Genomic DNA, 70,808 nt, shown 5'->3' on the forward strand with positions numbered 1-70,808 from the left:
ACCAAGTGTTGAACGTAACCCTATTAGGGAAAATGACTTGCATGTGTTGAGAGAGATGGAGAGTTGCGTGCACATAGTCAAATTTGCACTCAAGAAGAAAGAAGGGCGGTTGGGATATTTTAAAAAAAAATCTTATGGTACGTACAATTTAAACTTTTAACGTATTTATAATTTCCTTTTTGTCCTTTCAAGTATTATTATTTAATTTATCAAGAGCATATTAGTCATTACACATTTCTGTACATGCATAAAATAAAAAGGTGTGTAGGCAACCAGCTTGTGCGTTGAGGCCTTAAACAACATGTTGGAGGCAAAACACGGAAGGTGGTTGTATACGTCACACCTGTGTTGTGTAAGAATGACCAAAATGTCCTTCTTCAAATACAAAAAAAAAAAACCTTTTAATAAGCAAGGATTTTGTGAAAAAAGGAAAAGTCTAAAATGTACCCTACTTTATTAAGAATTTTTTTAAAAAAAAAAAACCCTCATATTATATTTGTTGTGTGTACAGTAATGTGCACGCAACTCACCATTTTGTCTCTAACACGCCGTTTTCGGTGTGTTCGGGTATTGGACTTAAAACCGCTTTTTAAGAAAACCTGGTTTTTGAAAAACACCATTTTCATATGCTCATGTTCATTCAAAACCAGTCTTTGTCAAGTCTACCCAAACATTAAAAACAAACTTTTCAAATCTCATTTAAAACCCAGGCTTTAATAAAAATCCTTTTGTTTTAAAGACGTCATCCAAACGTAATTACCTTGGTTCTTATGCAGTCGTTTGACAAATTAAACACTTTGTGAGTCCGATAAATCTGCTCCAAGATTGAGCTAGATTCATGAACACTTAACCCTAATGTGGTATGAATTTGTAATATATTTTATGGTAAATTCATGAAATATTCACGTAGTGTTTTGACTGTCAAACGACCCCGAATTTCCGTCCTTGATCTACCTAAAGGGCTTCACCCAACTGACACCTAAGGTGGTGTGTGGGCGAGCAAACGAGAAGGGTAGCTTTATCACGGAAGGGACACGATGTCCAAGTATACCAACTTGCTCGGCTCTTAGCAATGGTGGCATCCAGCTTAACTTATTGTGGCCACATTGGACAAAGGCTAGAGCTGTAGAATGCACCTCCAATTATTTGTGAAGCGTAGGCAGGAGAATAATTGGGGTTGGATGGATGGTACCCTCTTATCCATCCGTACTACATTTGTATGAAGTTTATACAGCTCATTGGTTACTCATAAACCAATCAAACACACTCCATTTTTTTTATGTTATAAAATCTTCATCTACTCCCACCCTTATCTGTAGCCAATCACCCAAGTTAACGTCGCTTGGAAAAGATATCCCGGGTGATTAAATCTCGGATACCTTGTCCGGGTCCTTCGACTTTGAAGTTAACGTCGCTTGGAAAAGATATCCCGGGTGATTAAATCTCGGATACCTTGTCCAGGTCCTTCTACTTTGAAGTTAACGTAGCTTGGAAAAGATAACCCGAGTAATTCAATCCAGATACCTTGTCCGAGTCCTTCTACTTTGAAACACCCAAAATCCTTTATAATTTAGGCTCCATAACCACCCACACAAATGGCTGAGTGAAAAGGCCAGAGCCCTCTCGTTTTTTTACTTGCATTTTTTACTTTACAGTCAAACAGTTTTCATCTTACAATCAAATTCATCTTATGTTCGGGGCTAAAATGGGTGTGGGCACTGTGCAGACAATTGCCCACACACCCACAAAAAGTTTTTATTATAATATTGATATTTCAAGAAAAGTTTATTCATTTATATATTAGTGTGCCTTAAAAATATAAAAAATTACATATCTACTGCCTTTTAGTCAGAATTTTTTGGTACTCTCCCTGTCCTAAGGGTTGTCAAAGAATAAGGGTGCATCCTTATCAATTACCATCAAATCAATTGTTCAACAAGGTGCGCAAGTCATTTGGAGAAGATTTTTAGTTGCTTTTGGATTTTCATCAATTTGAACGAGCAAACCGATGTTTTATGCAAACAATTTTACAAAGAAGTGGTTTACTTTTGAAGGAATGAAAAAAAAAAACCCTGGCCATAATTGGTGTTTAGATGACTTCAATCAAGTCTTGCGTTGACTAGCAATAGGTGGTTCAATAGAGACTTGGAAGCTGGATGAACCTTTTTTATTATTTAACAAAATACTATGCGTCACTGCATAATGTATATGTTATGTCCAATATTATATTATACTAGCAACTAGCATATGAAGACCGGAAATATGTTGACTCAAGTATGTGGAAAAGCATTTTCTTGATTCAATTGGACCCAACGCTTAAGCGGACCAATTATAGCAGACGGCAGCTTTACAAAGGTTGAAAGTTCAAAAGTTTATTGTTTTTGTACGTATTGAAACATAAATAATCACGTAGAAGAATGTCCATTGACCGACTTATGTACATTATTAATGAACCTCCCCATATCTCGGTCTCACATAAACACATAGACAAACCTTCACACTCTTGCCTGAAAATTTGTGCCAATGATAATTTACGGAATTTGGCCTTCAAAATTTCTCTTGCTTGCTGACGAGAACATGCTGAAAGAGTGAAGACCGAATGTAAGTGTTTTCACTCAACACGCCATAACATAGTGGCCTCAACGGTGTGCAGGCAGACTAGTTCAGGCCAACGACATGTAAGTAGCTAGGTCAACTGGCGTGCAAGGGAAAAAAACGATGTAGAAGTTGAAGCGCACCATGATTAGGGGTGAACAAGGAGTCGAGGTACTCGAGCTCGACTCATTAAAGCTCGGCTTATGAACGAGTTTGAGCAGGATCATTTGCTTAACAAGTCGAGTTCGAATTCATAAATTAACTACTGAGTCGAACTGGAACCTTGATCTAGTTTGCCGTACGCTCGTTTGTGGAGCTTAAATTTGATATAGTCAAAGCCAAGCAAGGAAGTTGTGAAAGCATTTTACCTGCGTGAAATATCGTAACAGCCAAATCACCCTCATCTGGAAGATGATAAAGATGTTTACAAGCCGGTGATATTTTCAAGGAGAAAGGTTCGGCCGAAGGCGAACCACAAGGAATGTTTGTACTAATTTTGAAATGTAGAAGCAAATGGCGGGGTCCTCCCTCTTGTTCGTTATCTTCCATTTCCAATTTTAACTCTCACCACGCGGCCACAGCACACATTCGAGCGTGGAAAGCAGCCGGTGACGTTTTGCGGCCACGTCAATCACGCGACCACGTGACGGAAACCGGCTGTCGCCCGTCGGAACCACCGGCGGAGCGGAGATAAAAAAAAAAAACGCCCCCTCCGGTCCCCCGCCACCTCCCCTTTCCTCTGTTTTGTCCCTTTCCGTCCTCCTTTTCCACATCTCAGTTACGACGTAAAAGAAAGCAGGCACATACCCACACGTATATCGCGTATATACAAGCGGAAGAAGGACAAAGGAAGATCTGGGAAGTCAAAACTCCCTAGCTCTCGAACTTGGATCTTCAAACTTCACTCTAAGCAGTTTTCTTTTTCCTCTTTTCCTCTCTCTTAATTTTCTCTTCTTTTTGGAGTTTTGTAAAGCCACCCACTAATAAAAATTTTCAACCTTGTTTTCTTTTCTGTGCCGGACCCCTCCTTTGGGCGCTTATCTTTCCTCCACATGCGGCTTTTCATTTTACATCTCCCTCTATAAAACCCAGTCCGCACATCATTCCTCACTCCGAATTCCCCCATCCTCCTCTTCTCCCTCTCTCTCTCTCTCTCTCTCTCGCTCCCTCTCCGGTTTGCTTCAGTTCCTTCTGCCGTCTCATCTGATCACTTCTTCTCGTCTCATCTGATCACTTCTTCTCTTTCGCTCTTCTCGGCTATGGAGACAGAAACCAAGATGGCAAACACTTGTCAAGGCCAAGAAGAGGATGCTGATCTCAGGAGAGGGCCGTGGACCATGGAAGAAGATCACATACTCATGAATTACATCGCAATTCACGGCGAAGGCCGCTGGAACTCCCTCGCCCGTTGCGCAGGTCCTTGCTCTCTCCCCTCCCCTCTCTCTTCTTTTTCTTCTTCTTCCTCCTCTGTTGCGGGGAAAAGATAAAACCCGCGATCCCTGTGTTTTATGGCAACAAAGGAAGAAGGTTTAGGAAGCTTGTCGTTTGTCCTTCAAAAAGTTGTCCGCGCATGATCACGCAAAAAGGAAACCTCACGAGCTGAAAAAAAGGCTACCCAAATGGCCAAAAGCGATGATCTCACTGACGACCTCCGCTTCATCTCTTTTCGTTTCAGGGCTAAAGCGGACGGGAAAAAGTTGCAGGCTCAGATGGCTCAATTACTTGCGCCCCGATGTCAGGAGAGGCAACATCACTCCTGAGGAGCAACTCCTGATCCTCGAGCTGCATTCGCGCTGGGGCAACAGGTAATCATAAAATTCCGTTCAACCTCGCTGAAATTGACAACAAAATATAAAAACCTGCAAAATTAGGACATTAACTTTATGCATATCTTCTCTTTTTGTCTCTTCTGCTCCACATAATTGTGGTTACTCGCATTTAATATGCCTTTATACCATGTGAAGCATGACAAAGTTCATTATACTCCAACAGCAGAAATAATAAACGTCACATAGGATGTTTTGGTGGTGGTATATATATATATATATACACACATCTGAAAGCCACATTCATGATAAAAAATCTCGAGTTGAGGTAATGAAATTACTTGTTAGATAGATTTCAGTCAATATATGAGTTCAGATAGAAGTGTCAAAAGTTAGCTTAGTAAAATTGACAAGTTGGTGAAGATGCCAAAGCTTTGTAAGGCGGACAAATTTGGGAAGATGCCAATCATTTCAATAGCAGTTGCTGTAATAGTAACCGTGATTTGACACTCGTTTAATTGGGCTAATTATCTCGCAGATGGTCAAAAATCGCGCAGCATTTACCGGGAAGGACGGACAACGAGATAAAGAATTATTGGAGGACGAGGGTGCAGAAGCACGCCAAGCAGCTGCAGTGCGATGTGAACAGCAAGCAGTTCCAGGACGCTATGAGGTACCTGTGGATGCCGCGGCTCATGGAGCGGATCCAGGCGGCCGCCAGTGCGGCGGAGAAGAAGGAGGATTCCGGCTACACCCTCCAGAATTCCGCCCAAACGTCTGCTTCGTCGGCTTATGATGCGCAATTCACGACCTTCCCGGAGTATCAAGTGAAACCGGTGTCGGAAAACTACATATCGACGCCCTCCGATTCGGTCGTGACCCAGGTCTCGGCCGTCTCCGATCCCGGCCACGATCACTACAGTTTCCAGGATTTCTCGGCCACCCAGATGAGTTGCCTAGACAACCAGGCCAACTCCTACGGAGTGTGCCCTGAATTGTCCTCTCAGATGAGCAGTTGGGGACCCAACTACGCAGAGTTTGGAGAGAACCTTTGGAGCTCAGAGGACGTCTGGTTATTGCAGCAGCAGCTCTGCAACACCATCTAAAACTCAAGGAATAACAGCGGAGAAGAGATCAAAACCGATTGCTTCAAGAAGGAAAGGAATATTGTGCAGCAAATGTGAATTTTCATTTTTATTAGATATTGTTCCTTCTCTCCTCTCCCTCTCTCTTCTTTTCCTTTTTTTTTTTTTTTCCAATATGAAAAAAATGTTGGTTTTCTCCTTTGTAATATGATTCATTAAACCAAATTAACACGATAATTTGAGTTTTCGATCTCTGAGTTTCCATTCGACTTTATGTGAGCAAAAAGGAAAATTAAAATAGAGAGAGAGAGAAGAAGAGGAGGAAGTGCTAACCTCGGACGTCAAGCTTCATGGCTATATGTGGCGTTCCCCTGCCTTCAAGACAATACCAATCCATCTAATTTCCTTTGCATCATCCAAAGTCAATTACAACACGGACCAAGCTTGGGACTCACCGGTTGGAGGGGCCGATTCCTAGATGAACCGGTAAAGGTGTGAACTGGGCCATGGGTTTGTCTCGGTGGATCGTATCGGGATCGACCGATACGCCTAGTCCGAATGGTCGGGCGCGCACGTTGTCCGCGTTTGGGAAGGAGAGGTGGTCCCGGACAGCCGACCTACTAACAAACCGCCACGTGGGAGGGGAAGCGGGGCTTCCCTGGCGCAGCACCGGAGCTCAGGAAGGACCAAAGGGGAGTTTTGATTGGTGGAGAGAAGTGGGGGGGGTCCGCGTCAGCCAATGGGAATCTCCCGATACTTTGACGTGACGAGCTGGCGTCCACTGCGCCTAGAAATGCGGGAAGCTCGCCACGTCATTCGGAAAAGGCGGGCCCCACCGGCTGCTCGAAATGACTGCGTTCAACTGCTGATGACGTGGCCGTTCAAAATTTTGGACTTCCGCGTGCCCACGACGTGGCAGCTCTCTAAACGGTTCGATCATTCGAGAGAGGAAATTACGGGACCCTCCCTGGTCGTCTCTTGCAATGACTCGCCGGATTCCTCCATCGGTGGTAACGATCCATCATCGCCGGCCGCCGGATGGGCGGTGGGGATGCGTGGTGATATACGTCTTTCACATTGAATGTTTTGATCATTGCTGGGACGTTGATGGATGCGACGGCAGTAATGTTTGTTATGACCGCAAGTTTGTGCATCCGATTTGTCGGTTCGATCGGGTTGAGCTTGAGCCCCACCAGTCGGTCCAAATCTTGGCCGAACGGCTCCGGGGGTTTCTTCACCGCTGGATCAAGACGTCAAAAGAACTTTTTCTACTTCTATAGATTTTTGCGGGATTAATGATCCCTGTAATTTATATCCCGGACATAGCAACCACACTGCTGCGCCTGCTTGCGATACTAGTAGCTGTTGTTTCAAAGGCTCGGAAAGATTAGGCGGTCTATGACAAGGTGACGATGGAGAACTTCGACACGGAAGCATCCAGATTGAGCGGCTATCTATCTAACACTTCTCCGACCCAAACCACTTTTAGTAGCGAAGAGGACGGAGAATCACGTCTTGTATTGACGCTACAAGTCACTCTTCTTTAACCTGATCTGACCTCCTAATGACTCACAGCCGCATATAATTGCGAACGAAAACCTTGATTATTTTTTCTAAATCACCACTTTACCTTTCCTAGCTTCTCATCATTGGAAAACAGAATTCTTGAAAAGGATCAAGTCTCCGCTTTCTTTCTCATTTTCGTTGATTCCCATTAACAAATTTGTTGTCAGAAAAGTCAGATATAGGGATATATAAGATACAATCTATATCTAAGATTTTATTATGATTTTTGAAACCTAAAGTGTTCGTTGTAATTGTTTTCTTTGCATTGATTCCAGATTCTAACAAACACCTACGTAAGGCTTGTGATATCTGATAGTGGGTGACCCACTTGTCCCAGTCAGTTTATTCAGCTGAACTTCAAATTTTTTTTTCTGTTCTCCCCATGATCGTTCTCCTCCACAAAAGTGTGACTCTCGTTTGTCACGCATGGATTGGTGACCAGGTAGCCTTAACCATTTTTATTGCTCTAATCTCGCCTAAACTGAGAAGCAACCACGTTTTTGTGATTATTTTAGGGATTTTGCCACTGTTTTAGAGCATCTAATCATGGAAATATTCCAAGGGAAGTAGTGGCCCTCGAAGTTGAAAAACTTTACATGGGTCCCTCAAAGGTTTTCCGTATTTGGCGGTATTCGATCGAACGCCGGAGAAATTTCCTTAGGTGGAAACAGTTCTTCGTTGAGATACATCACAATTTGCTCTTGATTTCGTGCTCTTTTTGGGCAACTTCCCACCGGAAAACCTGAAACGGATTTCTTGTTACTGATTCTTTTCCTTTGATTTTCCACAGACAACGGAGAGAAGCTACTGTAGTTTTCCACCTGATCCTCGTCCTTCTCTTCCTGTTTTTCTACTGTCATTGGAATTGACAGCTAAGGGAAACATGACCTCAGGCGTAAAGCGAGGCTGTAATGTGTGGCTATTTTTACATGGCACGTAGTTGTAAACGCCTAAGATTAGGTGAGTTTGTTTGCTCTATCGATACTTGGAGAACAAATTAAGAACAGAGGGCGATGAGTTAGTCCGCTTTCCATTTTGACTCCAGGAAACTGCACTCAACCCACTAGACCTTGCTGCACGCATCCCACAATGTAAAACACTAAGAGACTGTTTGGAAATATGAATAGTATATTAGTGTTTTATGTATCTTAGCCAAAAATTGGTTAAATTCATTGAACACTTTAAAAAGTATTCCAAGAATCTGTTCTACTTTTTTGAGGTAGATTTATGAAACAGTAACATATTGTTACCATTCCCGAACAGCCTCTAAAGTTACTATCGCTGCCTCAAAGCCTATGCCTGCTTTAATTTATGCAGGCTCAGGTTGGCTCCCATGGAAATCGAACCAACCAATCAACTTTTTACCAGTTGTTGGCCCAACCAGTTATACCAAAAACCCTTGCGGCTGAATATATAATCTGCCTTTTCGTATGCGGATTTCCTTTTAATCTGCAGATTCGTACACATTAGAGCTGAGCTTAATCCGGTTTAGGTCTCCTCGTTTAATTACATAAATGTACTCGTGTTTTTGCTTTTTGTGAAAAAAAAAAAATTGTTTGAACCGTGCTGAAAGTGAACTAATTAGCTCAGACCACGGTCAACTTTGAACTTCAAACTTGTGGAAATTTGTTGAGACATGCAAGATGTCTCAAGAGCTGATCATTCAAGCCTGATAAGAGATGTTCAAGCTTGGTGCGGTTATACAAATGAGCTCGGTGTATATCTCTTCACGTTCAGGTCATTTATGCGAGCAGGTAGGCTCCAGTAGTCGAGCATGGCTAAACCCGTATCTTGAGCCAGACTAATTTCATCATTCTATCTTACCGGGGGAATTTATATTATGTGATTCATTTCTTGATTTTTTTATCCTACAATTAGCAGCATCAAGCCTGGAATATTCTACCTTAGAAGAGCCAACTGCTGATGCCAACTCCTGTTGGATCCTCTGAAAGGGCCAATTTTAGCAACTAAAATATAGACATGAATAAAATTTTCACGGCATACAAGCAGAGTTCCGCGTACGAATCAGATTACATTTTGTGAAAGTTATATTGTAAGATGCAAAAAGCATTAGGTGCAAACATTGTGATTCTCGATGCTTGGTAGATTCTAATGGTTGGTTTACAGACCAGATACCTGCATCCGGAAGATGGATCCAAATCAGATGACACTGATCAAAAGGAAATTGGTACATTTAAAGTATCAAGGTCCTTTCACATAAAAAGTCATTGCAACCGAAAATATCTGAAACTTTTGCATGGTGACAAGGTTGGGCCAGGCGGCATTAGGGCTCTGAATATACAGGTCCGGCATGGTCTTTTGGTTGTGCCATTTTAGGGCGTACCAGCCCAACTCCGGATTTCATCTCTTCATCTGACAATCTGATCCATCGGGCCGAGCTAGGTGTAAGCTTGTGTGGGCAGTTGCCCATACAGACTCATATCATTTTAATTTATTTGCACATTGCTCCCTCTATGTATCTTAGTTCATAACATTTTGGTGTTATTTGCACGTTGCTTCCTCTATATATCTTAGTTTATGACATATTGGTACACCCCAAATCTAAGGTTTCATGTATTAATGCCTTTTAACCACAAATTTAGCCTGGAACCTAATTAACCTGCTTCATGTGTCATAAAACATGAGCCTCCATGTACGTGCTTTTCCCATGTGGGAAGCTCAAAATTTTGTGCTTGAGTTTTCTTTTTGTTGTTGAACACGTGGTCCAGCATTCTCAGAACTAAAGCCTCATCTGTACAAATGTTCCGACCGATTTTTTCTCCCACGGAATGATGGTGCAACTCTTCCGTCTTCCAACTTATTCGCGGAGTTAATAGGCTGGGTTACTTTCCAAACAACCAATTTGTCTAAAAGAGCATGAGACATTTAAGCCGATCCATCAATGTCTGGTTCAGTTTCTTTCATGAGTTTCTTTTGTCCGAGCTTCGATAGACTCGAAGAAATGTTTTAGAACTTGACAAACAACTATTTGTTTTAACAGCATACGAGTTTTCCTGCAGTGGTCCTTTCACTTAACCTTCCGATTTTGCTTTCTCATGGTTGGAAATGTTAGACTAATTAATGGAGTGATCGGTTCCGCAGATTCATGGGCGGGCGAGTTTAGGGCTGTAAAGAATGTTTAGGAAAAGAATCTGGATTGAGACTACTTCTCCCACTTTACGCCGAGCTTGTCTTTTATGATAAATTTTCTCGTAAGACATGATAGTCGAGTAGGGCCGGAGCTAGAAAGTGTCCATACTACTAGTTACAAATTCCTAAAGAAAGATGTTGGTGGCCTTCAATTTTTTTTAAAAAAATTTTGTTGATGTAAATTTAGAAATTTTCAAAAGGGCTCTTCTTAACCCACCTGGCTCTGCCCCATATTTGGGGCTAACCTACATGTTTGTCTTAAAAAAGGCAGGCCCATTAAGTGGTCTGGTCTTGAAAAGTTCTTTGTAAAAACAAAAGAAAAAAAAAAGAAAGAAAAACTGCTAAGCAATCTTAGGTTGTGTCTGGGTACTGCTGTTCCCTGGCAGAGATTGACCATACATGGGTCACATCACCCGCTCTAGTAAGAACTCTCGTCCAAGGATTTGATGTAAGAAACTTTAGGGATTGTTTGACAATAAGAACATGTCAGTGTTTCATAAATTTACTTGAAAATTGAGATAGATTGGTAAGACACATGTTTAAGTGTCATATAATATAGATTTATCTCAATTAAGAACAAGCCAGTGTTCCATAAATTTACTTGAAAATTGAGATAGATTGGTAAGACACTTGTTTAAGTGTCATATAATATAGATTTATCTCAATTTTGTGGCAGATTCATGAAACACTGTCTTATTTGGTGCTGTCTAGGTAAACAAACTAGATTTCACCACTGTACAAAGTGATCATTTAAAGTCCTCACCAAAACCTCGTAATTGAGGTCATTTCTTTCATATTTTTTTCTCTCTTTTTCTTTTTAAGGTCCGGGGTGGATTCTGGCCTTAAATCCCCGATATGTGATCTTGCCTTGGATCTTATATTGTGGTAAATGAAGGCCCCCTTAATTTCATACAGTGCTCTATTTTTTTGTTCTTTGATCGTGGGGTTTGAAGAAAAAATCCTTTGTTATAGCATTCGAATCTAATCTATCTCTTACATTACATGTGCCAAGAGCAGCAGTGAAGTTTTTTCATCCTTCCTCAGTTTTAGAGAACAGTGCATGGGTTGAGGGGAAATATTAATTTGCTTCCATATTTTCCTCTCAAGGATGGGAAAAGTGCTCCCAGAGCGAGAGGCCTAGAGTTACCCTGGTTCAATCTGCATGCACCCTCGCTGGCTACTGTTCCTCATTTGGGGGCAAAGAGAATCCAATTCCATACTAATTGAAGCACTTGGGCCTTTACTGATTCCTCCGAATTCCCAGACCCCAAAATCCCTTCACGAACCTTTCATTTCTTAATAACAAGAAGCCCATGCACCTCTCTTTGGAGTAGACAATTCTTCCGTACCCAGAAAACCTCTTGTCTTCTCGCTTTCTTCTCCCCTTTACTCGAGTGCGATGTCATGTGGAAGTGACTTAAAATCCACACGTAAGCAAATGATCAATAGCTAAAGACTACAACACTATGGATGCATATTGTAAAAGTAAAAGCAACACTGAATCGTAACTTGACCAACAACTCCAAAGGTGTGAATGGAATCAGCAAATGCGTCTTCCATGACTTGGGTCTCAAGAACATGATGTTGCACGGTCCACATTCCCAAGCACATCGGCTTTACTTCCATTTATATAAGCACTGTGGGGTAGAACTGCCATTCAGGATGGATGATAAAGAAGAATCAGTTCATTTATAAATTTAGATTCTTGTAGATAATTCCTTCTCTCTCTTCTTCGAATGCTTACTAAAAACCTTTATATCTCATTCATCTCTTGTAGAAGGGCTGGTTGGTTGAGGATATTCAGTTCAAGTTGCTCGTATATGAGGATTGGATCCTGACGATCCAAGTGGCCGGAGATTGAGGAATGGTAGATCATTTTGCCTTTTCTTCGTTTGTTTCACACCAACAAAATTCTAACATTATATGGAGGTTGATGTGAACACGTAGCAGACCAAGGCAGCATCTCTTTTAAATATGTTTAGTGGTGATAATTGCGGCACTTCTAGAAGAGAATTTAGCCATGACAGCTTTGCTTAAGCATTTTAAATCCACAGTCCGTGGCCCCCAAGCGTCTAGAACAAATTTAAAAATGGACTTACGGAGCGAATAAGGAAAGAGCTGCGCACAAAAGAAGCTCCAGCAGCCATGCTTGGTGGCGCAAGGAGAACACTTCTCAGTAAAATATGGACGAACTTTTGGAAAGTGGGTGTTACAAGCGTCGAAAGAGACAAAACGGAAGCAATAATTTCTTCGCAAGCCTCCAACGCAGAAAAGGCAGGAAGGACAAGAGGAGCATCGTGAACATAAATGAAAAGAAAAGAAAGGCGTGAAGGCTGGCGTTAAAGATGCAGGAAAGCGTGTACTGGGCTTTGCTGGATAGGACTGACTGCTTTGGAGATTTTAATTGGAGAGGCACTTCCAGCTTATTCAACAACTTCTGCTGCTAGCTTGTAAGCACAGTACGTCCAGCAGCAGTAAATGGGAAGAGAGAGAGAGTGTGTGTGCGTCTGTGTGTACGTATGCGTGCATGCATACATTTGTGTATGTCTGTGTGTACATCACTTTGTTGATTATTCTAGGAAATGACACACCACTTAGATTATTAAGTCAAAACAGGAAGTAATTAATTTCAGGTGAGCGGGAGAGATCAACTGTACAACTAAAGCTTTCACCTAACATTTGTTTTCATGAAGTATAGAGTCTGCTTTCAATTTTGCTGTCACTGGAAGTTATTAATTCATCAAGACAGAAACTGCGCTGTTCAACTGATTCTTGGTTAAAGTTAAAGGTAATTTCTTCTTCTTCTTCTTTTCTATTTGGAGCCCTTTCAGGTACCCGTGCGCATTGTCTGAGTTGGACCCGGGTCGGTTTCGCTTGCTCCAACATGGTCCGAAACTTGCACCTTGTGACCGGAGCTCGGCTTGAGTCGAATCATGTGCATGGCTGTACTGTAGTTAGCAAGACACCTCGGCGTGGCTTGTTCTTTACTTAATTAGTTCAAAAAGCGAAACAATAAAAACCATCTTATCAAATTGCCTCCTTTATTTGGATCATTTGTCAAGGAGCTTGGAAAGTCTCCCCAGTTGAAGAAGGTTGTTAAATATCTTAGCTGATCGCTTAAAACAACTCTTTCTTAATAAATTCCCAGAAATCGCATCGTTCCAACCTTGATGATCACTAATTTCCTTTAGCAAGATCTGTTAATCAACAATTTTGAAAACTAAAACTAGACAAAATAAATTTAATGACATAGGAAAAACCAAACCTGACCGGTTTAATCAGGTGAATTATACTCAATTTGTGGTCATGAATCGGGGTCAGGACCCTAGCTAGTGAGTCCGAGTTGAGCCCAAAACTGGGAACCCATCAGCCAAGTTCATGAAAGTGTTAAGCTGGTCGATCTTCGACTGAGTTTAAGCGATCTTAGCTGCAGCGTCACCCTTGCCTGAGTGATCTCAGCTTCTCACTGATCTGCTTCCTAAAAATCTAAATTTTAAGAAAGCCCAAGTACTATGCTCCTAAAATTAACATAAAACCAAGAAAAATAAGCTCAAGGTGTATAATATTGACGATCAGGCGGGCATTTGGGCCTTCACAAAAGATGCAGATTATTTAGGATCACTAATCACTAGAATGCCGCTGTTCAAAAATCGATTTTGAATCACTGACACAAGAGAGTACGTCACTGATAAAACTTTCAGCGGCGCCACATGGTTAATCCACACCCATCACCACCACGAACAATAGTGTGAAAAGCATCGCTTCTTAATCACTGACACCATTTTCACTAACAACCTTGTGATGAAAGGTGATTATGTACATCAAGGTGCACCGTGCACGAACTCCCATACATAACATGTGTCCCTGGGTCCGCTGGCCCGAAGATACATGTCATGCACATGGGTCTATACACAATTTACGATGGTACAGGTCTGTGCATGTACCTTCTGATGCGCTTTATGTGTCACTTCAATGTGAAAAGGGCATAGGTACTTAATGGTTCGTTTGTAGTGTGATGTCATGCCATGAATCTAATTGATTTGTCCAAATAGTAATCTTAGGATAAGGTCTGATGACTGGGAGAGATCAATAGCATAGTTTTAATTATTGCTTAATTGAAAAGTAATCAAACGACCGTTTTGTGCTGAACCCAACGTTGAATTAAGTAATAAGGCAGATTTCAATTATTGAGTGTTCTGTGTCGTTGTCAGATCTTCGATCCTATCCCTTGGAGTTCTCATGCGAGCAAAGTGTGAAGCCCATGTGCTAATATGCCTTCTCTGATGCTGCAGCCTCGAAATCTTATCATGGAAGACGGAATTTTTGTTCACTTTACGTAACACGATCATTGTCTCACCTGCCACCTTGCATTTTATCCAATTCATACCAAGCCTTAGCTAATAAGCAATAGTTCATATGTTAATATCATGGAGAAAATAGAGCAATTCAAGTTGAAGAAGAAAGAAACAAAGGGCAAGCAAGTTGCATGGATTAAGACAACGTGACTAGTTCGCTCTGTTATTAACTGTCTGTCAATTCAATCTTAAAGACGTCTTAGTTGAAGAAGGTCAAGGGTTCAATACCAAGATTGCGTCATATTATAGATATAATTTGGCTGGCATTTTCCAGATACTCTATGAGAAAGAAAAGAAAAAGGTTTTTCAGGTTAAAGATACGATTAGATCCACTAGGGCAAAGTCGCCTTTAGCAGTAATTTGATACGCTTAAAAGGCAAAATGTGGCATCTTCACTTTCAAGAGTTGATTTACAGATCCCCCATTCTCACCGGGTCAGCTTCACCGTCCAATTTTAATGGTTTCTATCAGGGTTTTGGATCCCTTCCTATGTTGGTGGTGATCTCAGTGGGTACTTGGTCGTCTTTGAATTAATTGGACATCAGATCCAAGGCGAGATATTAGATTTGGCAGGTCCAATGATTTGTTTGATGGGTCTGATTGGTCTGGATCCATGGAGTCGCCACTATAAGGATCCATCATGCGTGTTCCCAGGTCAGGGGTGATTCTAACTGTTAGAGGCGCCAAAGAGGAACATTTTGTAAACGTTCTATGTATTTACTCAAAAATTCAAATAAATTCATGTAACACTTGTAAATATATTTAATAAATCTACCTGAATTTTAAAGCAAATAGAAACACTAACAAACAATCCATCAATACTGAGATTGAAGCCGTCACCGTTTTGATCAATGAGGAAACGTTTTCCAATTTCGAACGGCATTCAACAGGTTGTTTAGTATAAAAATTACTCTGATCATCAGGTTGATTTGGTATTTAGTTTCAGAAGAGAACACACTCCAACATCATTGCTGCCATCACTTTCACCAACGCGCCCTGGGCGACACTTCCTTTCGTGGAAGCTAGTCATCTTCTTCGACACGAAAATAGCGTTGTTGTTTCTTTTGTTTGTTGTAGTGACACTTGTAATTCAAGAAACTATACGACTGTACCTGAATAGTAGATCTTGTCACCCGTCTTAAGATGCCATGGACACGTTTCAGAACCTGGAAAGATGTTTCTTGATAAGTTTATCTGAATGCACAAATAGGATTTTATAAGATTTTGAAAAATTTTTAAGACTCATGAACTTTTTGCTGTTCTTATAAAACCAATCTTTCTTATCCTTCCTAGTAAAACCAATCCATGGGCAGCTTTATAATCTCAAGAAAATGTGAATTATGCCTTCATATTTAGGTCGTGCTTGATAGTCTCAGATCTTAAAATTATAAGCAGCATAGAAAAGTATGTTTTCAGAGAACAAACTGAGTATCAAAATAACCTGAATTTTAAATCTATGCTACATGGATTGGAGGAGGAGAGGAAAGGGTTTTCAACCTTAAATCTATGGATCTGCCGGGGATCTCAAATCTGCCGCGGTGAACAAACACAACCTATTACTATATTTATTTTTCTAAATGAAATTATATTCATCTAATTATTTTAACCTAATCCATTCTCCAAAACATCAACGTTGCGAAAAAGGCTAACAAATCTGCCGACACTAACATACTTTTTTGGGTTCCATAATTTGTTTTCTATGATAAAATCTTGTAAGACTGGATATGAGCGAATTCGGCAGCAATCGAGTCCGCAGCAGCGAAATGACGCATATATATCAACTGCTCCAAAAGTAAACATGGTTAATGGTGGACTAATTTGGTGGACAAAGTCCATCGCCAGATCCAGTTAACTTTTAGCAGACTTAGTTGTTCACAACCAAAGACAGGGGATGACGAACCAAGTACACTAAATTCAAACCCGATTCTGTATTAGAGTCTTTTTTCTTGTACCAAATACAACCAATTGGAGTTGGAAGCATAGATCTGACCCGTTAATACAAATTTCTTATGAAAAAGACCGAGCAAGAACAAGTTCTAAAAAGTGAACGACTCCAGCAACAACTGGTGACCCCTGAACTCGGTTGATGCCCCGTTTGGTTGAACCTAAGGTTAAAAGTGGACGGCATAAATAAGACAGTGGAGTAAATTAAGATCGGGAATTGAGTCTAATCAATCAGGTTGTCAACTCGTTGAATCTTAGATTTAGCAACTCAGATCGTTTGGGTCATGAATCAGCAAAAATATTATTATATACGTTTCCAAGCAAAATATAATGATAAAATATATGAAAAAATGTAATTCTAAAAAACAAGAAAAACTTTAAATTTTTTCAAAAATAGTAAGAAACTTCGCACCCATTTATTATCTAGTGAAATAAGTGTATTTGCCACCGGTTTTGGTTCAGATCGGCCGATTAATTTTTTACAACAATGACATAATCTGAACTATGCTCACATCTTGTTAAACAATCTGAACTTGAATGTGGCATGAAATTCCATAAATCGCCAATGATTTTGTGGTTTGGGTCCAGCACATCCTCACTCATAAAGGGTCTTAGCACTTAGCAGTAAGTAGTTTGCATGGTACTAAACGGAAGAAGGCTACGTATAGACATGTTGCTACAATGTTGTCCAGTCCACAGTACCTCCTGACTGTAACGGGGCAGAAGTCTACCCGAATTGTCTTATAAATTCCGGATAAATATTCTGACCTAGAGATCCCCAGATATGAAGTCCATGTTCTGCCTTCGCGTCCAATATTGATCCCAGCAATCAAAATAACTCCCATGTCTTTACTCAATCATACTCTTTCTTTAGCTTTTCTTTTATGTCTTTCCGAGGACGCAAGGGTTATAAGAAATACAAGATCCTTTAGAAACTTGGCCAAGTAAACAAGACTTTGAAAGACAGAAGGAATAATCTCGGCGTTTGATCTGTTCCACATACGAGAAAAAAAAGTGTGAACCAATACTAAATAAGAAAAATGCTTCATCATACTTTTTTTTCTTTATTTTTCTCTCAATTGCCGATCTGTAAGAGGTAAGGGCTAAGGTTATTTCTTATCTATATACCATCTAATTGTCTACCACCTGCCACATATATATGTGTTCCTAATGCATTAGGACATCAGCATTAAATTTACATAGTGTATGAATATTTTATCATATGACGCCATCCAGCAGATTTCAATTCTTTGAAACAAGCCAAACCGCTAGCAGTTTGCAATATATATAATAAGTGGCATCCTCGTATCCGGACGGGATCTGATCTAAAGGGGCCAATTCAGGTTCATTTAGACAAGATTGGCATGAGAGAGTGGGTGGGTGGAATATATTAGGGCAGATGGAGATGAAGATTAGATTGAGGGGAGATATTAAGAACTAGTTGGTCCCGTCCAGGCTGCATCCGGATCATATTGTCAGTTCAGGGGGCTCCTTCCCCCAAGACCCTGAAATGCTAGGGGTTCCGCTGGCATTGAGTAAGACGCTTATATTTGATAATAATAACGATAAGAAACGGTGGATGAGAAGGAGGAGAGCATCACAAAGCCACTGGTTTCCCCCCGATATGAAGTGCAGCTAATTAAGGCATCCAAGCCGCTCTAATTCCCGAATCCAGCCAAAACCGTGGGTCCTTTCATCTCTGCCCAGAGGCCACCCACTCTCCTTTTTATCTTTCCTTTCCCTTCTTTTTCTTATCCCCAGATCCTTTGGAACTATCATAAATTCTATTTTATATTAATTCCACCTACTGGACATTCTCATAACTGTGCTCGGAAGCAGCTTTTTTTTATTATCTACATTTTTTGTTCTTCAAGCTTGGTATGTGAATTCGTTGCTGGATTACACCATCTGGACTGGATGGGTTCTGCTCCCACGAGGTCTGAGAACAAGAGACTGTGACAAAAAGCTGGGTCACATCGTGTGAGTTGAGTTGGCGACGCTTCAGATTAGGGTCCGCCGCCCTGGTTGTCCTTGTCCAGCCTGTTCGCAGGCGCTCTGGAAAGGAAAGGAACGCCCTTTTGCTTTACCTGCTGTTCCGACTTTGGGTCCTGGGGATCAGGGTGCAACCAATGGGTCCGGGATCCACCGTTTGCTTGAGTCCCAGATCTGGGCATGGAACCAATGGGTCCGAGACCCACCGGATGCAGTAGTCTCTCTCTCAACAGGGTCTCCTGATTTTTATGTGCACCGTCGCATCAGACCAGACTGTCAGGTTTCACGTGTCTCAAGATGCGAATAGCGAGAAAGGGAGGGAGGGAGGAGTTCGAGTGTGAGCCCGTTGTGCAGCTCTACTCTATGTACATTAAGAAAATGGGGTAGAGAAAAGATCTGGGAGGACACAAGGTGATGGCCCTTGCCGGAAAAAAAGGCAAGAGGAAAGAAAACCGCGTCGAAAAAGCCTTTCTTTGTTCACCCGGGAAGTCGGAGGAGGGGCCAATGGTTAAACATTGGGAAACGGAGAACTTGTGGTTTGATGGACCTAACTTAATACAACGGAGCCATGGCCCCCTAGCTTGGGTCCTGTATGGACAAAGATGCCTTGGTCCTAAAAAGGGCGTTCATGAAGTTGCATCATTAGAAGGCAATTGAAGAATGAAAAGAAGCTTTAAAAAAGGAAGAAGGTGGTGCCAGGGATCCACCTAGCTAGTTAATAGAAACATCCTTGCAATGCTTGGGAGTAACTTCCGGTATACGGTGGAACAAGGTATTGTTGGAATTTTAAATATAAAAATCTCATCGAGTTGTCGACATTACAAAAAAAGGTCTTGGCACTGCAAAAAGATTACCACGTGCTTCTTCCTCAAGAAGCTAAAGCTTTGAACATGGTTAAGGAGGCATTATGGGGATGGCGGAAACTAATTACACTTAAATCTAAATGTAGCGATTTAGAATTTGTGGAAATACCAAAATGCTATTTTGCATGCTAAGGACTCCAAAATGAAATAGAAAAAGTACATGTGGCAGTATGTGAGATGATAAAGAGGCTCCATATCATACACTGGTGCACAATTATGACTAAAATACAATTAGTTCATACTGAAAAAGAAAACTTTTCCTAAAGACAAAATTGGAAAAAAAAAAAAGTAAAAAAAATACTATGGTAAAAATTTTTGTAAGTAAATGACAAAAAATCTCTTTCCCTCTTTTACTGTGCCCGGTGCACCTAACTTTCTCTCGATTTATACTGCCAAACAAAGTTTCTATGTGGATGGGTTCCGGAATCAAGCTTGATCCAATTCTGGGATTAGATATTTATAATCTAAGAAGAATTTCTAAGGGATCACAGTGAGTACTAGTGTCCTGACTTCTCCTGCTTGAAGACAGAATTTCTATTGAAAATCGCAGCCGGCCTTCGTCGGAAGCAGCTGGTCTTCCCCTAATTCACCCTGGTCTCAACTTGGCAGTCTAAATTAGAAAATCTCCCCTGGCAATTGGGACCCTCTCGTCTGGCCCCTAAGATTTTCTTTGTTCCATTTATTTCTTTCTTTGAAAATACGTGCCCTTCGTTATTCTTTATTCCTTCGCAACGAAAGGGCAGCGAATCCTCCATGTCAAGATAGTTTGAATTAAAAAAAAATTTTCTGTTCATTTTTGTTGTTTAATCAGATCCCAACATCATAAAAGTTCCACAACCATATCATATCTGCAGAAAGCGATTTCTCCATCCGTCATCCTCATATCCTTGAGTTTGCACTTCTATTAAATAATTTCAGGTGTGCACATGTTTCAAAGTAATTCTTGAAAAGGATTCGTCTTAAACAAATTGTAATAGTTTTTGTTTTACTCATCAGATCATAAACATGACCAGGCTTTGAGAGATTTTGAACTCTGATCATAATTACGTTAAAGAACTTTGCAGAGTCAAGTTTCCTTTCCAATTCGATTAAAACAACACAGAAACAAGCTCTCAACAAGATGAACATAAGAAATCAGCAACGGCCATTTTCCCCCTAATACAGAAAAATAGAAACTACGTGCCTGTGCACATGAAAGCAAGCTAAACTACGCGCTTCAACCAACCGAAAGGCACATGTATGCCCGACACCTCATGACGCCATTAATGAGTCAAACAATAAGGAGGCACCCCACAATAAATGTCGACTTTCCTACTCTTTAATAGAAACTAATAATTGAAACCACAGAGCCAACCCCCTACCACTATCAGAGTTTGCAGATTTCAGGTATGAAAACGGAGCACTACAGCCAAAGGCCCATTGTCAAAGCACAGCGAAAAGGTTTCCTTCTGGAGATCAATAAGATTAGAATGTTGGACTACAGCCAAAGAACGGCCATCGCGCAAGCAAGATCATATAGAAACAATAGTGAAGAGAGTATACTTAGTACATAAGGAATAAAACTTTTTTGGCTTATAGCTGCTGAAAGTGGAAGAAAGGAAAAGGAAAAAGAAAAAAAGCGGGTAATGTTTGGAAGGTGCAGACGACAAATTCCCTCATAACTTTGTTCTGCTGATTCTTTTTTCCTTGTGTTGGCCCTCTTGGGGAAGGCAGATACGGAAAATAGTTAAAACTTTTCTGCAAAATGATTCTCCTTCTCTTAGCCCAAAGTACCAGAAGGAAGAGATCACACCATTGTCATTAATTCCACCTTTAAAACTTTCACATGAAGGAAGAGATCAAAAGGTCTAATGAATTATTTTATTTGGTTAATTGGCATTTAACAAATTGTTTGCATCTTCTAAGACAAGTACAAAGAGCGAGTGCAGGGACATTGAAGATTATGAGTGCAAGATGAGCCGAGCCGAGCCGGGTTGAGCTGAAAAGTGGGGAGTAGATTCTGATTGGAGCATGTGCAGAGGAGATGGGAGCCAGCTAGTTGGATCCAAGCAAAAAATGGGCCGCCGGTTTCCAAGCTTCGGCTCCAGGTATGGGCCAACGCCGAAAACGGTGGGACATTTTCCGGCTCAGATTTTGCATTCCAGGAGTGCCCATGCGATTCCCTGCTTTAGATCTTTTTATCGCTCACTTTATACTTTGTTGATTTCATATTTCATAAGATAAATTATATGCTTCGATCCTTTAATTACAGTATCAATATGCCACCGTCATTCCACAACTCTAAAGCATGAGAAAACATTTTTCTCATTACCAAGAAGAGTATTAATATAATACTGTGGACAGTTTTGCAGAGAAAATGGGGAAAACGGCAGTGGAATTCATGAGACAAACAAGGGCATTTTCGTGAGCAGTTCAATATTTAAACAAGTGAGCTCTTGCCTCCTCCTCATCACATCTAGAGCAGCCTCTGTTCGTTGACACCTGCCAGCCATGGCTTCCTCTGCTGCTCACCTTCTTTCCCTCCTCTTCCTTGTGTCTCTTTCTCTCCTTCCCCTCGACTCCTTCTCCCTGAGTTCAACCTATGAGGAAGAATACCATAAATGGGTCTCTTGGCACGGCGAGCAATACAGGCAGAAGCTTCTCTTCAACTCCATGGAGGTCAGTAGCGAACTGAAGGATGACCTTCATCATCCCAAAAAACTGGATCACAAACTTGCCGAGGCTGAGAAAAACAGGGTCTGGATCAAAGTGGCTCAAGATGGTAGCGGTAACTTTACAAGCCTGAGGGACGCACTAGACAGCATTGAAGAGAAGAACACAAGGAGGATCATCATTCAAATAGCCCCTGGAATTTATAGGTAATCTTCTTTGTAACTAATTGCTGGCCAATGACGTTGGCTGCCAACAAATTCATCACCTTCCCTTCGATCCCTAGTAACCTTTTCTGCCTTTCTTTTGTTCTTCCATTAATGAAGGATACATACAAGAATGTAGAGGTGGTTTTAGTTCGACTGTAATAGATAGCAGTAGGGAAGATATGATTCATTTATTTGTCACCCACCATGAAAAGAAAAAGAAATGAACAGAGCTTATAACTGTGAGAAATGGATCTGCAGGGAAAAAGTTGTAATAAAGAAGAAAAAGCCATTCATCACTCTTCTAGGGGATAGCCGGAATCCTCCCACATTCACAGGGAACGACACGGCGGCCACGCTGGGAGGCGACGGTAATCCGATGAGAACATACCACAGTGCAACCGTAGCCATCAACTCCCACTATTTTGTGGCCATCAACATAAGATTTGAGGTAACATATTCAACTACTCATTGTCCTTCCGTTCTAAATATCTTTTATTCTTATAATCGAAATACAATGAAACAGTGATTTGATAAGAACGGAATGTATGTGCTTATAGAATAGAACATGGGCATGCATTTTTGGATGCATGTAGTCTTACATTACATGGGTCTTCTTTCTCATTTATGCCTTTGTTTAAATCTACAGTTCTTTTGAAAATGTTGCTACTTTTACTATGTACTGTAATAAACAATCATTTCTTGGTTGGCATCTGCTTTGGGCAGAACACAGCACCAAACCCAGAAATCGGACAAATTGGAGGGCAGGCGGTGGCCCTGAGAATCTCCGGCAACAAAGCCGCATTCTACAACTGCAGCTTCTTTGGCCACCAAGACACGCTCTACGACCACAAAGGAACCCATTACTTCAAGAACTGCTTCATCCAGGGGTCTGTGGACTTCATCTTCGGCTACGGCCGGTCTCTGTATGAGGTTGGTCCCTCGCCTTATATATGTATCATCAGTTTAAACTTTAAACTCATAGATGACAATTTAATTACTTATCGACTTTGAATACTGAATTGTTTGCTGGCTCGCAGAATTGCCATATGAACTCGATTTCAACGGACGTGGCGTCGGTGACGGCTCAGAAGCGAACGAACGTGTCCCTGTCGAGTGGGTTCTCCTTCTTGAACGGCACAGTGTCGGGGAGCGGGTTGGTGTACCTGGGGCGGGCATGGGGCGACCATTCTAGGGTCGTCTTCGCCTACACCTACTTGGACAAAGTTGTCATACCCGAGGGCTGGAACGACTGGGGCATCCCTGCTCGTGAATCGTAAGCTTCTTCCTCTGTAACTTAAAATCAGTAGCCATGGAGTTGGTTGAATTCAGACTTCATTGTGGTTTTTTCTTTCTTCATTCTGCAATATTCAAGTACAAGAAATGATGGTGCCCATTGTATTTCCTGTCTGCTTTCAAATTCAAGTACAGCCATGAAAATCCAGTGGATTCATTTATATATTTATGAGTTCTTCCTTTTCCTTTTTGTCTTCAACAGGAGTGTATACTATGGGGAGTACAAATGCAGTGGGCCAGGAGCAAATATGACAGAGAGGGTGCAGTGGATCAGAAGACTGACCGATGCAGAGGCCGAGCCCTTCTTAGGAACTCACTTCGTCGACGGGGAGAAATGGCTGTGGGCAGAGCAGCCCACTGCCTATTTATCCTGATTCTTCAACCGCCCATATTCTTCCATTCTGTCTTTCCCGTGGGCCATGAATTCACAGTTTCTCTTTCTCTGATGTTTTCTTTTCCTTTTGCTTTGTTTCTTAATTTATATTGGGAGTCGGGACGCGCTCGGTTTCGTATGTTCTAGTGAACGTGGTGGGAGAAGATCTGATTCTTATTGTAAAAAATTGCAGCTTCTTGTGAAAAGAAGTTGCTTGTAATCGAGATATTCATTTATGAGGAGTTTTACTACATTGTAACAATGGTGTCGTTACTCTTACCACTTTAGATTAGATGGGGGCGATGGAAGGCAGACAAATTCTAGTTTTCGAAATTTTAACCCTCAAAAGTCTTTAGGCTTCAAATAATATTAGGCGCTCATGGGAAAGAATGTTTGCAAGAACATGCTCATATTTCAATATTTAATTTATATTCAACTTCGTGTTTTAACTTTAACAATGTGAAAATACCAGCAGAACTATTGCACTAGTTGTCACTGTCTGTGGCGATAAGATTGTCAAAACTATACATCTGACCATGGTGGAAGTTGTATATTAACACTGGCTCGTAATCTGATTCATCCTTCTAGCTAACAACAGCCACGTAATCAACGCAAGACTTACCAAGATTCCTGAACCGGGTCGTCAGTAAGGAAAAAATAGAATCCATTGAATCAAGTAGATCGAATTAAATCAGAGAACAAAGAAAATAAAACGATGAGAAAAAAAGATAAAACATGTGTGAATCATATAAAAATAATATCGTGCGACAAGGTCCATTGTCTGGCCCTGGCCCTGGCCCCTGGGGCCATTATGGTGTCTCACAGAGGCCGAGTTCCCATCTCAGAACGGATGCTTTTGCCTGGTTGGTGGTGATTGATAGAATTCAGAGCCATGGCCATTTACTGCTCTGAGGATTCCACTCAGGTTTTTCCCAATCAAACTGTCCTGCTGTTTTCATGTCCTCCACATTGGTCTCAAAGGAGAAAAGACAGGAAAATCTAATGAAATTTACTCAGCATAGCTGTTGGGGATTTCTTTTCCAACTGAACACAAGATCCGGATTTTCTGTTCTCTTGTGCCCAGTCCACTACTTGTGTCCAAGCCCGGACCCCTGACCTTCTCACATTCCACGCCACATTTTTCACTGTGAACAATGTAGATGATTAAGGTGTTCTGAACTGCTTCTCCATCAGTTTAACCTCTGAGCGGGACTGCATCGATTTATGCTCTTCCCTTCCCCACATATTCAATGTACCCTATTTTATATCTCAGTTAAGAACTCCGCACTCCTGTCACCGTTGAACTGTTCGGTTATCCTTTTATTGTAAGAGCTCCATGAGTTCCCTACCTTCTTCCTTAATTCACCACCCATCTCCAAAACACCAGAAATCTGCACCCTTCTTCACCATAAAGCCTCAGAGCAGCGGAAGGCTCTCCCATCTTTGTCTTCTTCTCAATTCTTCTACCAAAGGTCAATGTTCAAGATGGGTTTACAAGTTCACTCTTACACTCTCAAGAGATGGGTTCCACAGATACATAGCCTTGAATCTTGATGTCAAACTAATTAAGCTTTATGGTTAATGCGATCGAGCCGAATATGCACGCCAATTGTTTGACCGTATGTCTGACAGAGACAGAAATTGTGTTCGTGCCCCCCTCTATGATGTTTGGCCTTGTTAGACGACGCTCGGCTCCCTTTCCCCTCTGTTCTTTACCGTGGCTTGCAATTAGATGGGTTTGCATTCGCTAGAATCTTGAAAGCCTGTGGTTTTTTGAGGTCGCTTCAACTGGTGATGCAGATGCACCCCATGGTGGTGAAGCGTGAATGTGATCCTTCTTATTCGTTTTCCATTTCACTTGTTTATGCCTATGGTAGCTGTTTTGATATTCAAAGTGCTGAAAGAGTATCTGGTGGAATGACTCGTAGAGACATTGTCTCATGGAGTGCAATTATACGGGCAAAGTCGTCGTCTTCTTGAATACCAGAGGATGATTGAGTTGCTGTACGAGTTGCAATTTGTCGGTGGATTGAAGCCCAACGAGGTGACTCTGGTTAGTGGACTGCCAAACAATTCTTGCATACATTCTCAGACATGGATTGGAGATGATTTTGGATGTAGGCAGCGCTCTCCTTAGCATCTACCGTCGCTGTGGCGACCCAGATGTTGCCTTCTTGCCATCTTGGTGTTCACTAGTGTGGGAGAGGAATGCTGTCGTTTGGACGTCAACGATTGAAGGATTCATAATTAATCAACGCCTTAGTTCGGGCATGCGTCTGTTTGAAAATATGCCCAAGGAAGGGGTTAAGCCAGAAGATGTTACACTTCTCGTGCTCTTATTAGGTTGCAGCTATGCTGATTTGGCCTATTATGGCTGACATTTGTTCAATTGAATGAAGTATGGTTTGCACCTGAAGTTGAGCACTACGCTTGCATGGTTGGCAAGCTAGAGAGAGCAGGGAAATTTGGTGAAGCAGATAAACTGATAAAGACCGTGCCAATGGCACCAACTACTAATGTCTTACGAGTCCGGTTACGTGCTTGCAGATTGCATTCCAACGTTGAAGTAGGAAAAAGAACAGCAAGAAAGCTTTCAAGCTCGAACCGCTTGATGCTGCAAACTATGTGATGCTAACAAACATTTATGCCTCTTGTGGGAGACATAGAAGGCGGTAAGGTCCACGCATTTGTGGCTTATGACGAATCACCTTCTCAGTGGGAAGACATGCGCTGCTTGATGGCTTCGTTTGTCAGGCCACCGATGCAGACATGCACCTTGTCAACAATAATTGCTGGCTCATGATGTAGGTGATGGAGAATATGAATTCATTCCTTAATGGAAAATTGTGGATTGACACCCTTTTGTTGCTTCTTGCTTTTCTGAGATCGAAGATTTTGAAGAAACTTGAAGTACATGAATTAACCGTACATAGGTGAAATATTAAAAATATGTTCGTTGAACAAACATTGACTCATGGAGAGAGATGTGGCTGAACTACCTCTTCTAGTTCATAAGAATTGCATTGAGGAAAGACAGGATAGACGAATATCACGCTCAATTCGTGCAAGATCAGGGTTGGTACCACATTGTGTAGGTCTCTGAACTGCTAGAAATATTTTTATCCTGAACGCAAGGACGCTTCTGCTTTTGTTATATGAAAAGAACGTATTCTGCACCATATTCGGTGTGCTTCAACAGCGAATACCTCTTTTCTTTGCACATCGCTTTTCTTGATACCATTCTCTCTTGCTGGTACTAATTTACTTGCAGGACAGGTTTACCTGTACAGCTGATAGGATTGATTAGAGGGCGTTCGGGACATCTCGACATGCTATATAAGGGGAGTAAAGGCGACAACTGCTTTTCTTAGAGCTGCTGCGGAGGTGGATTAAAGAAAATGGCTTCTTTGTTGTTGTTTCTGCAGGCCATGTTCAGGCGGCAACCAAACTGCGACGAACAGCACGAGGCTCAGTCAACAAAGGACGCGGCCAAGGCCCCAGAAAACCAAAGGAGTACAACGTTGAAGCAATGCAGATATTAAGCAGCCAAAACGAGGTGGCTATGTTCCGAATGACGGAAGAGCAGGCTTGGAAGATAGGGGAGTGCAGCAGCTTGCTTTAGCAGTTTCTCTCTTCTCTCTCTCTCTCTCCCTCTTTTTATGCATATGTATCTAATCAAAAGTGAGGAAAAGGTTCGAAGCACTGGTGTGCATGGGCGAGAAAGAAATGAAGATGCCTTCCTGAAAATCTTCCTATGGTGTGCATGTGAGCGCGCTTGTAAGAAAGAGAGAGAGAGACTGATTTTGTGGTGGTATATCATTTATATAAAACAATTACTGCCAATCTCATGTAGTCAAGCAACATGATCATCTGTTGAAGTAAACATGTCAGCCCCAAATGTAAATATTGGGCGTAGTAGAATGATGAAGGGCATGTTTGACGGTGAAGGAGAAGGTCTAAGATGCCCCATCCCACGACCTTCTCTCCATCCTTTTTCTGTGACACCTAAAGGGGGGATCAGAATGTTGTGTATTCAAGCAACATGATCATCTGTTGAAGTAAACATGTCAGCCCCAAATGTAAATATTGGGCGTCGTAGAATGATGAAGGGCATGTTTGACGGTGAAGGAGAAGGTCTAAGATGCCCCATCCCACGACCTTCTCCTCCCTTTTTCTGTGACACCTAGAGGGGGGATCAGAATGTTGGGAGATCTATGATAATGGCAAAATGTGTTAGAATTCCATAAATTTGTTCCAAAGATTGAGGTAGATTTACAGAATACTAAGAACAGTGTTCCATAGAGTCTCAATGTGAACACAGTCACAGTGTTCCTGTTATCAGACGTCCAGGAAACGGTGGAGTGTGTAGCGTTTGAACAGGGAAAACACAGCAGAGACTAATACGCCCCTCAGACTTGTACACCATTCAAAAACATGCTGCTATTGAGATGACCTTTGTGCCCATTCCCGTGCAACGCTGTCGGGGATAGGACCCCATCCCTTTTATTAAGCAAAGATTGAAAGAATATTAGAGAAACCAAAAAAGTCCGAGGGCAGCCATCAAGCCTAAACCCTAGGCATGTGGGCACAAACAAGCTAAAGAACGCAGAAAATTCAAAAAATAGCATGACAGAAAACCAACTCATCCTGTGGGCATATGTTCCCAAATCAGGAACGAGTTAACATCAAATTTGTAATACAGCTTTGTAAGAACGTTAATCCCCGGGTTGCAGTTTTTAAACACATGATTTTATTCGATTGTAAAGAACTTTTCCCCATTCCACCTTTGTAGCATCTGTTTGAAGCTTTCTTTAGCTTGAATCTCCAAACCACAGGGCCTTCTACTAAATAAGTACATTGAAATCTCAGGGCAATCTGCTGACCATCTGCACTCTGCAGCATGAACTCCTCGGTACTCCACACAAATTGGCAATGAGTAACTCTAATGCCCGACCAGCCAATGCTACCACCCGCAGATTTTACTGTAAAACTTATTTTGATGCGTCAGTCATGATTCAAGCAAATAATATTGTGCAGTAAAAATGCAAGCGATCTTAGTCTACCAAAATCAGTATTCCACAAGTGCATTATCAAGACATAATTTGATTAGCATCTGGATTAAAAGAGTTGATACATATGCAAACATAAATAATTTGCAACGGTTTGTTAGACACGTATAATTGTACAATATAATACAACCACCGCTCCTTCATACATTTACCTAGAAGGATGCATTTTTTTTCTTACCTAAACAAATGTTTTGGATCATTGGTGTTCCTCAAGAAAAAATAATATACATTTACTACCCTTTCTTTACAGACATTACAAGAATGATTAATGCTTCCCTATACAAGAATCTGATTTTTAGCAGCATTCCTAGAACACTTTTTGTTGCGGGGACTTGTACTCAGAGGACAAGAACACCCCATTAGAACCTCCAGGTCCTCCTCGCACGTCAGGATTGATGCCATCTCCGGCTTATCAAGAAGCATTTTTGCAGTAAGATATCCAGCTATACTCCATGTCTGATTCAATCGGGCTTGTTTGCCGATAAACCTAGCTGTTCGGGTGTCATAGTACTCAGGCCAGTGATCCTTGGGTAGCCTCTCCTCAGCCACAGAAACAGCCTGTCTAGCTAGATCCGGTCTTCCCATTTTAATGCAAGCCAACGTGAACTGAATATCCATAAAAAGGGTAACAATAAGAAATGAAGATGTAAAAGTATCAGGCTACGCAACAAAAGTAAGCATGCAGAAATTGAATAGAGGGGCAAATCCCCCATTACCTGCCAAAGAAGAGTTGGCCAGGACCCTCCATTATGATAGGACCATGGTCTGCAAAAGTACATTTTTATCAGCATCATGCATTAACCAGAACCATTCACTTGGCAAGACAGTTAGGATCTAATAACCAGGACTGCTGTGCCATGCTCTGTCTTCCTATGCTGTCATAAAGGGCAGTCTCAATATAGACAACGAAACATAGCATATAGGCCAGCCTTTTTAAGCATGGACTATAGTACTCCGATGGAAAGACACAGAAAATTTGCTTTCTGATGCAAAAAGAAGAAAATTTTCTGCACGAGGGGATAACACAACATCTTTCAGGTCATCAACAGTCACACTAGCAGTCAAAATATAATTAATCAGAACAGTTTGGTCTATACACATCACTTCTCAGATCCTTATTTGGTCACAGGTTATTCATCTTTCACTGCCTATTGATCCTTCTGCCAGCTCTCCCTGATTGGCAGTCTCTTGTCCACATCAAACTACTGAATACAACCTAATCTGGTCAAACAGTTCATAGGTGTTCGCATGGGTTCACACCTTTTCTAGTTCTCATATTACTGGATAATATAGATACACACACACACACACATATATATTACATCATTCATAATATGAGACTCAGATGAACAAGATCATGGAGTGAGATGACAAACGTGTACCCATTTGAATTAATAGCATAACCAAAATGCCTCCTATCTTATGAGTGGGAGATCAAGAAAATGTAATCTATGGTAGTTCAGCGACGTTACAAACTCAGAATAACCATGACCTTTTTTATCTTCCACTCCTGATATCTGGTAGATAGATTTCACATCATCAATGATGGACTATAGTCCATATGGTCCATAGTCCATACCAATTGTTAATGGACTCTCTCGCTCTCTTTATGTATATATATATATATATATATATATATATATATATATATATATATATAGAAAAGAAGAAATATATGGCAGGTAATAACAAAAAAATAATTTCTAATCTTTATCATGTATTAGGCATACAGCAACAAAGAATGTGGTAACCAGATTCCAAACGAAAAAATGAGGTAACTTACGTGTTCTTTGGGTCGCTACCAGTGATTATACGCCATTCCTCATACTCAAGTGCAGGGAAGCATATTTTTAGAGGCATCTTCCCAATAAGATCATCCCATTTGCTTTCAATGAGATTCAAGATAGACTCCGACTGTTCTGGAGTGGTCAGAGATGAGACAACGGACCATAAATTGCCAAGGGAGAAAAACCTAAAGTCCATGTGAGCTGGCTGCAGATTTCCAATCAGATATCCGCCTTTATCAGGAATCCATTCAACCAACCAAGAAGGGATTTGGTCTGGGTAGATATTGAATTTGTTCACAGCATCATGAGAATACTCTTCTGTTTTGTATCGGTATATCTCATTTATCTTCTTCATATCCACCCAATAATACTCCCTTATGTGGAAAGAAAGGGCACTGAGTCTATTGTTGATGGCCCGTAATAGATTCTTTGAACCATCATTCACAATTATCATCTCACGTGCACATCGAAGAGCAGAGTAGTATAAAGCCTGTCAAATTCGAGATTATTACACTAGTAAATACAGAATAAGAAATATTACTTGATAGAACAAACCAGAAAATTTGATGTTTCAAGATATGCATATGACGCTTGATTAATAGGCAGCGCATGAGCAGTGTAAACTACAAACAATATCAAAGTTGAGATTATTAAACTAGTGTATATGACACAAAAAGTACCACTTGGTAGGATAAACTACACATTAGATCTATCAAGACATGCACGCAATGCATAATTAGTTAGTGACGTTTCACCATTTTCCTCTCAAATTTTCTCTCTTAAACCAAGTCCACACATTTTTTTATCAATGGATATTTATCCAAATGTTCTGCCCGAAGGAGAAAACAAGCAATTAGAAAACAGGAATGCTAAAATGAATGGAACATGACCAAAGTTGATGATTGAATAATTTGTGAGATACTGAAACAAAATTATAGGCCACATCTGCATACATTAAACAGACTCTAACTTGCAAGGGCTATCTATCAAAATTAACCTTAAGTTACAAAGAGGATATCTGAAATACAGAAGAATAGAATTGCACAAAAAGACATCACGTCATTTCCTGAAACTGTAATAAACATTTCGAATGCCTGCAAAGAAAGCTCAAGCAACAGAGTCTGTGAATTCATTTGTTGTCTACAATTACATAGTGCTAAATAAAAATCAGAATTTGGTCCATATATGAGTTCTATAAACATTCTGAGAAAGCTTCTGCAACAAAAAAGTAAAAAAAGCTACGCGTACTTGGATCTCAAGAGGGTGACCATGGATACCCATCCTCCGATCAATCATACATGACCCATCAGTAACCAACAAGGTTGGAAACATATCGAAGCCATCAGCCAAGCATAGATTCAATATCAATTTTATTCCAGTTTGGACATCCACCCTTTCTTGCAAAGCATAATCATCAGTAACTCTCCCATAGGCTCTCAACAGAATAATCCACCACAATCCTGAGATGTCCACAAAACTAAACTATATTACTGCTTCACACTATAGATGGGATCAGAAATTACAAAGTGTGGAGATTCCACTTACCTGAATCAACAGGAGCAACACGACCAATTGCAGACTCACCAAAATCAGGGTCTAAAACTTCCTCAAACGCCTCATTACTGCCATCCAGAGGCACAGTTCTCACCTTAAAACTTGCTGGCATCAAACCTTGGCCTGGGCTATAGCAATCCACAGTTTTCTCCCAGCTCTAAGAAGGGGGAACCAAGGAATTAATATGCATTATAGAGAACCATTGTCGGCTAAACAAGTTACAGTTTGCATTAACAATATAAGCATCTTATTCTACACCATACACTGAAAAATATAATCAGATTGGCAAAGAAAAGAAAGGAGGAAAATGAAAAATGCTGAAAGATCAAAAAAATGACTATAAAGAAAAAGTAGAGTTAAATATCGAGAGACTAGCTTAATTTACGTTGCATATATAATCAGGCAACACAACAGGTGAAAAAGAAAGCCGAACAATTAGGAGGCAGAGGCAGCATTAGCATAAGCATAGCTACATGATGCAGACATAAATATTAACCGCCCTCATGATCCGGAAAGATAATATGCCAATTCGACAATTCCAGTCAGTGCCAGGGGACATCCTTCATAATTGACATCCTTCATAATTGCCAAAAAGTCAATTACATCAAAGATCACGTTCTTACTGGGACGATATTATTTAAATAACTTCTGGAACTTAATGTTGATGGCGTCATATCTCAACGAACAAAATCCCAGGAGGAGAACAATTTCAGCAGAGGTAATAACATTATTCATTCCCAAACATTTTTAGGAAAATTAGAAAGATATGAAGTATTGGCCTAAGTACAAGGAAGAACACAGAGAACGATCTGTTTCAAAGGCTCACCTGCAATTGCAACGTGTGAAGAAGGAAGTTCCTAACTATCTCCGTCTCACCCTTCAGCAAAAAGGCAAGAGCTGATGGTACAAAATCCCTAATAAAAACTTGATCGTAATTCAATGGAGTAGCATCTGCCGGATCATTAGCTGCGACTGTCCCTACCGGACTACCACAATAAGTCACAATTGCTGCATGTAGCAACCTCCACGCTTCTTTCTCGACCACAGATTCCTCCCTAACCTTGGGCACGTCCTCAAGGTTGCTGACTGTTTCGGCTCGATCTTTCACATTCTTGTTCAATTCCTCTTCGGAATCCAACAAATTAGATGTCTTCTGATTTGAATCATTGCTCAAACCCAGCAATTTTTCGCCAACTTCTGGCGTATCGTTGTTGCTAACTTCTGGCGAACTATCTAACTCCTTCTCCACAATGAGGGGCTTTACGCCCAGATTCTGGAAGTAGATCCTCTCCAAACCATTCTCCCCGACTCGAGGCTCAATGGTGGTCGAGCTAAATCGGACATCCGTGACCCGAACGACACCACCACGATCGGAATTCTTTTTCACGTTCCTGCCGGAATTGAATTCGGGTGTCCCCGGTGCCGCGTTCGCGAAAACCCGGAAACCCCTTTTTCTGTCAGCCCCAAAGGACGGGCCGAAGAACAACCTGCAATTCTTACAAGCAACATCGGAGACATGAACAGGATTCCGATTCCATCCACCAAATTTCCTAATCCAGACCACCGATTCCGGCCTGTGGCTCACCGACTTGCAGACTCCATTAAGGCTTTTCGGAATCGGCGGAAGAGAGGAGATCCTAGACAACATGGAATTGCATCTGACCAACATCCTGCAACAGGGCCTCACGGTCAGAATCCCCAAGGAAGTCGGACGATTCATACCGCCAAGAACGGATTGGCAGAAACAATCGATACCCAACTAAAAAAGAGATCGAGTTTCGGCCGGAAATTCACACAATAAATCCTCCTCACTCCAAAAAAATAAGAGATTGGGGAGGGACCTCAAAGAATCAAATCCTATTTCAGCAAATTACAAACAAACTTGAAATGGCCAACAACGAAAAGAATCCGAGAAAGAAAAATCTGATGATGGAAAAAAATCAACAGATGTAGATATTCTATGGAAATGGGAAGCACCAAAACGCGGCCTCGGGGACGAGAAACGAGAACAGAATGACGATAAGATATCAAAGAGCACACAAAGAAGAACAAGGAAGCACAACAACAAGAACAACAAGGACAAGAACAGGGGGAGTTCCGTATCCTACTTTAATAGGAACCAAGTTAGGAAATTTCTTAGATTGTGAGCCTTAGATTTTCTGCCTTTTTTTTTTCCTTACAGGGAGAGGAGAGAGAGAGGTTGGTCGGCCTTTTTTGAAAAAATGGATAAGTGCGCGAATACTTCGGGACCGATTCGGATCGGGTTTGACCGAGTCATCAACACACGACCCGCTTTCCAACCGAGCAACCATGTCATCGTGGACGAGTTCGCATGCAAGGGTTTTCATTATTTAATTCGAAATATTAATTTTATATATGATTTTTTTTTCTGAAATTAATTTGTTTAAGAACTTTTTATTCCAGCTTTCCAGTAAACGTTTGCCTTTCGAACGCAAGGATTTTTTTATCTCGTTATGATTCTTGTATATTCCTTTAACTAAAAAAGCAATATTTGTTGAAAAACTGTCCATGCATCTCTCTCTCTCTCTCTCTCTTTCAGAACAACGATTTTAGTTAGCTGCCAAAGATTGAAGTTTCATTTCATTGATTTTTCAGATTAAGTACGCTTGCCGGTGAAATTTTCTGGTTTATCTTTTTTCTTTTGGTAAAAAATTGGACTACAAAACAACAAAAAAGAAGGGATAAGCATATAGGTGCAAGGTAAATGATAAAAAAACACGTATATATAAAAATTAAAAAATTGCCAAAAAATTTTAGAAGAAAATATCTAATAGAACATAAGTAACTTGATAACCTAGCAATAATTCACGATTTTAACGAAATTAACGAAGACTCGCATACTGTTGCGAATCGTGGCGGGTGACGTTTAAAGAGACGAGTCTCCGATTCTCCCCGTTTCCGATTCATATCGGCCCGGGATCTTGCGGGTCCAACAGACCAAGGTATGCAAGAAAACGTGGCTTGCGTGTCGGCTTGTCTTCTGGTGCAAAAAAAAAACCCAAAATTTTTCGTGGCTGGTTTTGTTCGAGTCTAAAAAGAGAACGGCTAACTATTTTATTGATCCCTATGAAAGGACGAAAATGCCCGTCCTAAATATTTTGCCAATTTGCAGAAAATAGTATCTTCCAAAAAAAAAAAACCATAGTTTATGGACAAGATTATTTCTGCAGTTGTTGATGAATGTGGTAAGATATCAACATGGGTGACGTTGTCCCGCTTCGCTAGATTACCCATTTTGGAGATCTCGTATACATATAAAGAGAATCATGTAAACTTAACTTGTAAGTCACCTAAAGTTCATTTTAATTAATTATTCATCGAATGACATGTGTAAGATCATATATGATAATAATAGTATAAAACAAATAATTCAAAGGAAGAAACTATTAATTTCACGGTCTTTTTGTTTCTTCTTCTTTTATGAAAAAAATAGAAGGAGTGAGTGTTTTGAGTGGGTCCCACCATAAGAGAGCCTCTGGTGCTATCCTCATTCCTTCTTTTTTTGATGGTTCACACTATAAGATTCCGAAACAAAATTTGATCACCTACCAACTTTCATCCCATCCATTACACTAAGACAAATAAAATGAGTGTTTAAAATAGTAAGTTTATTTGAGATTTACACTATGCACATTTTAGATACAATTGGAGCTCTTGGGCTAAGAGTGGAGCTACGAATTTTTCATAAAAGAGGTTAAATCATGATTTCAAAAATTTTGATATAGGCTAAAGTATCATTTTCCAAAAATTTTATATAAAATAAGTAATTTTTTTTTAATTTATATGTAAATTTAAAAAATAAATGAGAGAGACCAGAGCCCTAGTCTCTATAAAAAAAAATCAGTAATCACGTTTATTCATGGACATGAAGAAAGATAGAAAAAGGGTAATGAAGAGTCCAAAAAGCGCAAGAAGTATACAAGTGCTTTATTATGTAATAATACTTGACTTTGATGAACCAACAGGCAACAACCGAGTACTTCGTCCCTTCGTGATGTGATGCATGAACAGAAAAACAAAGAGGAACTCGAAGATTATAGGTGCCATATGATTTAGTTTTCTTTTATATGTGCATAATATATAATATTTTTTATTTATTAGCACTGTGAACCCTTTTGGCTCACCAAGCTTTAATCTAAATATCGAGTTCTTAAATTTGTATTCATATATTTTAAATATCTTCCTATGGCTAACTTTATGAAAAAGCGACTTAAAAAGTACCCACATACAAGAAAACATTTTTTGAAAAGGGAAGATAAAGGTTGGGGACAGGATCGTAATTGAATGTTGAAGATATGGATAAAGAGGAAGGGATGATGCAACGTGGTGATGAGGTGGCAGGTGGGAGTTGGGCCATAAAGTGGGGATGTGGCTAGGGATATTGTTCCGCTCGTCTTGGATTTAAGTTTTAACGTGGTCGGCGAGAAGCAGAGGCCATCTTCGTTGTTCCTCCCTGAGAACGACTCCCCTCCCTGAGAACGACCGGCTTTCGTTACGTAGCCACTTCTTCACCTCGAATCTCTTGTCAGTAAGGCCGGCATTCTTGACCGTCATTCTTGCCGTTTAACCCCATTCCCCTGTTCAGAACAACCCATTCCTTTCTATTCGCGCTCCATGCTTGTGTCGGTGGGTAAAAGTTAAAAATACTCTACAGGATGCAGCGGAGTCAGAAAGCAACTGGAGTAGACGTTAAGGCACGAAAACCTTTAATCTATGGGTGGCACATATTACCAATTTGAACATTTTCCGTGCATAAACTTCACAGAATTGATAATAGGTTGCTTTGGTAGAAACTAGCTTCTGAATCAATGGACTGCTATGTATTACAGGTTTCGTTCGATGATCTCAGCAGCCATAGACTGAGAACCATGTAATTAGTCTTCTAGTCCCAAGAAAACGTAGCAAAAGAACTCGAACAAAGGCTTTTAACTGTTGGTTTCTGACCATGGTGGAGAGGTCTGCGTTAATGGATGTGGTGAAGACGGTTTGAGTTATTAAATGCAAACTAGATTTCTTGTGTAGATGACCGCAGCAAATTTATTGCCCTTCGTGCGTGTGTGTAATACGCTTGTGTGTATTAATTGGAACTTCCTAAGCAATTCATACTCCAAACAGATCCAAAACAAAAAAGAAAAGTTCCCATTCTTTAATATGTTCACGAACCGAAGCATAAGAGAGGGAGAAAGGGAGGGGCAGAGAATGAGGTCAAAAGATGTTCTTTTCTCCCTTATCTAATGGTGAACCAACCACGTTGTTTTCATTTAAAATACTCTGAAATAAACATGTATGTGTGTGCAGAGAGGTAAGCTAGCTTCCAAATGCGCTTGTTCTTGCCTTACTTGGCATGAAAAGAACTTCACTTGCACGTTTGAAACGAGGGCTTCTTTGGAATGGACGAGATTCAACTTAATGCAAAAGGAGAGGTGAACTAGGGAGAAATGAAATCAGAGTAAAGGGACAACTCGTCTCCCTTTTAATATAACTTGGCACACATGGTTGATTCCATCGCAACAAGAAGCGTGTGACATTACTGGCGTCGAAGGTTCACCACACGTTCACCACTCACCAGGTGCAACACCAAGCAACCTGATTTGCATTCCCTTCATATGCGTATAACTGGAGATGGGAACGTAGTCGGCACTGTCAATGCGTTGCATGCAACTCACGGGCAGACTTGTGAAATTTCTATTTCGTTCATTTCCTTGGAAAGACTTTCCATGTGCATGGCCTTGTAGGAATGGTATCTCTCTCGGTGGAAACAAAGCCTAGCTAAGGCCCTGGGAAATGATCAGGTTGGTCACCATCCGTTTTAAGATCTATAGAATTTGTTAGCTGTAGGCAAATAGGGGTCCATTGATGGTCTTGGAAGAAACAAGCACAGAAAAAAAAAAAGGGCAACAACGAAGTCATAGAAATGTATCAAAGACAGATAAATGCTTTCCAAAAGTTGGAAAGGAAGAAAACGAAGCGATTAACCAATATCGGTACTATAATACAGAAGCTGTTACCTGCAAAGGCACAGATTGAAACTAAAGAAACAAAAAAGAAAGAAAAAGAAGAACAAAGTGTTACTCTACCTATGCATTCAATTCAGAACCAAAATACCACGAGAGAGATGCCATTAAGTGTTGCTATATTATTGCAACGCAGTGTCGTATTTCAATAGCTTAGCAAACTAACTTAACATGGACGGGTTAGCAGAAAGATTCTACAAATAGCGAGTAGCTAATTTCGAACAGGTTCCTTCACTGATATGGAATCTGCAACCACCGTCTGATCCCTCTAAGAAAACCAGAATGGAAACGGTAATAATTAAAAAAGAAAAAGATGAATTCCCTCTCTATTTTAATGAAATTTGCTGACCCCATCCGGAGGAGGTCAAGACAGCAGCCCTTTCCATCGGATTGCCTCCCTCCATATGGGCCGTTGTGTTTTTCCTAAGCTCAAAAGAGGAAAGGATTGAAAAAATAACACATGCTAACTAGGAAAACTTGTTCTTCTGGCTTTGGGGAAAACTTGTTCTTCTGGCTTTGGGGAATCCTTGCTCAAAACTATTGGAAACATGATACCTTCCACCATGAAACTCAATGTAAAGCTGGACACACCCACACATCCAACAGTAGAGTCATTCCCGTATATACTTGGCCAAACATCACAAAAGTTAAAAAAAAAAAAAGGATGTGATATACACCTTAGAGATAAACTAGCAAAGATGTTTTTCGGTCTTCAAAAACCAAACAAATTGTAATCATGCACTATATTATTGCACACATTGGTACATGTCCACAAGCATATTAAACATTATCGTCAAAAGCAATTTTTATTTTACAGTAACTTTGTAGTTTGTACCATCATCAAGCCACCTAGTGTAGTCCAGATAACAGAAGCTCCTTGCTTCAACTGCAGAAAATAATAATCCGTTAATGCAAACAAACATTATATATACCCCAACACAGAGAGATACACAAGATACCATTGTTCATCTTGAATTATGCATATATATGCATCAAGCTTAAAACTTGCACACACCAGCAGTAGTCTTATTCAATTAAATAAATGAAAATCAGATGACCTACTTTCCAATAAACTGCATAGCCATAAAAGACCTAAGATGTTATCAACAATTGTAATTTATCTCTATTAAATTGATGATCCAGCTCAAAATTTAGATGCATTTCCACAGAATACGTTCAGTAGTAGCCCTTACTAAACTATGAAGCAGGAAATCAGAATGTGAACTTTGCATTATACCAAATTGTATGTCTCACACGAATATCATTTCACATATTGACCTATTGCCATCTTAAAACTGCACCAAACTCAACATTCCCAGAAAAGCAAAAAGGGCTTCCTAGACCCACCATGTAACTTTCCTAGCTGCCATTGAACAATCCGAATTATGTAATAAAAAAACTATATATGGCTAGACCCAATATAGACCAAAGAACCTAATAATAAAGAAAGATACCCAGGGGTGTGTTATTATTCCCAAAAGAGTGGAGCACTATTTGAGAATCAATGCTTATATGGAATTATCCACATTGCACAAGAAAAAGGTTAAGTTCAGGCAACGATGCAGAAAATCAGGTGACCGAATGTTTTCAATGTTGCGACATTCAACCAGCTAATTGCTTCATCCACACAAGCACCAGTTTCTACTTTCTACTTAAAACATGACATCAATATGAATGCGACGATGCACCTTGAAATTGATGAACTTGTCTCTTTTAGCGTTGCATATGACAATCTTTGAGATTCCTGTTCCTAATTGATCAGGAAATTTCATTTAAGTTGAAAATTTTCCCTGTTGGATTATGTCTATTAAAGCCCTTTCCTTATTCTTAGTTATCAAACCATCATCTAGTCACTCTTGACTGCTCACCTAGTTGGGATAGGTGCCAGTCAGTCGACTTGTCCCTTCCTCAAAGTCGCCAACTTGGTCGACTAGTCAATGACTAATGCTTGACTTAGGCCCTTCCTAAAAAAAAGGCCCTTCTAAAATATGAAGTGTAAAATCTACACGTTGACCTGTCCTGTATATTCTCTCTCTCTAAACAGTGAAGCTCCATGTAACGTTTATATATTCTGTATGCTCTGAGACATGAAGCTCTAAGTGTAGATATTTTAACTCAAATTTTCAGTCAATCGACCTGAACCAACTCCAACTTACAAGTTTTTTTAGGCCTTGACAAACCTGCGTCCAACTTCTGATTTTCACAACTGTCCACACTATCATTATTAGTTTTAGGAGTATTATAATTATAAGTATTAGGCTGCTCAGCATGACTTCTATGGGTATCATTTGTGGGTATTTGTGGTGACATGTGTTTGTTGTTAGCTTCCTTTTAATTTGCCTATTTTACAGTTTGGCATCAAAGCCCATCATTGGCTTGTCTCTAACATTGTACAGAAACCCTTGCCATTATCTTGTAACATAGCATCAAGGTTAGCTCTGACTCATCCTCACAGGATATGCAGTATCGTTTGTTTAATTCTACTTTTGAAGCATTTGAACTCGTGGTGCTTAACTAGTGTTTAGCCACATTTTGTGTTGTTCATCATCCAAGACATAATGAACCACATTTCTTTGATGCAAACAAAAGGTACTTTCACAAACCTATAAGGCTATAACTCACTTGTAATTTGAGGTTATACTACTAACTGCCCTAAGTGAAGCTGCTGCTTCACATTAAAACGTCAAATGCATGTTGGCAGTAGTGCAGCTATTCAGATGAAAAGGAAACCATGGAGTTGCTAATATTTGCAAATACTAGACCAATTCTTTTTAGGTTCAAGCTTTTCATTATACTCCTCTTCATATTGTGTGACAGTGGTCGAAGTGTATCTCAGTTTTTGCTCTAGTTCATGAAAGATGGATGCTGAATCTAAGGTACAGACAGGCAGATCTTTCAGAAGAATATCTGATCCCAGCTACCACAACACTCAGAGCAGTTCAGCTATGTTTGGTACAGATTCCTACTGACTGTATAGAAAACACTAACAAACTATGACGACAGTTTGGTGGCAGTGGTGTTCATGGAAAAAAACAACCGGAGCGGAAGAGGCAATGAGGAAAACCAGTATAAGCCCGTAAAAACCCATTTCTCTTTCTTAAGCTGCTTGGTATTGATTTCATGTTGGTTTATTCTTCATTGGAGGTTGGATATTTTTGTTTAGCTTGGTACTCGTTATTCATGGTGGTGTTCAGATCATATTTATAGAGACATTTGAAGCAGTAGAAGCATAAGGCTTTTGAATTTGCTAGGTTGCTACCTCTGAGCCATCTGAAAGCAACAAAAGCAGCTATGTCACCTATAAAATACTGAAATTTTGATCATAACCAACTCAACGATTTGCTTGCGGATTCAATGTCCTGAGGACGGTTACTTTCTAATTCGTGTGCCCGAAGCCATCACATTTACCGAAATCGCCTTACAAGTTACAACTGTTCATTCTATTTTCTACCAGATGCTAAACACCGACAACAAGGATGTCACAGATTCATTAGTCTTACTAACATACGAAACCAACAATTTCTTAGCAACGAGACATTCTGAAGAATAATCACAAGGCCAGCATGCCAATGAACAGCAACAATAAACCCTGACTAGAACAACTACTAAACACCATATCTTCAAACAAGAACAAAAAATATTGCATAACAAACTCCACAGTCTATCAAGAGTCGACCAACGAAAATCGAACGCAAAAAACTAACGAGCACCCGATGAACGAACAAAAAGACCGACAACCAAAAGTCGACACAGCCCTAATCGTCATCAAAATTTCGATCAGTGATGGCATACCGCTGTTCTAATTGTAGTAGAGCTCTAAGCCCATTCCATCGTGGATCTCATAGTCGCTGAGGGTGATGTGATCCTTGTAGATGTTGTACCACTTCTGTATACGTATCTTCTCCGCGCGGGTGCCCGTCTGAGCGGCGACAAGCTTCTTGAGGTCGCCGATGGTGTCGTCCTCGTTGCACTTCACCCTTATCTTCTTGCCCAGCCGATCGTTCAGCACCACCTCGATCATCTTCGCCGTCAAAAGGAACGCACCGACGAGGAGGAGGAGGAAAAGGACGCGAGGAGCCCTAAAACTTAATCACCAAGAAATAATTCAATAACCACAAAAAGGAAAAGCTTACAAAATTTGTGAACCAGAAGGCAAACCCTAACCCCAAATGCAGAGAGAGACGTAACTCCCACGCACCCGCGCTTCTTCGCTTCCCGCGGTCGCTGATCTGCGAACCTTCCAAGAAAAGCAGGACTCCTTGCTACGGTTGTTTGTTTCCTTGCGTTTGGAGCGTGTTTGATTCGTGTTCTGGGAACGCCAGGATCGGGGACGTCTGGCGTCCTCAAAACATGACCACCCTTCCCATCTCACGAGCGAGTCGGAGCGGATCACCAGACCCAAAGGATTTAACAAGTGTTTTTTTGTTGGTGAATCTGTTAACCTCAAATTGTTTCAGGTATATATTGAATCCGTTATATTTTATTAATATTGTTATATTTGAATGAATAACTCGAAACTAAAATGACATCAAGGAGTTTTTTTTTTTTTGGGAAAAGTTTATAAAAAATAAATTTTCTTTATATAACTTTGAGCTGACCCAATTTATTGAAACTGAGTTAGATTTACTAGACAGCTTTCATACTTTCGCCCTGCATAATATGGGACTCCAGTGTCGTGATCGGGCACAATCTTTATTCAACTGTAAGAAATAGAGACATCGATGATCATGTTTGAATTGGACGTACCCTTTTCTCCATCCGATTTATCAGATGTTCATACATTTGTATTCGATTTAGATGCAAGTAGAGACGACGAAAAGTTTATACCATGTTCAAATCTGATTTTTAAATTTACAAATTAAATCTGATATAAATTTAATTTTTTTTTATACCCAAATCCTAATCTAGCGTTTAAATAAACAACTGAATCCGAACTACATTGCATATGTTAACAACCAACTTTTAAATTATATAAATATTGAATATACGATATTTATTTGAAACTGAATTCAATTCTGATGAAATATTTATTTAAAACTGAATTTGAGTTCAAATATGATACAGAATGTCTAAATCCGGTCCAATTTCTTCAATAGACAATATATCCTACTTTTCTTTAAGCAGTATGATCACAGATCCAACCAGAATCTAATCCAATCCTTTGGCATCTCTAATAAGAAGTTACTAGTCTTTTAATGTCAAACCAACCCGATGCTTAGGTAACTTGGGAGATCAATTGTTTAGGGAACAAAAAAATAGAGACAATAAAAATATAGATCTTTGTTTTGCGGATCCCAATAAAACTAAAGTCTAATACAAGACAATGAAAAGGTCAAGCTCCCCCTCTTCTAAATAGAGATTTCCCGGAGTATAGTAAAGAAGCTTTCATATTATAAAAGATGCGTCTATCACTTCTGGAAGTGAGTGGTCAAATTATAGTTTTAGTCATCAAATACAGACATAAAATAGTTAAGGACTTTAATTTATATGACGTACAAATATAATTTTAATCTAAAAAATATGGAAAGAATGGAATAAGGACTACTCAACCACCATAAAGTTGAGAAGTTGAAGGTAGAAAATGAGGAAAGGAAAACCAATAATTCAACGTAAAGAATAGCCAAGTTGTCTCACTAACTAGATTTAAGTTTCCGTTAACTTGGTTATATGATAAAAAATGTGTTATTGAATTAACGCCGTAAATGTAGTGCTTATAACACTAAATAAATTTTGAGTGTGGTGTTCATTTTTTTTTTTTTTTGTTTAACTTACAGAGTCCGAATAACTTAGGCCTAAGATATGAATATAGAAGCTGTTCAAAGGAATGCGAAACAAAAGACGGCAGAGACGAAAGCCATAAGAAACAGAAGGGTAAAGACCTCATCATGACCCAAACACAACGCGGCTTCCCTGTAAATGAGCCGACATTTTTGGCAGATCCAAATTGCTTCTTCTTCTTCTTCCTGCTTTAAAATTTATGTGTAGAATGAATGAGTGCGGAACAACCGTGCCATCCAATTACAATTTGAGCTCTCTTAATGTACAATTTACATTATTAGAGGATGACTAATAAATCCAGTGGCCTACTTCACGATAAAAGTGGAGTGCTCAAAGCCATTGTTTCCCATTAATCATCAGAGAAAGAAACTCCATTAATCTGGTAGCCCAGTTCCATAGCATGAAGGTTCAACCATTCAAGTGCAGCATAAATTCTCTCACTCTCTGGGTGAGACTTGCTCCCCACAGTAAATGAGTTAACTCTGTTCCCAACCTCTATCAGACTACAACCTGGCACTTTCTTGATTTTCTTCTTCCTCATTGCTCTCCTTAAACCCATTGCATCTGTCAATCTTCCACAATCGACATATAAGTTGCATAGCAGTACATAATTTCCTGCATTCTCTGGCTCCAGCTCAAACAATCTGTCCGCAGCCTTCTCTGCCAAGGCGACATCCCCATGCACTCTGGAGGCACCTAACAAAGCACCCCAAATGCTTGCACCAGGCTTCTTAGGCATGCATTCTATGAATCTAATGGCTTCTTCTAGCTGGCCACACCGGCCCAGAAGATCAACCACACAGGCGTAATGCTCAATCTCTGGCTCGATCCCGTAACCCTTACTCATTGAACTGAACAAATTCAAGCATTCCTCAACAAGTCCAGCATGGCTGCATGCCGAGAGAAGGGAGACGAATGTGATGCTGTCTGGCTTCAAACCACAAGTTTCCATTAAAGAAAATAGTTCCAGTGCTTCCATTCCACAACCGTTCATTCCATATCCTCCCAGCATTGCACTCCAGAGCACTAAATCCCTATGTTCTGCCTCATCAAACACTTTCCGAGCTGCCTCAACATCGCCACACTTTGAGTACATGGCGATTAGTGCAGTCTCAACGAATAAGTTCATCTGAATCTTGTTCCTGACCGTGAACTCATGAATCCATCTTCCCTGAATTAACGCACCCGTATCGCCGCAAGCACCCAAGACATTAACCATTGTCACAGAAGTGGGCACTATCTCCTGTTGAACCATCTGTTGGAACATGAACAGGACCATTTCCGGATTCCCTGCACGAGAATAACCAGTAATTATAACATTCCAGCAAACAACATCTCTTTCAGGCATTTTGTCAAACACCTTGTGCGCCTCCCCAATTGCACCGAAATTCCCGTACATTGCTATCAAGGCAGAGCAAGCGAACACATTATCGTCCAAGCCAGCCTTCCAGACATGAGCATGCACCTGTTTCCCTTCACAAATCGACTCACAAGATCTCAGAAGGTAAGGAAACGTGAATTCGTCGGGCCGGAATTCCAGAAGCATATCGCAGAAAACTTCAATTGACCTGTGCGGGCAGGCGGACTTCGAATACCCACGAATCATCGCATTCCAGAGGAAGACATTCTTCTTCTTCTTGAAGTCGAAGAGTCGAAGAGCGTAGTCCATGGCTGCGAAGGCTGCATACAGGGCGACAAGCTGCGTGACGAAGAAGATCTTCATGTGGAGGTTGAGCCGGAACAAGCGGGCGTGAATTTGCTTCAAATGCTGAAGGTTGTCGCAAGAACGCAAGAGGGAGACCATCTCTCGGTAAAGTGTTGAGCTGTCGGTGCCATGTGGAAGGAAGGAAGGAGACGGAGGAAGTCCTTCCGAGGTAATAGGGAGGGGCGGGGAGGAGGCACGACGGCGAGAGATGAGCTTTCTTGGGAGGGACAGGTGAAGGTGCTTCGGTGAGAGGGAGTCGGAAGAAGGGAGGCTGTGGAGGGGCAGGATCAGAAGGGAAGTGGCGCTCATCGCCCCTCAACTACCAATATTTCAGAAAGGCGATTTTCTTGAAGCTGAAAAAGGCTTCACATTTGGGCATGGGGATGCAGCTACTCAGGTTCATGCTGCCGGTAAGAACATTTGAGATAAATCTGCTCAAAATATTGAACGACCCAACCATTTGGAGCAGATTTACGACACGTTCTGAGTTCGGATAAATAATTCTTGGGTAAAAGCATTTCTTCTGTTCAAAATATTGAACTACCCAACTATTTTGGGCAGATTTACTGAACACTTCTTGAGTGCTTTTGCTACCAACTAATTCTTGGGGGCGTTTGATATTTTGAATCTTTATAATTTGAAAACCAAGTTAAACTTTCGTCTTTTTAGGTAAGCGAAAGGTTCATCCTACCACCTGAAACGAGGCCCGAAGGCCCTCCCCCCCATTCCCCTTGCTTTTGGGATCCTGAATTGTATCGATGTCTGCGATATAAATGGTACACCTTTCAACTTGGATGCGGTGTCTTACCACCTTAAGACACATAAACATACCTTAAGACACATAAACATAATGTCTATGAGAATCGAACTAGAGACCTGCCTTATACAAGTTCCTAATCCGACCAATTACATTATATCCCTTAAAGCCAGGTTTTCGTTTTTAAATTAATATTTTCTCAATGTAAAAAGCTACACAAGAATTTCAAGCATGCATGATATAATGCATGATATAAGTTTGATAAACCATGGATTGTAACTGCATCTTTTGCCACATCAACAACAACATGCCGCCTTAAATTTATATTAAATCTATGAATTTCAAATATAAAGTAATCATACATCGCCCATTTCGTGACATTAGATTCACTAGATTTAAACTGCTACTTCAGATGCCTGGAAAATCACGAAGTGCACAATAATGTGGTTTAACATGGCCGAGCACATGAAAAACCAGACCCTCAAAAAGGTTATGGTAAGTTGATTAAAAAGTTATCGTATGGTAACTATGATTTGCCAAACGCATCAAGATAAATATAATTTTAGCTGCAACTTCTCGATGGCTTCGCGAAATAAATAAATAAATATATAATGTTAAATGCATTTTAATAAAAAAATTAGTGGCTCTTATAATATCAAAATTTTGACAGTATAAAAATTAGCATTTTTCCATAGGAATAGTTTGAACTAAAGTATGCCTCATATTTCGGGTGAGCGAGAGGTATAAGTATGCCTCATATTAAGTTTGTGTTTATAAACATATTATAATGCTCGTATTTTGTTTAAAATATTTTTTACATAAATTTAATAGGCCTTGTTTTTATTCTTTACCTAGTACTCAGGGATATACAAATCCCACCCATCCCCGTGTACAGTAACAACGTTTAACATTGCATGTGCACAATGAACATTCTTAACCTTCTTGTTATCTCATATCGTTGTTGTTATCTCATGCCCATTATTATATACCCGTTTCATTACTTCATAACTTATTGTCTTATACATTTGTCATTATTTTATACCTTATATATTTGTCATTATTTCATACCTATAATGTCTAACATAATAGCATGAAGTGATATAAGATAATAATAAAGATATGAGATAATGACACATGGATGAAATAACCACGTGAGCGGGATAAAAAAAAGAAAAAAGAAAAACAAAGATTCTTTGCTACTCAAAAAAATATGTTGATTATCACCATTTGCATATACGAACCAACCCAAAAACCTTACCTTTTTTTTGTTTTTTTTTTTTTTTTGCCTTTTTCCAGAAAGAAGTTCGCTTTGTTGATAATTTTAATATTTTGAAATCATGATTTTAACTCCAGCCATCTGCCTTGACTCAATCTAGGAATAATGTGACGGAAAGACCGATGGGGTAGCGAATGCGACAGTGTTCTTGGAAATATTAAAAACGACAATATGAGACATGACAAAAGATAATGATCCAAATCCAAAAGGTTGAATCCCAAGTCCAAGTCAAGTCCACACCCCCACGCGGTTTCACATGCAAATTAAGTGCCAAATATTTAGGCGCCGTCATATTTGAAAGGGTTTTCTTTTTTTCTTTTCTTTTTTTTAAGCAAATTCCTTGTACTCCTTTTTCCCTGCTTAAATTGAATGTCGAAAACTTAATTTTTTGCCTCGTCTGCAATATTATGGAACAGTTCAAGTAAAAGATACAAGTAGAGAAAGATTGGGTTGAAACTTGATCTTTGGACTTCAAACTTACCATCTATAACTTTTTAACCAAAAGGATGTAAAATTAAATTAAATTATGTAGTGATTTTCTTTTTGGGGTAAACGGAGCGTATTTTCTTCAAAGAATTAATTTGACACTTTAGTGAATTAGTAATTAGATAGAGATAAAGAAGATTACAAACACACATAAATATATATGTTAGAACTTTGTGGCTATGTTAATTAGTTCACGTAAATGAACTATAGACGAGACAACGGAATCAAAATCCAAAATGATAGAGATTATAGAGCAAGCACTCGTCTGATACAACAGTACTTTAACCAGGGAGATCAAGTACGCACCTGGAAATATTCAAATTCGATGGATCAAGACATGTTTCAGGACCTTAACATTCACATTATCATCCTCTAGAAGTAGTTATATATGAGTGACGTTTTTAAGAACATCACGAAGACATATTACATCACGATAATGTCTAATATTATATAAAATTCTTAAAATTTTCAAAAAATGTTATTTTATATATTTATTTATTTTTTTGTTTCTTTTTTGGTTAAGAGATTTTGTACATGTTTTTGACTTCATCTTTGTAATCGGAAGAGAAAAAACTGATTTATTGGTTATAGAATTTCCATCCTTTATAATATTTTTGAATTTCTAATGCTGACAATATTAAAATTCCTTCTTAGTGTAATGTTTGTTGGATGAAGAAGCAGCACCAAGAAAATTGTGGAGCGTAGACCCAACCACCACTGGTCCTATGTAAAAGCGTGTCGTGAAGGGGACAGGACGGAGCTCTCGGGCCCAAGCACTCAAATTTCTTCCTTTTTCTTCATGTTTGTTGCGTCACCAGAAAAGCGCCACCGGTGCTCATCTCTTATGTCCAGCAGAAGTTGTGTATCAAATTTGATTTCGGTCGCTTGCTACATATATATAGGTATAAGATTAGAGAGCTCCTCAGGTTGGATGCACTTTTACCTAATCCAGCGATCAAAGAGTGTTGTTGCATGCCATCATGGGCCAAGGTGCTGCTGCAATTCCTCAGGCACCAAGTCCATTATTGCTATGCAGAAGCACCATTTTGTTTTTGGGTCTGTTGGTTATTGGTGTGGTATGTGCTTGGAAGGATGAAACACCACCACCACCAACAAGTACAGCAACAAGGGGAGCAGCTTCGAGGATCTGCCTCTCCAACCAGAGTTCAGCACTTCTTCAATTCAAGCAGAGCTTTCTCAACATTTATGAATTTTACCGACCTGATGCGCTGATCTCATGGCAGCGTGATGGATCCGACTGCTGTCACTGGAAAGGAGTTACTTGCAATAACCTCACTGGCTTCGTCATTGCATTGGAGATACCTGCTCCTGATTTTGGCGATGTGATCGCAGGTATCGCCGTTGACTCTTCCCTGTTCAAGCTTCGATATTTGCAACGTCTGGATCTCAGCTACAACCAATTGAACGGTGCCATCCCGAAGAGACTCGTGGAACTCACCCACCTAACCCACCTCAACCTGTCCCATTGTGGCTTCTCTGGTCAGATCCCAGTAGAGCTGTCCCAAATGACACGATTGGTCTCTCTCGATCTCTCTTATAATGATGGCCTACTACTCCAGCATCCTAATTTCTCACAGCTTTTCAGAGGCTTAGTTCATTTGGAGCACCTTCGACTGGATAGAGTTGACGTCTCCATGAGCTTAAGAGATGTAAGCATGAGCTTGTCGTCATCTCATGACCTGCAAACATTCAGCTTGTCTGGGTGTAATATTTCTGGTCCAATGGACGAATCACTTCTCCATTTTCAGTCAATATCTTACTTGGATTTGGGGTCCAACAAACTTGAAAGTAGTATTGTTGAAGGTTTATGCTCGCTTGGGGACATCACTTCGTTAAGGCTTCGTGCAAGTTTCATGACCGGGCCAATTCCGCCATGTCTTTTCAGTCTTCCCTCTTTAAAGGAGTTGGACCTCGGTGGCAACCATCTCAACTCTGGAATCCCCAACCTGCAGCTCAGCCAGATCGCCTCCTCTCTGACTGAACTGGACCTAAGTGGCAACCGACTAACTGGGAGCATTCCCTCATCCCTCTTCAACCTCTCTTTTCTAGCAACACTAGACCTCAGCCACAATCTCCTAACAGAGAACATTCCTTCATCCCACTTCAATCTCCCTTTCCTAAAAAAAGTAGTCCTCAGCGGCAATAGCCTAACTGGGACCATTCCATCATGGCTTTTCAACCTCTCCTCCTTAGAAGAACTAGACCTCAGTAGCAACCGTCTACTTGGGATTCCCTCATCGCTTTTCAATCCAATCTCATCGCTAAAAACAGTAGACCTTAGTGATAATTTCCTAACTCGGAGTGTTCCCTTGTTGCTTTTCAACCTCTCCTCCTTAGAGTCACTAGACCTTAGCAACAACTACCTAACTGGGGTTCCCTCGGTGCTTTTCAACTCAAACTCCTCCTTAACAACACTAGACCTTAGTCACAACAGCCTGATAGGCAGCATTCCTCCCTTCTTTTTCACCCTTCCTTCCCTGACGAAACTAAACCTCGGAAGTAATAAGTTCAGCGACCTGCTCGCCAACTTTGACAATAACCTATACTCCCAGTACTTGGAAATCCTTCAGCTTGATCACAATTTTTTGAGTGGTGATATCCCTTCTTTCGTCAACAGGCTTCGTTCCGTGAAAAACATTGACCTTTCTTCTAATTGTTTCAATTTTACCATTGATCTTTCCTTCTTTTTTAGTATCAAGGGCCTTTTTGCATTGGATCTTTCCAATAACACAAGGCTGACAGTTGATTCATCTTATTCCAGTGACGATGCACAAGGTAGTTCCAAGGATTCTCCTGGGATTCGATCTTTAAAATTGAATTCTTGCAATATTCAGACTTTTCCTAGATTTGTCTGTAAACTTAGCAATCTTGTGTCTCTAGGGCTCTCCAACAATAACATTGAAGGGGAGATACCATTTTGCTTGTGGGAAGTTATTCATTTTGGTGGTCTGGATCTTGATCATAACAAGCTACATGGTTTTGAAGAGCCAGCCCAGGGGATTACAGGTTATGGCCTTTCGTACATGTCTGTCTCCAATAATCGAATCCAAGGGGAAATTCCAACTTTCCTTTGCAATTTCCATGACGGGTGACATACCGGATTGCCTTTTTAAAAGCCTGGAAGTACTGAATTTGAGAAAGAACAAACTGGGAGGCCAAATTCCAGATCAATTCAAGGCAACATTTGTCTACTTTGTCGCCTTGAGTGACAACTTATTCACTGGCAAAATTCCAAAGTCTCTCTTCAATGGCTCATTTTTGAGGGTCCTGGATCTAGGAAACAACAAGTTGAACGACTATTTTCCTTCGCAGCTAGGCAAAATGAAAGAGCTGGAAGTGCTGATTTTGAGGTCCAACCATCTACATGGACCTATTACACAGCAAGAATTTCCTTGGTTAAAGATCTTCGACATATCTAGCAATTACTTTTCAGGGTATCTCCCACATGAGTTGTTTCGAGGTTTCAAGTCCATGATGTCAGGTACCCCGGAGCATAAAGATGAGTTAATTCAAATGGTCGGGAGGATCGGGATTTCGGGACTAAATTTTCCACTGGAAGTGCTGAAAGTTCCACTCGAAGTGGAGGAAACAATCAAGGGAGAATATCGTTTGTTTAAAGAAGAGGTCAAGAAGGAGTTGATTATCATAGACCTATCTAGCAATAATTTCACAGGCCAAATTCCTGAAGAGATAGGGTCCTTGACATCTTTATACGTATTAAACATTTCTAGAAACCATCTAGTTGGCTCCATCCCTGAATCATTTGGAAAGTTGCAGCAGATGGAGTCGTTAGATCTCTCTCACAACCAGTTATCTGGAGTTATACCAGAGGAGCTATCTGTACTCACATTTCTTGAAGTCTTGGACCTGTCATACAATGACTTGCATGGGATGATACCTCAAGGAAACCAGCTCAGTACTTTTCCGGCATCTTCTTTTGAAGGAAACCCCAAGCTTTGTGGACCACAGGTGAACAGATCTTGCTCTCATGCTGTAGGAGACGGCTCTCATGCTGGAGCAGATGGTCTGGTTGAGGAGGAAAACAAGCAAATAAAAGAGAAGGGATGGAAGTATGGATCAGTAGGATTCGGTTTTGCAGTTGGGTTGGTGATCACAACTCTCCCCTTCTTGTTCATGAACAGAGCAGCAGATTGGTATCGGGATCGAACTGACAGGATGATAGACTTCATCCTTCAGTGGGTTTTCCCTTCTCGATTTGGTAGGCGTAGGCATTGAGCGGTCAGGTTCTCCTTCTCATGAATCAAGATCGGCTCCAGATTTCTGGTGCTAATGAAGTCCATCTCGGTTGGCAATGGCAATGTAAATTCAATAAAGTAAATTCACTGAATCCTCCGATGGCGAAAAGCTAAATTTGGCCTTCACGAAAATGAAAGGCCTTTGTCGTACACTTGATCAAAGTGAACGTTACTTGTATGATTTAAAAATTAGAGATGCATAACTACGACCGTTCACTTTTCTCCTGTAGATGACATTCAGGGTGACGCCTTGTCACCCTGTTTCGTTTCTAATTGGAATCCCACACAGCAGAATGCATGAGCTCGTGATTTGGTTTTAGAAATTGGGTTTGGGTCATGTCTGTAATATACAGAATGCTAAAAGTGAAAAAGGAAAAGAAAAAAAGGAACAACATTTTTTCACTTTTCAAAAGGGAAATGCAATTGCTTGTTCCATATGATCTCCACTAACAAGGGCACCGTTGATTGTTTTACTTTTTATCATCATTCCTAATTGCAGATTTACTTGGATTAATAATCGTATTCACATGTATTGAGCTGTCTTAGAAATACGTCCAAGTGTGAAAACGGACAGAGATCAAATGAAGATCCCACTAGGATACATACAGAAATAATGGAATTCGCATATGTTGTGTCCAATAACTGACAGAAAGCCGATGAGGATCTGCCTAAATTTACATACAAAATGTTGGATCCAATCTGATAGCAACATAACAAGAAAGAACACAAAGGTTATGTTCTAGAAAATGTCTACAAGACAAGCAAATTTGAATAAGCGAATAAGAAAGCAGCAGTTTGAGCTGAGAAAACAGCAGTTGAAATTATCGAGATATTCCAAAACATCTAATCCCAACTCCAACTCAAGTCCACGCACTCCATGCAGTTCTTTAACTCCACGCAAGGATTCTCTTTGCGACGATCTAGCCAGTGGGGCAGCCACATCTGGGCTTAAAGATCTAAAATTTTCATGTTTCTTTATTTTGAAAATAATGTCTTCATTTATTTGCTCATTTTATATATACCGGTGCCCTTAAAGATGTAAAATTTTGTGAACCAATGCCCCTTATTCTAAAATCTCTAGCTCCGCCATTGTTGTTTTGAAATATTTGATACCCGTCATAAACACTAGCTTCGAATTCAGAAAAGAAAACAGGAAGTCGTCAACATTCTCACTTTCACAAAAGGACGGACAATTAATTGCACTTTAATCCTTCTCCACAAACAAATCCACCAGAAAGAGAACTATTAGTTTACTTTCCTAATCATGATTTTAAGTCATATATTATGCTTTGTGAATTGAAAGTGCGTTTACCCACTTTTTTCTAGAAAAAAGCAAGTATTATGGGAGAATGCAGGAACCGCGGACTAATTGATGCACCAATCTTGTAATTCTGGAAAAAAAAAATGGAACGCTAAAATAATAATTGGCCTCATAGATGGCTTACTTTTTAAAACTAATGGAGTTGCATGATCTACAGGGGCGGCATAAAAAAAAAAAAACATGTTTTCGCTTAGCCTTTATACAAATTTTGAAAAAATTTTGTTGGTTTCTTGTTAAAATTTTGAAATTATAGTTCAGCTCCTAATGAAAAATTATTGACTCTGCCCCTATGTGTGAATTTATGGGTAAATGGGTAAAGAATGTTCTTATTTCATGTCTGAATAAGCTGAGACTCATTACTACTCAGAGCCACTTATTTAAAATTCAAAAGGTTCTTATTTCATGTCTGAATAAGCTGAGACTCATTACTACTCAGAGCCACTTATTTAGAATTCAAAAGGTTCTTATTTCATCTCTGAATAAGCTGAAACTCATTACTACTCAGAACCACTTATTTAGAATTCAAAAGGTTCTTATTTCATGTTTGAATAAGCTGAGACTCATTACTACTCAGAGCCACTTATTTAGAATTCAAAAGGTTCTTATTTCATATCTGAATAAGCTGAAACTCATTACTACTCAGAGCCACTTATTTAGAATTCAAAAGGTTCTTATTTCATGTCTGAATAAGCTGAAACTCATTACTACTCAGAACCACTTATTTAGAATTCAAAAGGTTCTTATTTCATGTCTGAATAAGCTGAGACTCATTACTACTCAGAGCCACTTATTTAGAATTCAAAAGGTTCTTATTTCATGTCTGAATAAGCTGAGACTCATTACTACTCAGAGCCACTTATTTAGAATTCAAAAGGTTCTTATTTCATGTCTGAATAAGCTGAGACTCATTACTACTCAGAGCCACTTATTTAGAATTCAAAAGGTTCTTATTTCATGTCTGAATAAGCTGAGACTCATTACTACTCAGAGCCACTTATTTAGAATTCAAAAGGTTCTTATTTCATGTCTGAATAAGCTGAGACTCATTACTACTCAGAGCCACTTATTTAGAATTCAAAAGGTTCTTATTTCATGTCTGAATAAGCTGAGACTCATTACTACTCAGAGCCACTTATTTAGAATTCAAAAGGTTCTTATTTCATGTCTGAATAAGTTGAGACTCATTACTACTCAGAGCCACTTATTTAGAATTCAAAAGATCCGCGAAAAGTGCGATATCTATTAAAAGCTGACCGAGGAATTCTACGAGTAGCACTGAAATGGGGTCGATTTCCACATTATCCCAACTAGATGTGATTCTGGATCTTGTGCAAGTACCATATAAACCTTGATTTAGCAACCAGTATCTGATCCAAAGCGTGTGAAAACCTCTACCGTAATGTCTCAAATTAATGTAATTAGACATATAATTAGAGCGGGCACATTAAATTACAGCCCAATAAGAAACGTTGGGACGGTTCACTGCATGTAGAGTATACGTCGGGTAACCTATTCGTTATCCCATCCGAATGCATTAGTATTTAATTCCTTACTTTACAGAAAGTGCTCCGATCAAGGTATAAAGAGGATATGTTCCATCTATCTAAATCTTGATTTAAAAATACGTTTAAATTGGTTTTTTGTTTCTAGATAGTGCAAACTGATTACAATCTCAAATACCAAGCGAAATGATGGTTCTTATAACTAAAAAACGCACCCAAAAAAAACATTTCTTTTAAATGTTTCATTGTCCTAATTCTTAATTTGGTATAAATGTATCGTTGTAGAGAGAGAGAGAGAGAGAGAGAGAGGTGAGGATTTGCTCACTTGGAGTTGGAGAAAATTAATGATTGATATAGCAATAAAAGTTGTGACATGGAAAAGAATGGTGCAAGCACCTACCATTTGACCATTTGATTCCGAAAATGATAAAAAATGAACATTATAATTCGACTCATTCTTGAGGTCGGGCTTGAAGAATGTGAGACACGTTTTAGATCATTTTTTTTATTAAATAAGACAACAAGAAAGTGGTGATAGATTATGAGAGAAAAAAAAAGGGGATATTGAATCTTGAGAGAGAAAGAATTAATAAAATTGGAATGCATTGGAGAGAAGAAGTTTTTTAGATATAAAAGCAAATTGTAAAAACAAAATAAAAAAAATAAATATACTAGACAGCAGCACAATTAAGCCGAATAAGAAATGTAAGAAGGGAGTGGATAGATGAAGAGGAGTGAAAATAGTACTATAGCCAAAAAGAAAAGTAGAGATATCGTTTCTATATAGGGGACAAGATGCAGGTATGGTACGCCAACCCTTGATTCATGGAACTCACCCACCTTGACCTGTTCTTTCGCCTGTTCTATGGTCAGATCCCAGTAGAGCTCGGCTCTCCCAAATGGCACACTTGGTGACTGCTTAACTGGAACCATCCCATCATCACTTTTCTCACTCCCTTCCCTTCCCTTCTTGGAGTTTACTAGACCTTGGGGTATAATAGGATCAGTGGTTCACTCCCTGAATTCTACAACCCAACTTCAACTTTGGAACAACTTTCAGTTTGGACATGTCAAACAATGCTCTCACAGGTGCGATACCTGATTGTTTTTACAACATGATCGGACTGGAGCTGAGAACAACTACAGGGACAAATTCCAAGTGGATTCATGCATATACAACTCGTCAACTTGAAAGGCAACTTTCTTACTGGCAATTTTCCAATGTCCCCCTCCAATTGGATAAACATCTGATTACTGATAGGATTAGAATTCACATTTCCTTACAATCTTCACAATCAATTTGACATTTCACTTTTTCTATTTGTTTGTTTGTACTCCGTTTAAGAGAAAAAGGAGAAGTAAGCGGAGCAACCAAAACTACAAGTACGAAAAAAAAAAATTTAAGATGTTAACCGGTTAGGCATGTTGGAGTAAATCAAGGGCGGGGACTGAGGGGGGCCATGACCCTTCTCATATTTTCAGATTAATAAAATGCTACTTGTAACTTTTTAAAAAAATTAATTAAACTTATATAAAATTTTTGAAAATTATAATTTAATTCTTATATAAATTAATTATAAAAATTATAAGAAGATGTTTGAAGTATGATTTGATTGGATTGGTGTCAATAAACTTTAGGCGTGTATTCCATGAACAAACAAAAAAAGGAAATTTAAAAATTGAAACCAAACCAGCTTGCACCTCCATCGCTACTGTTGCCGACATGTGAAGGGGGGTTGGCGGGGTTTCGTTTGCATGTCGCAAGAGGACTCGGTCATCCCTCCGGTGGTCTGTTGTATGGATTGGTCCGGTTCGGCGTTTCAATCGCAATGACAAAAGACTTGTTTAGCTTCCAAAACCAACATCTTTATATTTTCCCTCATGTATAAGATTGCCTTTGAAATGGAAGGTTTGAAGATTATCACACTTAAAAACAGTACAGCGGACAAACGTTTGGCGGCTTTTATCTACACTTTTAAATTCCTCTTGTTCTTTTTAGTAGACGGGCATCGCTTAGCACCCAGGTCAATGCATGCCTTAAAAAGATTCCGACCATCTCCATACTCTAGTAGGTTCGTGCCATGCAAAACAAGACAATTCGAGTTCAATTTGAATAATCTTCTGAATGGACCCGATTAGCTGCATGCTTGATCTAGATCTGAAGACCTTGCGAAATGTAGTAGCTCGATGCCTGGATTCCCTAAAATTATTTACACAAGAAGAATATTGTCTGGGAGAAAATTGATTAACCAAATTATACTTGGATTTTTCTAAACCAATATAAAACATCTTAACTTCTTTAGTTTTAAAATAAAAATAAGGCAATGCAGGTCAACATGCAAGGGTTTATTCTGGCAGCCAGCCAACTAGGGGACAGAGTCAGGAGATTTTTTCTTATGGAGCTCAATCTTTTAAAATCTTTATCGAGGCCAAATTGTGTTTTTGAAAATTCTTAAACGGGTGAAATAGTCGTCCGACAACAAAGGTTGGTTGAGAGGGCTGCTTGAAGGAAGGAGAAAATGGCGTAAAGAATGGGGAATGCTGAATCAGATGATTGACATCTGCAGTGAATTGATACCGCTTTAGGTGTGTGGGGGGCTGTCTGCTGCTCAGGAATGGAGGCTCAAATAATAGGTTCATAGATGCCAGCACGAAGTGAAGGAGGTTTCTTCATCAATATGTTAATGGTTTTCATAGTGTCAGGGATGCTGGGTGAGGGTATCCAGGATTCAACTACTTTATTCTGATGTCCCTATATAGGTTTAAAATGCAGCTCTGATGCAGGCACGAAGTGAAGGAGGTTTCTTTATTTCTGTTGTCCGTATGTATAAGTTCCTTTTGGTGCGGCTCTGATTTTGATTGTTGTGGTGAGCTGAAAAAGCTGCTCCCTGTACATATCAATTTTTTGACAGTGAGAATGTGACCAGAAGGCTCTGCAGGCCCTACAAAACCTCAAGCTCAAAATCCTACCCTGTTTATTCTGACAACTCGACTGAATACAACGCTCTCCTTGGCATTCATTAATCTTCTTTTTGTTCCTATACAGAAAAAGATGAAAATCCTTTCAGATGCACTTCGTTTGGGAACTGAAATGAAGCGCCATGAAATTCTGCTTCCAATCAGCATGCAAGTTAGAATCTTGATCGAAATATTTACACCCAACCAGCCATGGAAAATCGTGGTTACATGCATCCAATATGCAGATGCATATTTTTAACCCTTCAACTAAACCTGGTGAATGATATGAAATTTACAGGTAACTTGGAAGAAAATATGGCGAGAGGAACAATTTCACGATTATGAGAAAAGCACGCAGCAGTCGAGCCAAATATGTATTAGCACTCAGCATTTCATTGCGAAACCTATTGTGCCTTACAGATCAGACACAATTTGCCGAAGTAGCTGTCGACGACTGAGATCTGTAAATTAACGTTAGCTTTTACCAAGCTGCTTGTTGCAGTTGCTTTATTCCCCAAGGAAGGAGACGGAATTGGACTCAGTTGCAAAAGGGCACACTAGTGAATCTGAATTTGACTTGCTGGTGATCTGAATATTCTTAATATGATTTGAATATTCATGTTTTTTTTTTGGTTGGGTACTTGCCTGTCCACTGAGATTATAAATGTCAAGTCCAATTCGACTAACGAACATATAGGGATATGATTATTGGGGTTCACAGTTGCACTAAATCCAAGATAATTTACGAAACCTCATGACACTTGACTCCACTCTCTGTTAGGATATCCTTACAACTTCGTAAGCGATGCTTTTCTATGGCCTGTTCAAGAAACTCACTAACTCACATTAACCGCAATGGATATAACCAGGAAAATCAACTTAAGACAAGAATTTTACTACGTTAAGACGAAGTTGTAACCTGAATACAAACTCGATCCCATTTGAAATGCTTATCTATATGAGTGAGTGGGGCAATTTATCAAATCCACTTCTGATTCAAAATTATTTTCATATAGCGATCCAAACTACTGCAGAAATGAAGGTCCCTATTGGCCGATATATGTTTCAATGAAAGAGGAAAATGAACAAACAAAAGTGAAAAAGGGTTAGGAATATAAAGGCAACAATTCAATCGAGCTGGCCATAAGAACAGTATGCGGAGATGAATGAGGGCAAAAAAGTTCAATCAAACCGATGTTGGGAATCGATCCCAATCTGGGTTTGATCCACTTTTGTTATTAAAAAAGAAAGAACATGTTACTTTGTTATGACTTCAAATTTAGGTGGTCACATTTCTATTATTATTGTGAACATCACCCTACATGAGCCGAAACACGTCATATGGGTGTAGAACCCAAATAAGTTTATTATTTATATTTTTAATTTCCCAAATCGATTTAAAATCATTTAATTTTTTTTATTAAAAAAAATGAAAGGTAAGATACACGGATATGCAAGAGTGGGTCAGTGGCCTGTACGCCAGTGTGTTCTGTTGGTGGTTGAAACGACACGGCATTAATATCGATATTTTGCTCATATATATATCTGATTTTTCTGAAATCCAATTAAATTTTGTTACGCTGAAATATATTAATGTTAAAAATAAGCTTTTAAATTAAAAGGTGGTCCTTTTTTTATATAAATGAAGAGAGTTAAGAGGATGTTTAAAGTATGACTTGATTGGACGGGTGGCAATAAAATATAGGCGTGTGTCCCAAAAAGTATGTGCGTCTGACGTTGGTGCAAATTACGATTTTTATTAATAGCATTGGACCAACCCTGCAACCATAAACCTTGACTCATTTATTATGTTGAAGATAAGGCCGGGTTGGCAAACAGCTAGGGCATCCATGTAACGGTGCAGAGAAGTCCCCAAGCCCAACCACTGAGGATAGTGAGTTAAAGATTTTCATAATTAATAACATTCAACCAAATAGCTAAGTGTTTTTTTCCGCCAATATTCATTGAGGCTACTGGCCCTCGATCCACAATGCTTTCATCACATATATGCAACCCAACTTTGTTTGTGAACAGGAAGATATTCTTTTCAATTTTTTAGTTTCTATCGGTTTGGAGCTCATACAAGTTTATATTCTTTTCAATTTTTTAGTTTCTACGTCAAGTTAAAATTATAACTTTATTTTTTAAATTAAAAAACAAAACGAAAATATGCTATCAGATTGCCACGAAAATAATGGCGCAAGGCCAAACGTTACAAGAGGAAGGGGAAATTTTGTAGTTTGGCTTGTAATTCTCTGTTTAGACGGTCGCTTCGCATGGCTACCGTGTCCGACAGGGCAACCAAGACAAGTTCGACAATGAAATACAAATGGAGTCCATACAAGTTTTCATTCCTTTTATTTTCTATTTTACGAATGAAGTTAAAATAATACATTTAAAAAAAAATTATGCAAAATAGGCCGATATGCAACAATACGCTTATCAGCCCATCAACCCGCGCATATATGTTAGCCCTCTTTAAGGGTCTAAAATTATTTGTCTTATAATTACCCTTCAGCCAAGAATTTCTGGCTCCATTTATTCGTTCATTATATGCTTTTCAGTGGTTGCTCTACCCAAATGTCTGGTGTGTCTAAAAGGTTCTATCAATTTCTTCAATTCGAATGCAAAAGGTGCATAAAATCCCTCATGGAGAGTCTAAATTGATAAAAGACAGCACTTTAACAAGGGAGATGGAGTACGCACCTTGAAATATTCAAATTCGATGGACCCAGACATGTTTCCGGACCTGAATCTTCACATTATCATCCTGCAGAAGTAGTTAAATATGAGTGACATTTTTAAGAACAACACAAAGACAGATTACATCATGATAATGCCCAATATTCTTTATTTTTTCTTTTTTGGTTAAGAGATTTTATATATGTTTTTGACATCATCTTTGTAATTGCAAGAGAAAAAAACTGATTTATTGGTTGTAGACTTTCCTTCCTTTATAATATTTTTGAATTTCTAATACTGACAATATTAACATTCCTTCTGAGTGTAATGTTTGTTGGACGAAGGAGCAGCACCAAGAAAATTGTGGAGCCTAAACCCAACCAGCACCGGTCCTGTGTGAAAGCGCGTCATGAAGGGGATGGGACGGACCCTAGGACTCAATTTTCTGATTGCCATAAAATACTCTCACTGGTAAAATTTATGGTTGCTTTTACAGCATGGATGTACTCCGAAAGAACCAATTGCGAGGACAAATTCCAAGTGGATTCAACAATATAGTTTATGCCTTCTGAAATTTTCTTTGGTGTAGGTGGCAAGCAGGGTATCTTGCAGCAAGTTTTCTTCTTCTTCTTGTTCCTTTCCAGCCTTCGCCCTTGTGCTTTATTATATTTCATCTCATTACCGGTGCAACTCTCCTCGCCTCCAGAGAGTTGTGTCACTTCAATTTTACAGATCTAGTAATTGGTAGGTGCGACTTAGTTGCATTTCCGTTTAAGATCACAAGAAGTGTTTATCAAATTTAAATTTTTAAGATTCTTTTACTTAACAATAAGCCTTTAGTATACAGTAGTAACACGACCGACTCAAACGGTGATCCAAAGAGCAACCGGATTCTATATATGAGCTGACGGTGGATCAAGCTTAAGCAATCCGAGGCTGATCAAACTCATCCGACGACTGGTGCCATCTCCTATTTTACAATATTAGACAATTAATCAATTCGCCGCAAAATTAATGACAGAAATTGTAGGAGTTTAAGATGTGGATCAGTTTATGTCTGACTTTTAAGATCCCTAGCATGATCCTTTGCAATACGTTATACGATTTTTTTTTTTAACATCAAAACGTGAAATTTTTTTGTCAGAGTAAGATTTTTCTAAACACGTAATCCGTTTTATTCAGGTCTAAACAATTGATTTGATTTCATGGCAAGATTATTCGTTGCCTTATAAGATTTGACAAGATCAATATTCGCTATAATTTTGTGATTATTTTCTCCATAGATCCAGCACTGACGTCCTCATCCTTATCACTAATATGCACTCCTAGATCTGATTCCGATCGTCCGGCATTATTGGCGTTTGCTCTGCTGTATTTTCCTTAAGATAAATTCAATGCGTTATCAAGGTTGCTTCATCTAAAGCAGCGGATCAGAGAAGCTTGCGCCTCGATAATGGTCAGCAGATCTAAATATAAATTTGAAATATCAGATCTGATCCTGGATTTAGATATGGATATATTCAAATAAGTCTGATTGAAGCTGATTCAAATGCTTGCTGCACTAAGTGGATACGTAGATTTAACACCTCTGGAAAAAAAGAAAGAGCGCGCACTTCGCATGCAACAAATTGCATTCAGATAGGTCTTGATTCTGGTCGGGTTTTAAATGTCAATTGAGATACAATCCAAGTTCATATTGGATGCAAATCCAAATCTGACTGAGAAGATATTCAAATTTATTTTAATGATCGAATCTAAGAATCTAGCGGCCCAGGCAAACGCTGGCACATTAATGTGAAAAAATTTGCTTCCCAAGTGGGCTGCTCTGGCACATGTGGAGAACTAAATGGCTCGCTTATAGTTACAAATGGGCCCATCTGATGTAAGGATTTTCGCTTTTCTTTTTTTTTTTCTGTGGGATTAAGTTCTAGTAAATCCAAATCGGACACGGTCCCTGGACGAGTTCACAACTTATAAAAAGAGATAGGAACTTTAGGAAAGTTCACCTCAGAAGAACAAAAGAAAACGTTTCATAAAAAGAACACTGTGCCATTCACACATATGTAAAGCATATGTTCTAAGACAATTGTATTCTTGTTTGTGATAGTAGATGCTGTTTTTATATACAATTGTCAATCACTGCCTACAAGTGACACCATCTTCATTGAAATAAGAAGAAGCTGAGTTGAGAGGGAGAGGGAGAGGGAGAGGGAGGAGGAGTAGGAAGGAGGGAGACTGTGGAGGGGCCGGATCAGAGGGGAAGTTGCGCTCATCGCTCGAAGCTGGAAGGCTTCACATTGGGCATCGCAATGCTGGGGATGCACCTAGTGAGGTTCATGCTGCCAGTAAGAACATTTGAGAAGTGTTCGATATATCTGCTCAAAATATTGAACTACCCAACTATTTTGAGCAAATAATTCTTGGGGGGCTAAGATTAGATTTTTCTTCTTTTTCGGTGAGTGAGATGTTCATCGCACTGCTCGAAACGGGGCCTGAAGGCCCCCTACCTTTGGGGTCCTGAGTTGCGTTTGTCAGCGATAAAAACGGTGCACCATTTAACTTGAATGGTGCGTCCTACAACTTTAAGATACAAGAACATAATGCCCACGGGAATCGAACTACAAACCTAGACTAGATTTTGAAGCTAAATTTTTGTCTTTTAAATTAATATTTTCTCAATGTATAAAGCTACACAAGAATTTCAAGCCTACATGTTATAAGTTTGATAAACCATGGATTGTAACTGCATCTTTCCGACATCAACAACAGCTTGCCACCTTAAATCTATATTAAATCTTTGAATTTAAAATATCAAGTAATCATACAGCGCCCCTTTCGTGACATTAGTTTCAGTGGATTTGAACTGTTACTGCAGATACCGTGGATAATCACGAAGTGCATAATAATGAGGTTTAATATGGCGGAGCACATGTACACGACGAGCGTAAGATTGGGGTGGATGCTTAACATTGCAACGGTCATTCTTAACCTTGTTGTTATCTTATATATCATTTTTACTATCTCATATTCTTGTCGTTGTCTCATACCTATTATCCTATACTCGTTTCATTACTCCATACCTATTGTTATCACATTCCCATAATGCCTAAGATAAGGAAGTTATATGAGATAATTATAAGGATATGAGATAATAACAGATGTATAAAATAACCATATGAGTGAGACAAAAAAAACAGAGATGTTTCTTTGTTACTCAAAAGGATGTCTTGGTTATAGCGGTTTCCATATGCAAACTGAAGTCTAAACTTTATCAAACTAAACCCCCAAAACCTTACCTTTTTTTTTTTTTTGCTTTTAAAAAAGTTCTCTTTTTCTTTTAACCAAGGATATTTTTTGTTGTGATCATATTGACGCAAGAAAATTTTGTGCACGTCAATGTCGTATATAACCATTGTTTTTTTTTTTGCTTTTAAAAGTTCTCTTTTTCTATTAACCACGGATATTTTTCGTTGTGATTATATTGACGCAAGAAAATTTTGTGCACGTCAACGCCCCATATAACCTTCTTCCAGGAAGGAAGCTCCGCTTTGTCGATAATTTTAATATTTTGAAACCATAACGTGATTTTAACTCCAGCCATGCCCTGACTCAATCTAGGAGTTATGTGACAAAAAAGATCGACGAGATAGCGAATGTGACGGTGTTCTTGGAAATCTTAAAAAGGACATAATGGAACATGACTAAAGATAATGATCCAAATCCAAAAGGTGAATCCCAAGTCCAAGTCAAGTCCACACCCCCACGCGGTTTCTATGGAAATTAAGTGCCAAATATTTAGTCGCGATCATAATTGACAAAACGATGCTTTTGAAAGGGTCAACGAGTCTTCTTTGTAACGAAAAAAGTTGGGGGACATTTCCGTGATGTTGATGGCATATCTGGATTGAAAGGGGCTTAGATTCAATATCGAAGACCTGTTTTTTGACCTCGTCTGCAATATTATGAAACGGTTCAAGTAAAAGATACATGTAGAGAATGATTGGGTTGAAACTTGATCTTCGAACTTCAAGCTTACCATCTATAACTTTTTAACCAAATGGATGTAAAATTAAGTTCAATTCTATAGTAATTTTCTTTTTGGGGTATACGAAGTATAATTTTTTCAAAGAATTAATTTGACTCTTTAGTGGATTAGTTATTGGATCGAGATAAAGCAGATTACAGACACACATAAATATATATATTAGAATTTTGTGGCTATGTTAATTAGTTCGCGTAAATGAACTATGGGCGAGACAGCGGAATCAAGATCCAAAATGGTAGAGATTATAGAGAAAGAAAGCACTAGTCTGATACAACAGTACTTTAACCAGGGAGATCGAGTACACAACTGGAAATATTCAAAATCGATGGATCAAGGCATGTTTCTGCACCTAAATATTCACATTATCATCCTGTAGAAGTAGTTATATATGAGTGACATTTTTAAGAACATCACAAAGACATATTCCATCATGATAATGTCCAATATTCTATAAAATTCTTAAATTTTTTTTGTTAAGAGATTTTATATATGTTTTGACTTCATCTTTGTACTTGCAAGAGAAAAAACTGATTTATTGGTTATAGAATTTCTGTTCTTTATAATATTTTTGAATTTCTAATACTGACAATATTAAAATTCCTTCTGAGTGTAATGTTTGTTGGATGAAGAAGCTGCACTATTAAAAGTGTGGAGCATAGACCCACGCACCACCTGTCCTATTTAAAAGCGTGTCGTGAAGGGGACGGAGTTCCCGGCCCTCTTCCTTTTTCTTCATTAGAAAAGTGCCACCGGTGCTTATCTCTTACGTTCTGCAGAAGTTGTGTATCATATTTGGATTGGTCTGGGCCGCTTGCTATATATACAGATATAAGATTAGAGAGCTCCTCAGGTTGGATGCACTTTTAGCTAATCCAGCGAGAGACAAATCAAAGAGTGTTGTTGCACGCCATCATGGGCGTAGGTGCGCTGCAATTGCTCAAGCACCAAAGCCAGTATTGCTACGCAGAAGCACCATTATTTTTTTGGATGAAGAAGCAGCACTATTAAAAGTGTGGAGCATAGACCCAACCACCACTGGTCTCTTGAAGTTGGGGAAGATCGTAGTTGAGAGAGAAGGACCGACTGGAGACGTAAGGTAACAGAGAAACAGGGAGAAAGGGCCAATGTTATGCGAGGGATCAAAAATCCAGTATTCTTATTTATCATATATATATATACAGTGTAACTCAGATGTATATACATGTATGAGACCCATTGTCAATGGGATACAGCTGTAGACAACTATATTACAGCTGTTTATTCTAAACTTTCTAGGCAAACCTCCTAACATGGTCCTATGTAAAAGCGTGTCGTGAAGGGAAACGGAGCTCCCGGCCCCGAGCATTCAATTTTCTGCCTTTTTCTTCATCATAAAAGCGCCACCGGTGCTTATCTCTTATGTCCAGCAGAAGTTGTGTATCATATTTGGATTGGTTTCGGCCGCTTACTACATATATAGATATAAGATTAGAGAGCTCATCAGGTTGGACGCACTTTTAGCTAATCCAGCGATCAAAGAGTGTTGTTGCACGCCATCATGGGCGAAGGTGCCGCTGCAATTGCTCGACCACCGAATCCATTATTGCTATGCAGAAGCACCATTATTTTTTTGGGTATGTTCGTTATTGGTGTGGTATGTGCTTCGAAGGATGAAACACCACCACCACCAACAAGTACAGAAACGAGCGGAGCAGTTTCGAGGATCTGCCTCGCCAACCAGAGTTCAGCACTTCTTCAATTCAAGCGGAGCCTTCTGGAGATGCAACCTGATGTGCTGAGCTCATGGCAGCACAATGGATCCGACTGCTGTCACTGGAAAGGAGTTACTTGCAATAACCTCACTGGCTTCGTCATTGCATTGGAGATACCTTTTCATGATCTTGGCCTTTATGGATATGATCAAGATATCTATCTTAAAGGTGTCGCCATTGACTCTTCCCTGTTCAAGCTTCCATATTTGCAACGTCTGGATCTCAGCTACAACCTATTGAACGGTATCATCCCCAAGAGACTCGTGGAACTCACCCACCTGACCCACCTCAATCTGTCCCATTGTGAGTTCTCTGGTCAGATCCCAGTAGAGTTGTCCCAAATGACACGATTGGTCTCTCTTGATCTCTCTTATAATCCTCGCCTACTACTCCAGCATCCTAATTTCTTACAGCTTTTCAGGGGCTTCGTTCATTTGGAGCACCTTCGACTGGATAGAGCTGACGTCTCCATGAGCTTAAGAGAAGTAAGCATGACCTTGTCCTCATCTCAGGAACTGCAAACAATAAGCTTATCTGGGTGTAATATTTCTGGCACAATGGACGAATCACTTCTCCATTTTCAGTCGCTATCTTACTTGGATTTGGGGTCCAACAAACTTGAAAGTAGTATCCTTGAAGGTTTATGCTCGCTTGGGAACATCACTTCGTTAAGGCTTCGTGGAAATTTCATGACCGGGGCAATTCCGCCATGTCTTTTCAGTCTTCCCTCTTTAAAGGTGCTGGACCTAGGCCGCAACCATCTCATCTCCCAAATCCCCAACCCGATCCCCTCCTCCCTAACTGAACTGGACCTAAGTGACAACGGACTAACTGGGAGCATTCCCTCATCACTCTTCAACCTCTCCTTTCTAGCAACACTAGACCTCAGCCACAATCTTCTAACAGAGAACTTTCCTTCTTCCCACTTCAATCTCCCTTTCCTAAAAAAGTTAGTCCTCAGTGGGAATAGCCTAACTGGGACCATTCCATTGTGGCTTTTCAACTTCTCCTCCTTAGAAGAACTAGACCTCAGTAGCAACTATCTGCTTGGAGTTCCCTCAATGCTTTTCAATCCAATCTCACCGTTGAAAACAGCGGACCTTAGTGATAATTCCCTAAGTCGGAGTGTTCCCCCATGGCTTTTCAACCTCTCCTCCTTAGATTCACTAGACCTTAGCAACAACTTCCTAACTGGGGTTCCCTCGCTGCTTTTCAACTCAAACTCCTCCTTAACAACACTAGACCTTAGTCACAACAACTTGATGGGCAGAATTCCTCCCTTGCTTTTCACCCTTCCTTCCTTAAGGAAACTAAACCTCGGAAGTAATAAGTTCAGTGATCTGCTCGCCAACTTTGACAATAACCTATACTCCCAGCACTTGGAATTCCTTCAGCTTGATCACAATTTTCTTAGTGGTGATATCCCTTCTTTCGTCAAGAGACTTCCTGCCTTGAAAAGCATTGACCTTTCCTCTAATTGTTTCAATGTTACCGTTGATCTTTCTTTCTTTTTTAGTATCAAGGGCCTTGCTGCATTGGACCTTTCCAATAACACAAGGCTGACAGTTGATTCATCCCATTCCAGCGACGATGCACAAGGTAGTTCCAAGGATTCTTCTGGGATTCAATCTTTAAAATTGAACTCTTGTAATATTCGGACTTTTCCTAGATTTGTCTGTAAACTTAACGATCTTGTGGCTCTAGAGCTTTCCAACAATAACATTGAAGGGGAGATACCATCTTGCCTGTGGTGGGAACTTAGTAGTTTTGATGCTCTGGTTCTTGATCATAACAAGCTACATGGTTTTGAAGAGCCAGCCCATCGGATTAGCTTAGCTGCAGATGGCGGCCTTTTGTACATGTCTGTCTCCAATAATCCGATCGAAGGGGAAATTCCAACTTTCCTTTGCGATGTAGCACCAACGTTCTTGGACATGTCAGAGAATTCCTTGATGGGTGAGATACCGGATTGCCTTGGTAAACAAGTGACTGTACTGAATTTGAGAAAGAATCAACTAGGAGGCCAAATTCCTGATGGATTCGAGTCGGGGCTTCTCGAGTTTGTCGCCTTGAGTGACAACTTACTCACTGGCAAAATTCCAAGGTCTCTCTTCAATCGCTCATCTTTGAGGGTCCTGGATCTAGGAAACAACAAGTTGAACGACTCTTTTCCTTCTCAGCTAGGCCAACTACCTAAGCTTCAAGTGCTGATTTTGAGGTCCAACCATCTACATGGACCTATTACAGTTGACGCTTCTCAGCAAGAATTTCATTGGTTAAAGATCTTCGACATATCTAACAATTACTTTTCAGGGTCTCTCCCACATGAGTTGTTTCAAGGCTTCAAGGCCATGATGTCAGGTACCAAAGAGAATGAAATTGAGTTCTTTGAAATTGGCTTGACCTTCTTGAGTGGGTATTGGGAACGGGATGTTGACCATTTTGTGGAGGAAACAATCAAGGGAGAATATCGTTTGCATAAAGAGTTCAAGAGGGACTTGACTATCATAGACCTATCTAGCAATAATTTCACAGGCCGAATTCCTGAAGAGATAGGGTCCTTGACGTCCTTATACATATTAAACATTTCTACAAACCATCTAGTTGGCTCCATCCCCGAGTCATTTGGAAAGTTGCAGCAGATGGAGTCGTTAGATCTCTCTTACAACCAGTTATCAGGAGTTATACCTGGGGACCTGTCATACAATGACTCGCATGGGATGATACCACAAGGAAACCAGTTCAATACTTTTCCGGCGTCTCCTTTTAAACCGGCATCTCCTTTTGAAGGAAACCCGATGCTTTGTGGACTAATGGTGAACAGATCTTGCCCTCATGCTGGAGGAGATGGTCTCGTTGAGAAGAAAAACAAGCAAATAAAAGAGAAGGGATGGAAGTATGGATCAGTAGAATTCGGTTTTGCAGTTGGCTTGGTGATCACAACTCTCTCCTTCTTGTTCATGAACAGAGTAACAGATTGGTATTGGGATCGAACTGACAGGATGATAGACTTCATCTTGCAGCGGGTTTTCCCTTCTCGATTTGGCAGGCGTAGGCATTAAGCGATCAGGTTCTCCTCATGAATCAAGATTGGTTCCAGATTTCTGGTGCTAGTGAAGTCCATCTCAGTTGGCATGTGTGTTCTCTAAGTCCTTTTTCTTGTTTTTTGTTTCGTTTTGCCCTTTTTTGGTGTAGCCATTTCACGTTTGGTTATGTGCTGAATGTAAATTCAATAAAGTAAGTTCACTGAATCCTCTGATCCGGGAACAAGACCTGCCCATATGCGCGTGACCTGCCCAACAAGTCACCTGCCCAACAAGTCGGAAACATTGGAGAACATGGCAGCAACTTAGTTGTGGGGAGAGCAAGTGGTTGGTGGTTAGAGAAAATGTAGCGCATGAGACCCCGATTTTGTGGGAGTCTTTGGAGACGTGAGTTTGTGGGAGTCTTTGGAGACGTGAGTGATGGGTGGTTATACACCAAGCTATAAGCCTCGCAGGAAGGGGTGGTTATACACCCAGCTATAAGCCTAGCAGGAAGGGGCACCTGTAAAGCAGAGAAGATAGAAAAGAAAAAAAAAGTGGCCTCTCCATTTTCGGAGGAGAGAGAAAATTTTGTGCCTTGCTTTCTCCTTGTAATTTGGCGTCTAAAGTTTTCTTACGGTTTGGGGTGAGAGACTGATTCAAAGTCTCATACATCAACTGGTATCAGAGCCGCGTTTCTGTGCATGGTGGGGACCCGATCGACGCACGGCACCACTGGTAAGCTGCTGCCATATCTCACACGACATCGACGGCGACCACAAACTGAAGAGAGTGACATCTCTACGCCCGGCGACAAAGAAGTGACTGTTGGGTTGGTTGCTGCTCTTCAAACCATGCAATCCACCCTTGAAAACATGGCTTTACGGATGGAACAACTTGAGCATGTTCAACAACAAATGATCAAAGTACAAAGGGAGGACGTTGATGCAAAGCAAGAAGAG

At 39.9% G+C, this 70,808-nt stretch overlaps 8 protein-coding genes across 10 annotated transcripts in view; 5 read left to right on the top strand and 3 right to left on the bottom strand.

The window, feature by feature from the left end:
* The first annotated feature begins 3,631 nt into the window (after nt 1–3,631).
* LOC116263354 (transcription factor MYB78-like) lies at nt 3,632–5,694 on the top strand. Its single transcript, XM_031643060.2, has 3 exons — nt 3,632–4,011; nt 4,271–4,400; nt 4,900–5,694. Exons 1-3 carry the CDS (start codon nt 3,855–3,857, stop codon nt 5,465–5,467), a joined length of 855 nt encoding a protein of 284 aa, XP_031498920.1. The 5' UTR covers nt 3,632–3,854; the 3' UTR covers nt 5,468–5,694.
* Nucleotides 5,695–21,746: 16,052 nt separating this feature from the next.
* Nucleotides 21,747–24,088, top strand: LOC116262591 (probable pectinesterase 53). Its single transcript, XM_031642080.2, has 5 exons — nt 21,747–22,174; nt 22,433–22,622; nt 22,898–23,104; nt 23,212–23,447; nt 23,670–24,088. The coding sequence occupies exons 1-5, from the start codon at nt 21,807–21,809 to the stop codon at nt 23,839–23,841; spliced, it is 1,173 nt and encodes a 390-aa protein (XP_031497940.1). The 5' UTR covers nt 21,747–21,806; the 3' UTR covers nt 23,842–24,088.
* A 4,901-nt stretch (nt 24,089–28,989) lies between these two features.
* On the bottom strand, nt 28,990–34,362 carry LOC116262309 (neutral/alkaline invertase 1, mitochondrial-like). The gene is made up of 6 exons (XM_031641550.2): nt 33,077–34,362; nt 32,242–32,407; nt 31,945–32,156; nt 30,693–31,186; nt 29,626–29,674; nt 28,990–29,515 (listed from the first exon to the last, which is right to left on the bottom strand). Exons 1-6 carry the CDS (start codon nt 33,968–33,970, stop codon nt 29,186–29,188), a joined length of 2,145 nt encoding a protein of 714 aa, XP_031497410.1. The 5' UTR covers nt 33,971–34,362; the 3' UTR covers nt 28,990–29,185.
* A 4,649-nt stretch (nt 34,363–39,011) lies between these two features.
* Nucleotides 39,012–42,608, bottom strand: LOC116261714 (ubiquitin-like protein 5). 2 transcript variants are annotated; one of them, XM_031640526.2, is made up of 3 exons: nt 42,450–42,608; nt 42,078–42,370; nt 39,012–39,171 (listed from the first exon to the last, which is right to left on the bottom strand). In XM_031640526.2, the coding sequence occupies exon 2, from the start codon at nt 42,304–42,306 to the stop codon at nt 42,085–42,087; it is 222 nt and encodes a 73-aa protein (XP_031496386.1). In that variant the 5' UTR covers nt 42,307–42,370; nt 42,450–42,608; the 3' UTR covers nt 39,012–39,171; nt 42,078–42,084. The 2 variants fall into 2 exon arrangements, with proteins under 2 accessions (XP_031496386.1, XP_049936286.1); XM_050080329.1 differs by having other exon boundaries at nt 42,078–42,364; nt 42,450–42,587.
* A 1,804-nt stretch (nt 42,609–44,412) lies between these two features.
* LOC116262675 (pentatricopeptide repeat-containing protein At5g43790-like) lies at nt 44,413–46,077 on the bottom strand. The gene has a single exon (XM_031642158.1). The coding sequence runs from the start codon at nt 46,075–46,077 to the stop codon at nt 44,413–44,415; it is 1,665 nt and encodes a 554-aa protein (XP_031498018.1).
* A 3,142-nt stretch (nt 46,078–49,219) lies between these two features.
* On the top strand, nt 49,220–51,403 carry LOC116261987 (LRR receptor-like serine/threonine-protein kinase FLS2). The gene is made up of 2 exons (XM_031640959.2): nt 49,220–51,083; nt 51,189–51,403. Exons 1-2 carry the CDS (start codon nt 49,268–49,270, stop codon nt 51,398–51,400), a joined length of 2,028 nt encoding a protein of 675 aa, XP_031496819.1. The 5' UTR covers nt 49,220–49,267; the 3' UTR covers nt 51,401–51,403.
* A 226-nt stretch (nt 51,404–51,629) lies between these two features.
* LOC116261988 (putative receptor like protein 25) lies at nt 51,630–52,544 on the top strand. The gene has a single exon (XM_031640960.2). It carries the CDS (start codon nt 51,630–51,632, stop codon nt 52,542–52,544), a length of 915 nt encoding a protein of 304 aa, XP_031496820.1.
* Nucleotides 52,545–65,945: 13,401 nt separating this feature from the next.
* LOC116263324 (receptor like protein 22-like) overlaps nt 65,946–70,808 on the top strand; it is a 6,344-nt gene continuing 1,481 nt past the window's right edge. Inside the window, exons 1-2 of one of the 2 annotated variants that reach the window (XM_050080338.1) lie at nt 65,946–67,450; nt 68,528–70,808. The exon at nt 68,528–70,808 is cut by the window's right edge and continues 1,481 nt beyond it. In XM_050080338.1, the coding sequence (XP_049936295.1) occupies nt 66,610–67,450; nt 68,528–69,885 (2,199 nt within the window). In that variant the 5' untranslated portion in view covers nt 65,946–66,609 and the 3' untranslated portion in view covers nt 69,886–70,808. The other variant, XM_031643015.2, reaches the window with a different exon arrangement.

Source organism: Nymphaea colorata, chromosome 10 (genome assembly GCF_008831285.2).
Source record: "Nymphaea colorata isolate Beijing-Zhang1983 chromosome 10, ASM883128v2, whole genome shotgun sequence".
NCBI classification, from domain to species: domain Eukaryota; kingdom Viridiplantae; phylum Streptophyta; class Magnoliopsida; order Nymphaeales; family Nymphaeaceae; genus Nymphaea; species Nymphaea colorata.

Bases quoted from the DNA above. Each gene is read 5' to 3' on its own strand.
- LOC116263354 (XM_031643060.2), top strand. From the start codon at position 3,855: ATGGAGACAGAAACCAAGATGGCAAACACTTGTCAAGGCCAAGAAGAG. The intron at 4,012-4,270 runs GTCCTTGCTCTC...TTTTCGTTTCAG, and splicing joins CTCCCTCGCCCGTTGCGCAG to GGCTAAAGCGGACGGGAAAA. The intron at 4,401-4,899 runs GTAATCATAAAA...ATTATCTCGCAG, and splicing joins CATTCGCGCTGGGGCAACAG to ATGGTCAAAAATCGCGCAGC.
- LOC116262591 (XM_031642080.2), top strand. From the start codon at position 21,807: ATGGCTTCCTCTGCTGCTCACCTTCTTTCCCTCCTCTTCCTTGTGTCT. The intron at 22,175-22,432 runs GTAATCTTCTTT...ATGGATCTGCAG, and splicing joins ATAGCCCCTGGAATTTATAG to GGAAAAAGTTGTAATAAAGA. The intron at 23,448-23,669 runs GTAAGCTTCTTC...TGTCTTCAACAG, and splicing joins GGCATCCCTGCTCGTGAATC to GAGTGTATACTATGGGGAGT.
- LOC116262309 (XM_031641550.2), bottom strand. From the start codon at position 33,970: ATGAATCGTCCGACTTCCTTGGGGATTCTGACCGTGAGGCCCTGTTGC. The intron at 32,408-33,076 runs GTGAGCCTTTGA...CCCCCTTCTTAG, and splicing joins TTCACACGTTGCAATTGCAG to AGCTGGGAGAAAACTGTGGA. The intron at 31,187-31,944 runs GTACGCGTAGCT...CGAATTTGACAG, and splicing joins GTCACCCTCTTGAGATCCAA to GCTTTATACTACTCTGCTCT.
- LOC116261714 (XM_031640526.2), bottom strand. From the start codon at position 42,306: ATGATCGAGGTGGTGCTGAACGATCGGCTGGGCAAGAAGATAAGGGTG.
- LOC116262675 (XM_031642158.1), bottom strand. From the start codon at position 46,077: ATGAGCGCCACTTCCCTTCTGATCCTGCCCCTCCACAGCCTCCCTTCT.
- LOC116261987 (XM_031640959.2), top strand. From the start codon at position 49,268: ATGGGCCAAGGTGCTGCTGCAATTCCTCAGGCACCAAGTCCATTATTG. The intron at 51,084-51,188 runs GTAGTTCCAAGG...TTGTGTCTCTAG, and splicing joins TTCCAGTGACGATGCACAAG to GGCTCTCCAACAATAACATT.
- LOC116261988 (XM_031640960.2), top strand. From the start codon at position 51,630: ATGAAAGAGCTGGAAGTGCTGATTTTGAGGTCCAACCATCTACATGGA.